At 33.6% G+C, this 72,089-nt stretch overlaps 5 protein-coding genes and 1 non-coding gene across 6 annotated transcripts; 2 read left to right on the forward strand and 4 right to left on the reverse strand.

The window, feature by feature from the left end:
* Positions 1-1,194: 1,194 nt before the first annotated feature.
* Positions 1,195-2,958, forward strand: LOC130809453 (transcription factor MYB14-like). The gene is made up of 3 exons (XM_057675247.1): positions 1,195-1,485; positions 1,597-1,726; positions 2,001-2,958. Exons 1-3 carry the CDS (start codon positions 1,353-1,355, stop codon positions 2,542-2,544), a joined length of 807 nt encoding a protein of 268 aa, XP_057531230.1. The 5' UTR covers positions 1,195-1,352; the 3' UTR covers positions 2,545-2,958.
* A 15,696-nt stretch (positions 2,959-18,654) lies between these two features.
* Positions 18,655-23,083, forward strand: LOC130809043 (uncharacterized). The gene is made up of 4 exons (XM_057674649.1): positions 18,655-18,805; positions 18,856-18,935; positions 19,042-19,188; positions 23,027-23,083. Exons 1-4 carry the CDS (start codon positions 18,655-18,657, stop codon positions 23,081-23,083), a joined length of 435 nt encoding a protein of 144 aa, XP_057530632.1.
* A 6,514-nt stretch (positions 23,084-29,597) lies between these two features.
* On the reverse strand, positions 29,598-31,884 carry LOC130809050 (serine/threonine-protein phosphatase 7 long form homolog). Its single transcript, XM_057674663.1, has 5 exons — positions 31,855-31,884; positions 30,782-30,886; positions 30,524-30,703; positions 30,062-30,451; positions 29,598-29,982 (listed from the first exon to the last, which is right to left on the reverse strand). Exons 1-5 carry the CDS (start codon positions 31,882-31,884, stop codon positions 29,644-29,646), a joined length of 1,044 nt encoding a protein of 347 aa, XP_057530646.1. The 3' UTR covers positions 29,598-29,643.
* Positions 31,885-34,458: 2,574 nt separating this feature from the next.
* On the reverse strand, positions 34,459-39,101 carry LOC130809460 (malate dehydrogenase, cytoplasmic). Its single transcript, XM_057675255.1, has 7 exons — positions 38,747-39,101; positions 36,873-37,031; positions 36,546-36,721; positions 35,384-35,661; positions 35,162-35,297; positions 34,920-35,031; positions 34,459-34,820 (listed from the first exon to the last, which is right to left on the reverse strand). Exons 1-7 carry the CDS (start codon positions 38,787-38,789, stop codon positions 34,726-34,728), a joined length of 999 nt encoding a protein of 332 aa, XP_057531238.1. The 5' UTR covers positions 38,790-39,101; the 3' UTR covers positions 34,459-34,725.
* Positions 38,181-38,296, reverse strand: LOC130801294 (small nucleolar RNA snoR126). The gene has a single exon (XR_009039554.1). It is a non-coding gene; the product is annotated as a small nucleolar RNA snoR126 (small nucleolar RNA).
* Positions 39,102-67,690: 28,589 nt separating the features above from the next.
* LOC130809468 (uncharacterized) lies at positions 67,691-69,342 on the reverse strand. The gene has a single exon (XM_057675264.1). It carries the CDS (start codon positions 69,171-69,173, stop codon positions 68,553-68,555), a length of 621 nt encoding a protein of 206 aa, XP_057531247.1. The 5' UTR covers positions 69,174-69,342; the 3' UTR covers positions 67,691-68,552.
* Between the last annotated feature and the right edge of the window lie 2,747 nt (positions 69,343-72,089).

The following is a 72,089-nucleotide window of genomic DNA, read 5'->3' on the forward strand; positions in this document are numbered from 1 at the left end:
TGAATCTAAATTCAATAAATTATCCATACAAGAAAAATAAAGCAATATTCATCAAATTATAACAATGAAGTATCATTTATCATATCATATTTTAAAGAATAATAATCCAACGTATTACAGAAAGAACAATAAAACAAATTTATCAAATCATGTTTATAGGAAAAATAATAAAGCAACAGTCATTCACTAAATTCAATTGCATACAATTGCAATAATGTACTCTTTCCCTAATTGTCCTCTTCTAAAATAAATCAATTTTAACTATTGTTTTTATGTCTTTTCATCATTAGTTGATGAGAAACTTCACGTTAAAAAATTAAAGAATTATCAACTTAAATTGGAATACCCAATAAGATTAGAAGTGAATTGAAGTACCTTAAGCAAATAAGATTAGAATACCGGCCATATATATGGTTTTAGACTTTTATATAAAGTTCGCTCTTTATACCATCAAAATCTCATATACAAATTTGAAAAAAAAAGATAATCAAAAAGGAATAAAAAAAAATTTGAAATCAAGAAACAAATTTTGAAGAACTCCCTATATACAAAATGAAAAAGAGAGTGAAACTTGATAGAAATCATTCCTATTTTAAATCAATGTAAAACAAAAGTAGTTCAAAAAAATGATTTTATATATCCATCCAAAATAGATGATGCAAAAATACTTAAATATATCAAATAAAAATAATAGTATTCACACACGTTTTGTAAAAGTATTCATACTTGAATAAGATCATAAATTAGTCATAACATGATTAAAAAGAAATGATTAATAATAATAATAATCATAGCTTTAACCAAATAACAAATATATATTATATCATGAAGTGGATGTATTTGTCAACATACATTATTACTAAAATCTCACACAAGAGGACATCACTCACATATGCAAGTAGCATGGAAATTAAGGCAATGCAAGAGAGACAAAAATGGGAATACATTTCCAAGAAGGTGCAAAGAAAGATGTATGTCTTTTAATTTGAATGAATATCATAGTAAAAAACATAGTAATTATTAATAATATTATTTTATTATGACTATACTTTTTAGCACTTGAATATTTTGGACCATTCAAAGTAACACTAATTAGTATTACTAGCTTTATCTTTATTTAAGTGTCAACATCCAACATCCGATCCAACCCCTCCATTCCATTTCCACCTATATATATACCCCTTTATCTGTGGGTTTACAACAAGTTTTCCAAGTTTCTTTATACATTCATTTTTTTTTAGCTTAAGAAGAGAATTTATTAAAACTATAACAACAATAACAATAAGATCAAAGGAAGAGGAAAAAAAAAATTATTATTATTTATAAAAAAAAAAAAAAAAAAAAGAAAGAAAATGGGAAGAGCTCCTTGTTGTGATAAGGTTGGTCTTAAGAAGGGTCCATGGACTCCTGAAGAAGATCAAGTTTTGATCAATTTTATTCATCTTTATGGCCATAGCAATTGGCGTGCCCTCCCTAAACAAGCTGGTAATTTTATATCCACATACATTTTTCATTTTTTTTATAATAATACTGATGCTAATTTAATTAATTATTTAGTTCAACTAATAATTTTTCTTAATTTTGTTTCTAATGCAGGATTATTAAGATGTGGGAAAAGTTGTAGACTGAGATGGATAAATTATCTAAAACCCGATATCAAAAGAGGAAATTTCTCAAGAGAAGAAGAGGATACTATTATTCAACTCCATGAAATGATGGGCAATAGGTATATTATTTCTCTTTCATCGTAGAAAACTCTCTATCTCTTTTTGTGTTGTTGGGATAAAAAGAAGTTGTATATACTTTACAAGCTATTGAAGATTTTCTTTCCATATTCATATGGTTTTGGGATGGTATATATCTCATTAGCTTATGAAGTGTATGCATCTTCTTTTTTCTGTTAATATGCTGACATTCACAATAAGTCTATCTTAATTTAATATGTACGTCTTTCTTTAGTTGGAATGCAGTAAAATAAATTTATTTTTTTTAATTTGCAGATGGTCAGCCATAGCGGCTAGACTACCAGGAAGAACAGACAATGAAATAAAAAACGTATGGCACACCCACTTGAAGAAAAGGCTTAACCAAAACCAACCCAAAAAGCCTCGAAAAACCCGTGGCATTAATGTCAACAACATTACAACAACAACAACGACGGCCGAATCAAATTGGAGTTCTCCCCAAGAATCTTACACTACAAGTGAAGACTTTTCTTCCAGCGCAAATGAGGTTTCAAGTGTTGATTTGTCAACAAACGACACAGCAGCCCCGACCCAAAGCTCGGATAATTCAATGGATTATAACCCAATAATTGATGACTCATTTTGGGAGTCTTCATTTGATTATAACGCGTTTTCAGAACTTTTGGATTTTGATTACGAATCTCTACATGAAGTAAAACAAGAAACACCAGAAACAGTAGATTACTGTGAAAATAACAATAACAATGGTGGGCTACAATATTGTGGAGACGAAAACATGGAGTTTTGGTTAGATGTGTTCGTTCAAGCTAGTGGAGAATCTGAATTGCCTGAATTTTGAACATCTTTTTCATTTCACATGCAAATAACAATCAAAAGGGGCGGCTGTGACAAAAGTATTACTTACAGAATATACATTAACTATTTGAGCTAATGATCTTTTAGTGGAATTTACTCTTCCTTTTGTTTGTTGGTTACTTGATTCTTCTCTAAGATAATAACGAGAAAAATATTCTTTTTTTGTCAAGTATTTTACGTGTTAGAATGAAGAACTATGTTTCAAAACAGTACAAATCTAATATTAGTTCCTTATGTTATGAATGGTATGTGTGACTTGAGTGCACATTTAAAATGTGTATTCATGTGTGTGACTCTTGGTTTGTGGAATCCAAAAGGGTGTAATTATGTAAAAAGTATTCATGAAAATTATTGGTGTTAATGAAGATTAATGAAGAAGTAGAAAGGATTTGATTTATGGTAACTCGATCAGAATTATAACAGAGGAAGTTGAGAGGTCGCTAGACCTACCCCCTCGACCGAGCGAGCCTTATTGGTAGGTCGAGCGGTCAGACAGAATGCTCCAGAATGCAGCTAATGCTCGCTCGACCGAGCCGCTCGACCGAGCGAGCTCCCTATTTCGGTCGAGCGGATCCTCTGATGTGCATGGGATGCTGTTTTTCGACCTTTCAAGTTCTTGGAGTTATTTCATATTATTCATTACTCTATATTAATACTATATTCAAGTGAGCTATTGACATTCATGTACCTAGTACTATATATAGAGCTCTCATACTCACACATCAAACACATACACAACCCCTAAGCCAAACACATAGCCTTTTGTTTTATCTCTTACTCAATTATAATTCTTCATTTGTAAGTGTTGTTTATACATTCTTGATATAATATAAACAGAAACTACACACCACGGAGGACGTAGCCATCATTGGGTGAACCTCCTTAAATCCTTGTGTCTCTTTTGATTAGTTTACATTGTCAAACGTTGTTTTGTTCATTGTTGTTTGTATCGTTCTTAGCATCGTAACGGTTTTGGCAAACATTTTCACCTTCTAACATAAGTATTTTTGCTACTGCTTTACAATTAAAGCTTATTTTATACATGACACTTAATATATAAGAAACTGTATAATTAAGTGAAATTTTATTTGAACTGTCTAATTGTGTATTTTTCATAATATAAATTTTTTATAATTTATAGTTATGCATATATAAGTTAATTTGGCAAGTTTAGAATTTTTAATTTAGAAATTGATCATTTATTTTGAAATCTTAGAACAAGTAATAAATGGGCGAAATTTTTACACTTTAAAATACAGCCTTTTACCCTGTCATTTGAAAATTCTGCTAACCACTATTTTTGTATCTCCAAAATTTTTTTGCCTCTTTTCAATTCCTCTCTCAATTTTTCTATAAACCCTACTTTTTTCCCCCTTTCTCTCTCTCTACAAGCTTCTGTAATAAGAGAGCACAACCATTAATGGTTGATTATTGTTCAAGCTCGAGTACAAGTAAGACGTGTGCGTTTGGCGTTAGAAACTCAAACTGAACAACAGAAAGCCACAACAAGAGGCTCGTGTTTGAGAAATAAAGGTACTTTTTGCTCCATTTCTATGAAATTATAACTTATTTAATCATTTTAACTGAACTTTTATAATCTCCAAATATTTTTTATCTTAATTCTTGGCATCATTCGTAAAACCATAGTTACTATTTCATGTTAAGTATTTTTTTCTACATTACTATAGAACATGGTGCAAAAACTCGCTCGAGTTGACTCGAAACGGGCGAGTTGGAACGATTTTGCAGTATATTGTTCCGAAACCCGTTTCTACATTATAATATAGGCCTTTTAAGCCAAACTTATCGCTTGTGATGGTCGCTATTTGCATTTGTTTGGGGCAAAATCATGTCAAAACCAACAATTCTACCCCAAAATACCCAAAAAAATGAAAAATTAACTAAAAAAATACTTATTAATGCGACTGAGAAACTACTATAGTAACCGCCTCGAATTATGAAGGCAAACACTAACTGTAATTTAGTATAAATCAAGCGGAAGCTTACTTTTGCCAACACAATTAAGGGGTTACTTAAAGGTCAAACCAATATCCAAGTATAATACTTGAACCAAACCAAAGCAATATAACGGAAGTCTTAACTATCCAAAATATAGGAAAATTACAACCAAATCGAAATAAGTTCAAAGTTCAAATTACATCCTTAAATTAGTCTAAATATAAACTAATAGTCTCTCAAATACAATAAAGAGATCTAAACAAAGGGGAGTCATACTAGCATGTATGAAAATGCATCGTAACATAAAGTGATTAAAGTTCAATACGAACTTTTTAAGGAAACCACTAAAATGTTTCGTTTCAATCCTTCTTAAAGTAAATATAACTTAAAACGGTTTTGAAATTCAATCAAAACAACTAGAATATGATTCATAAATCTATAAAATCATTACGACAGAAGATTTCATAAAACACTATTTTCTTAAATACGAGATAGTTTTGCCGGTAATAAAATCGATAATTGATTTATAAAGTACATATTAATCCTCTAACAAGGCCCAAATTAATCAAGTCATTATAATACCTTATTTAAAATGAATTTAAGGTTGTTCCATCAAATTATAATTGGTTATGCGAATTTATAACGATCTTACAATTATTTTCGACAATTTGAGTATTTACCGTTATTTAAATGGTGTCTTTAATCCGTAAAATTTATAAACCATCTAATTTAAACTTAATTTATACTATGAGGCAGTAGGTTATTAATATAATTATAAATTTTTTTATATAGGTCTATTTTTACCCAAATTTAATTAACAATATTACACTTTTTAATAAATAAATATTTTCTATTAATTTGATAATTAGAAAATAATTAATAATTTATTTTATAAAATTATACCAAAGTTCCAGAAGTCATATAACATGTTTATTAGGCCATTTGAACTTATAAAAGTCATGTATGATGTTTTATTATTTTGTATAGACATTTTATCGATAAATAGAATAAAATAGGCTTAAAATTATTTGAGTCCAAATAAAATATTATAAAAATTTATATGATATTCCAGAAGATATTTTAAGGGGTATTAAATTTTAAATAATCATTAAAAATCATGTGGGGTATTTTAAATAATTAATATTGTTATTTTATCGATAAACCAAATAAAATTTATTTAAGTCCATATATGGTCACGAAAATCCATATATATTTTTGAAAATGTACCTACTATTTATATAAGTCCCTCATAAAAGTTTCATGTCCAAAAGAAGTCATTTAGTATTTATTTTATATTTTTTACTGTTTTCCAAATTACAGATTATTAATAACAGAGTAAAAATTATTAAGCTCCTTAGATGTCAAGGAAACCTTCCCAAACTTTTACCAGTCTTACCTACTGTCGATATGAGTATGTGATAAAAATTTCAAGTCCATATGTTTTTGTTTGGTAATTATTTTATATTTTACCATTTTACAATTTACCGTTAAACAATTTAACGATTATTCAAAAATAATAAAAAAAAAATTCCCAAATAAATATATTAAAAAAAAAATATAATATGTTTTCATTAATTATTTTTGATGATAAGAGTTCATCTAATACCATGTTTTATAATAAGAGTATTTAACACCTTTAAATCCATTAAAATATAAATTTAACGAATAATCTCAATAAAAAGTATCCAAGAAATTTTCTTAACATATAGCTACTGGAAATTTCTTTTAAAATGAATTTCAAATATTTTCAAATTCATATAATTATTTCCATCACAATAACTTTCACAAAGTAGTGTTAAACATGTCTTTAAACATACAATAATTTATAAAATCAACATGCATGATACCCAAAATAATAATACATGTAATAAATTATTCCATACTCAAATTTATCATTTTGACATCATTTTTCAAGATTTAAGAACTTCTATTTGGGAATTTAATTTTTTTTAAAAAAACAAGTTTATACACAAACTTTTCCAACTTGTTCTTAAATCCTTTAATAATCACCCCATGTGACATACCTCGACTCCAAGCTTATATAATTATTCCGTAAGCTCCTACGCGTTCTTAGAAGTGGTTCTAACTTCGGGTCCTTGCCCTTCAAGTCTCAACTCCAATTCTTCAACTAAACATATTGCATTCATCCAAAAATCAATAATAATTTTGGATTTCTAACATGCACTTACCTTTCCCTAGCTAGAGTTGCTAGACTAATACTTTGTGATGATTTTAACATATTTGGAGTATAATTATTATGTTGAGCAACATACTTAGTTAAGTCCGATAATTTTACTTAAATTCTTTAAGTAACAAAATTTATATGTTTGTGGAAATACATTTTGTTACTTTCTATTATGGCCTATTTTTATAGATTTATAAGTGATGATTTTCTTAGTTTAGAGATAAAATACTCATTTTATAATGATCTTAGTTTATAGAAAGATTCATGTGAAAAAAAATGTTTTAAATGAACAAGTTTTTACAAAAACTAGTGGAATAAAGAAATGAACATAACTTACTCTATACTTGGTGGATTTCTTCAAGTTTGGTGTCTATGGAAAGCACTGAAGATGAAGATTATTTTTATGGGAGATTTGAGTTTATAAACATAAATTTTCAGAAGTTTTAGATGGTTTTTGACGAAGATTTGATGAGAAAAGAAAGTGTTTTAGTTATTGAAAGTTTGAAGGATTTTAGTGTTTGTTCATGGATGAACTTGTGAGCAATGTGTTGGGTTTTATGACATAATAATTATTCAGAAAATAGAGTGTTTTGCTTCAAATATTGCCTCTTGCATGCTTGTAATGATGCACAAGCTTTGGGTAGAACAAAAGGGGTTCTTGGTTAGAGTTTTTAGCACGTGTATATAAGTATACAAAAGGCTATATGGGGGAGTAGGAGAGCTTTAGCATGGTTGGTTGGGGTTGTTTTTTTTGGTGATTTTTGTCCATCATTTGATCTATTATAGTGTAGTAAAGGTTTATCTAAGATAGTTTAAGGTTTGGGTAAAAGTTATAGTACATGTAACAAGTTATGTAACTTATACTTCATGTTTAAAAATCACTTGTATATGTGTGAAATATTTAATTTACTCACATCATGGTTATATAATATGCTTGGGTAATAATTATAATTATCTCGAACTGTTATGGGTAGTTGCTAAATTTTATGTTTTACCTCCAAAGTTTACGTTACTTGTTACGATTCATAATCACGTTACGAATTAACAAGTTTCTAATCATTGTAGCGATTTTTAAAATTACTACCATCACTAATTAAAATTTTATTAGTAATGAACAAATATATAAAAAAAATTATGCGCTAATATAGTCAAAAGTACAGGGTGAGAGAATTCACTTGGGATGAAATTTTTCGTGCTCAAAAGAGGGCCCTTTGGATGTTAGACTTGAAAAATGATAGGATATGTCGCGATCGATTGCGTGTTGACACACACTGCTTTGAAAAGTTATGTAACATTTTGCAAATCAATAGAGGATTAAAGACTACTAGATATGTAACGATGAAAGAAATTGTTGCAATGTTCCTTTAAATTCTTGCCCATGATATAAACAAATGGAGTAGTACAAGGGATCTTCGCTCGTTCAGGAGAGACAGTGAGTCGGCAGTTTCACATCATACTTGAAGCCATACAAAAAATAGGGAAGTACTATATTAAACCAGTTAGTCACAGTACTGATTGTTTTGAGAACATTACGTTGAGGTACTTTAAGGGTCTTGTTGGAGCCCTTGATGGGACCTATATAAAAATGACAGTGCCTATTGAGGATCGACCCCCCTATCGAGATAGAAAGGGGGATATATGCACAAATGTCCTAGCTTCCTGTGATTCAAATCTTTGTTTCACGTATTTTTTACCTGGTTGGGAAGGATCGACTTCAGATCCTCGCATCCTTCTCGATGCTCTTTAGAGGCCTATTGGAATGAAAATACCTAGGAATAAATTTCTTCTTGTTGATTTGGGATTCACTAATGGTGAAGGATTTTTAGCTCCTTATAAAGGTACTCGGTATCATTTAAATTTATGGTGAGGGAATACTCCAACAAATTATAAGGAGCTTTTTAACTTGAGGCATTCCTCGGCTCGAAACACAATTGAAAGAGCCTTTAGGTTATTGAAGAAACGTTGGAGTATTCTTAGACATCCGAGTTTTTTTTGGAAAGATTACTCAAGTTAGAATTATAAATGCTTGTTTTATACTCCATATTTTCTTGAGGGAAGAAGAACTATATATGAATTATCAAATGTAACCGGAATTGATGAAGAAGAGGAAGAAGCTTACATTTCACTTGTGCGTTCATCACCCGAGTGGAATATTTTAGAGATGAGTTTGCAAGAAAAATGTTTGCAGATTACCAAAGGCGAAGGGCATGACCTAGTAACAATTAAAGTAGGAGAGATTGAAGAAGCATTAAACTACTTAAGGAGCCATTAGATGTGCTATCGAAGATAATACAAAGAATTATTATGTATGATTGAAGCTCAGGATGGTTTTATAGGCTTTACATAATAGTTTTGATTATGGTAGTACTTAAGTACAATAGTTTTATAGGCTTCTTTATTTGTATGTTTTGCATTTCTACTAGTTGTCTTCTGCTGTGGCTTGAACTTTCCAGATTATTGAAATTTCAACTGCGTTTATTGTTTAATTTGTTTAATTCTTTCCTGATTTTATAGGCTTTACATTTATGCACTGATCTGATCAGAAACTTTGTAAACTGACATCTTCCATTCAATTAGAATTTGATAGACAACACATACAGGCAAGTAATAAAATAATGTAACAATCACCTTGTGATAACTTGCTTCAATATTAAATATTGCTATACTGTTAAGGAACAAATAAATGGATGCAATTCTCATTTTGACTTATTTTGTAGTTTCTCTATCATAATGAACAAACAAATGAAAAGGCAGTTGGGTTCAAGCTCAACATCAAAGAGAGGTTACGTATCTTGGACTCCCTAAATGGATGCAATTATTGTTTCAACATTAATTGACCAAATAAATGAGGGGAATAAAGGTGAAGGTGATTTCAAGCCTCAAGCTTATCAAGTTGTTATTAAGTTAAGGAATGAATTGGGCAAATTTATTATGATGGATCATGTCAAAAATAGGATTAAGGTATGGAAGAAACATCATGCAATCATCACTGACATTCAAATCTACACTAAGATTACATGGAATGATGAGAAATAGATGCTTGAGATTGGTATGAATGATTTTGCCCAATGGAGAGAATATTGTAAGGTATGCTTTTTTGATTGTCAATCAAACACAATGAGATTATATGCTTATGTTGGAGACTTTGTGCTCTTGCCCTTAATGGATTAATTGTGAATTATCGTGATAATGTTGTGTTATATGGATTGACTATTGATGATTAATGTTTGCATCTTTCTTTTTTAATGTTATGCAGGATAATCCAAATGCCTCGGCATATATGAACAAAAGGATTGAGAATTAGGATGACATTTGTGCTTTGGTGTCAGTGGATAGAGCGATTGGTGATGGTGTTGAGCAACACGAAGAGTCAACTGCTACTTTGGAGACTGAAAATCAAGGTGCCCACATCTCAGATGCAACTTCGGGAGAGTCTTCAAGCAATAAATTAAAGAGGGATCGTCTTGCTGATGCTATTACTAGCTTTGCGGAAACATTTAAGGAGTATATGATATCACGAAACACTCCAAAGCCCGACTTTAAAGAGGTGTATGATGTTGTTTCAAGAGTTATCAGACTTGATCGACAGGAAGTGTTGAAGGCAGTGAAGTGATTTTTTAACAATATAGAAGAGTTTGAAATGCTTAAGACTTTACTTGAATATGAAAAGTTGGATTGGGTAATATTATGTCTTCACTCGTAGTAATTTTCTAGGAATTTTAGTTCATTAGTAGTACTATACTCTATTATTCTTTCTAGCTAGATTTTAAAGTTCAATAGTAGTTATAAAGGAATGAATTTGTGCGGCCAATTATGGGCAATCTCTTAGGGTGATCACATATTATATTTTACCTTGTCATGTATATATTAGGTGATTTTACAAGGGTGCCTGAATTTTGTAATTGCAATTGCATATATTTACCATATAGTATTAGAATTTGAAATCAATGATTTGTAATTACAAAGATTGCCAAACAACCTTTGGAATTTGAAATTTTAGATTTCAAAATTTTAATATTTCCCAAACGCTAAATTTGAATTTGAAATTCATGTTTTTAAATTTTCAACAATGAAATCCAAAATTTCAAATGAAATATTCGTTCCCAAACACTACCTAAAAGTATTTAATATTGTTGATATTAAGGTAAACTAGCTTAGGAGTATATAATTAGTCAATTTAACGATAGTATTTATTCAAATCCAATAAAAATTTTATTTCATTACATAGATTCAACATGAATATTTCAGAACTATCTAATAATTTCAGTTCAATTCAAACTTGTTTAGCGCTGTAACTTTGAAGAGATTAGCATCCATTATGTTTATCTAATTAAACTAACTAATTGTGATAAGAGATATCAATGACGCTAATGACGGCATAATGTCATATGAAGTGGGACGAGTATCAAGATAGAAAGGAAAAAGTTAAATATTTTTAATTGAATTGAAAAAGTAATTAATAATACTATGAATGGATACGGGTGACACTATAAAATGATAAAGGTGAAGACATTAAATGCGGAAAAATAAGTTGAGATTAGGGTTCGGGTTTTTTGGAATATTGTTTATATATTTAACAAAAGAAACAATAACTCTTATTTATACAAGATTAAGAGGACTAATCTAGGATACAAAATAAATGATTGAATAATTAAGAATAATTACAAATAAACAATATTTCCTAAATACATAATTTCCTACATTCACCCTCAAGTTAGGTCTTCGGATCATCAATACCTAACTTGCACAATGTTTGTTCGAAAACTTCTGAGATAACTGCTTTTGTAAATATATTTGTCAACTGATCTTTTGATCTTACAAAGGGAATGCATATGATCTTCTTCTCAAGTTTCTATTTTATGAAATGTCTATCGATCTCAACATGTTTTGTGCAGTTATGTTGAATTACGTTTTCAGAGATATTGATTTCTGCATTATTATCACAAAAGAATTTTCAAGCCTTCTTCTGTGGGAAGTGTAGTTCACTCAGGAGCTTTTCTATCCATTTGATTTCAGCTATTCTTTTGGAAATACCGCGAAACTCTGTCTCTACACTTGATAAAGCAACCACCTTTTGCTTTTTACATTTCCATGTAACACTAGTGGAAAAAAACGTATCTGTTGCGTGTCATTTGCTGCGGTTATTATTAGACGCAGCATTAAATAACAAAATAGAATCACGCAAAAAAAAATTGAGCAAATGCTGCGGTTCCTAGTAACCCGCAGCACATAACCAAATTTACCCCAACCAATGTAAAGTACTCAAAACTGAATTTCCTCTCATCTCGATCTTCTGCCCAGTCTACGTCTATGTAAGGCGCAGGGTCTAAGTGATCATTTTTCCCGAATAGAATGCCCCTACTGCTTGTACCCTTTTAAGTACCTTAAAATCCTCATAAGTGCTGTCATATGTTGTATCTATGGTTGATGCATAAGCCTACTCACTACTCCAACTACATATGTAATGTCTAGTTGTGTGTGAAAGAGATAGATAATTTTACCAATCATTCTCTGATATTGCCCTATGTCTGCCAGTTTTTCTCCATCAATCATCTAGAGACTATGATTTGCAACAATGGGTGTCTCTGAAGGCTTATAATCAACCATGCATGTTTCTGCTAGCAAGTCAAGAACGTACTTCCTTTTACTGATGAAGATACATCCTTTCGACCTTAATACCTCGATGCCAAGAAAATACTTTTTTTGTCCCTAGTCTTTCATTTCAAATTCACGAGACAATTGTTCCTTGAGAATATAGATATCTTCCTTATCATCTCTGGTAATAATCATATCATCAACATAGGTAATAGACACGCGATACGATCACTCTTTCTCTTAAGGAAAAAAGTGTGGTCATGCTTCGTATGTAGCCAAATTCAATTATTGCTGCTGTGACTATTCCAAACCATGCCTTGGAGACTCTTTTAGGCCATAGAGAGCTTTATTTAACTTACATCCTTCTCCTAGATTACAATTACTAGATAAATTCGAGGGAGCCTTCATGTACACCATTTCTTCTATTTTTCCCATGTATAAAGCATTCTACACATTAAACTGGTTTAGGCCGATCGTTATTTGTAGCATAAGAGAACAAGACCCGAATCGTATCAATTTCGACTATCGAAAAGAAAGTTTCAGAATAGTCTACTGCATAAGTTTGTTTATAGCCCTGTACTACCAATCTAGCTTTGAACTGCTCAATTAGGGGTGAAAGTTATTTGGATTAAAACAAAAAACTTAATTAAACTAAATCAAATAAGAAATTTGGTTTGATTTTTTTCAAATATGATTTAGATTTGGATTAAAATTTTGAAAATCAAAATATTTCAATTTGGATTTGGTTTTACAAAGGAAAAACCCAAAAAACCAAATTAGCACCAAATTATATAATAATTAAGTGAAGTATAAAAAGATTATTTAGTTTAATTATTCGAAAAGCCCATTCAGTTAACTATAGGCCCAAACGTAAACTAAAGAAAAAAGAAACCCAACAACCCAACCCCTCTTGACTCTAAGCTAACCTTAGACTTATTCTTTTGATTTCATTCACTCAAATTCACGCCTCCCTGTTCTCTTTGCTCTCACTTCATTCAATCTCTATTTTTTCTACTTCATCAAAATCATTGCTTCATCTTCAACTTTGCATGTCATCATCATAACATTCAATATCGCCATTCGTCTTCTTCATCAATGTCTTCGTCTTCAACGTCTTCATTTTCTTGATATAATGAGTTTTTGAATTTATAGTTGCACGCTTCAATCTTTGCTTTTATATTTCAAATCTAATTTTTTGTTTATGTTGTGTCTCATCATAGTTGTTATATGTTTTTGTTTTTATTCTTTTGCAGTTAAGGATCAATTGAAATCAACTCTTAATGGAATAATTCTAGAATACACTTTGTTTTATTTTTTATGCTTGTTCTGTTTTTTCAATAGTACTTTTAAGTTTGTTTTATAATAATAAATGTATTTTTATGTAGAATTGTGAAAGCATCTTTAGTTTTATTGGTTGAATTTTCTCCTTCTTTATCAGTTGAATGGGTTGAACAAAAAATATAGATATAAATAGATAAAGTGTAAAACAAAAAAATATATGTAAAAAATCAACTATTACGCTCATTCATAAATTTGGTTTTCGGTGTAATTCTGTGTAAACCGAATAATTTCAGTTCGGTGTAGTTTGGTTTTTAAAAAATTCAATTTGGATTTGGACTTGGAATGTAAAAATCGAATTTAATTTGGTTTGATTTGGATTCGTATTGAATCCTAACCAAACACCGAATTTACACTTCTACGCTCAATAGTTCCATCAGATAGATACTTAGTTGAGTACACCCACTTGCATCCGACTGTCTTCTTTCTTCTAGGCAATTTACATTTCTCCTATGTTTCATTATTATCAAGAGCATATATTTTCTCCTCCATTGCTTCTTCCGCTTTGGATCTTATAGAGCCTCTTTAACATTCTTAGGTACACCAATAGAGTAAAGAGAAGCATGAAAGGCCATGGTTGTCCGAGAAAGAGCCTCATTACTCTCCCCGTTTATCGGATATCTAGATCTTTGTGCCTTAAACTCTGGATGGTATCTCTTCGGAGGAATTCCCCCTCATGCTTCTAGGAGATAAGTCTTACGTGTTTGGTATGTTGACATTGACAGTATAATCATGGTTATTAGAAATAACTTGGGGAGCTTCAGAAATTACCTCTTGCGTTTCAAGATGCTCATTAGATAGGACTAGAGTGGGCAGAAGAGGAGATACTATGACTTTAGCACCCAACATCAGTACTCTCTCCTACATGCTCTTTATGGTCCGACAAATCAATAATAACTGGATAAATAAGCAATCTTAGGTCATCACTAATCATCTTCCCTGAGAACCAAGCTGGGTATAATATTAAGATTGTTCAAAGAAATCACAATTCATCCGGTTTTTCAAAGCATCAAAAGATCTATAACCCTTTTGATTCACCCCATAGCCAAGAAAAACACACTCAAGCGAAAAAGGCTTAGTAGGAAGACGGTTGTTAAGGTATGTAGCTGTAGCAATGGCTTCAAGCGAAAAAGAAGTTGGGGAATGAGACTCGACTAAAAGAGCTCGAGTAATCTCAAGTAAAGTACGGTTTTGCGTTCTACAATCCCATTTTGTTGTGGTGTTTCAAGACAAGGGATTTGATAAAACATCCCATGGTCAGAAAGTAAATGTTTTATGGCTAAATTGATATAATCCCACCCATTATCAGAATCAATATTTTTGGTGTAGCATGAACTTGAGTTTAAGGTATATTATAAAAAGTGACAAACACAGAGAAAACCTTAGATTAGTGTTTCAAAAAATACACCAAACTCATACGATTACAATCATGTACAAATAAAACATAATAAGAGTAGTTATGAGTAGTAAAAATAACAGCATGCTGCCACACATCTGAATGTATTAAAGCAAAAGGACTAGTAGCAAGAGAAAAACTAGGCAAATACGAGTGTTTATGGCTTTTTTCCAAGGCATAAGATTCACAATCTAAAGACATAATAGTGTTCTTACGGGATGGGAATAAATGTTTCAAATAAGCTAAAAAAGTGAGACCCAAGCGTCGATGCCACAAGTAAGCATAGCTTGACTTAGTTAAGTTGCCTCATCCACATAGTATAAACCTCCTTATTCAGTACCATGTCCAATGATTGTCCCGATTTGAGCATCCTGCACAATACAACTAGTAGAAGACATGAGAATAGTACAATTAAGTTCTTTTGTCAGTTGAATAATAGATTATAATTTATAAGATAGACTAGGAATTAACAAGTAATTTTTCAAATGTATGGACGAAGAAACATCAACTAAACCAGCACTATGAACCCAAACACACTTTCCATTAGCAGTTTGTATATGAGACCAGGAAGTGGGTATGTGAGTTAAAAGATCATTAGAGTCAAAGTTTATAGTGTCAGTAGCACCATAATCAAAATCTATGGGCAGAATTGGGTTGACACAACAAACTAAGTGCTTGGGGTTCATGGGTTAAAAGGTGTTTATTTTCAAATGGGTTAATTTGGGTGAGTGAGGAATGGGCTAATTTATTTTTTGTGGGTATATGGACCGATTTTGTATGGATGGGTGTAAAAGAGGTAGGTTAGAATTTTTAGGGTTAGAGAAGGGTGCCTCCCCATAAATGCCAAAAAAAGGCAAGTTCTTCATTTGCCCCATCCCCTTCTTCATCCCCTCGTCAATCTTCTCTCTCCTCTCTCCTTCTGTCACTGTATTCGAATGGGTTATGTCCCCATTTGCTTTTTCTGTCTCATCTCCGTTGTGTTCCTGGTCGCCGGTTGGGTCTGCAGCAATGAGGAAGGTCTTATCGCTGGTCTGGTTCGATTCACCGGTGCCATGGCAGCCTTTCACTTTTTTAGTTCCTCTTACCAATATGGGTAGCTTATAAGTTTGAAAAGCCCATCCATGATGTGTCTAGAACCACCACAATTGCCACACTTTAGGTTTGTACGATTCTCTTGTCAGAGTGAAAGTCTTTTTGACAGGTAATAGGCAACGAGGCCACTGCTAATATTTAAGGGACCTTATTCTAGTGATGAAACGCCGATCATTATTCCCCGGCAAGCAATTTCTCGCCGAATTGTTGAATAGGCAGCGTCAACAGTAGGGAGAGGGTCTTGATCGAGTAAGTCTCTTTTTTCTTTATCTAAAAAATCTTCAATTTCGGCCAAAATTTGATAGAACTGTTGCCTCTGAATATAAGTGTTAAACATGGTTATGTCATCTTGACACTTCGTAGAGTTAGGCATGCACCTATCAATCTCTTTCCATAGAATGTAAGTTTATTGTGAAAAATTTTTCCATGGACTCTCTTCCTTCATTGAACGTAATGGCTTTTGTGCTTGAATCAAAAATTTGTAACTCAACCCTCCCAATACTTAGTAGGGTTTCAATCCCTTTTTAGAGATACCTAGCAATTGTATAGCTTAAAATTGAGTAATAAGGTCGGAGTCAATATTTTTAATAATCCATGAAATAACCATGGAATCTCTTTGTGAACACTGTGGGTATTCTGAATTTGTTATGGGAATGGGGGCGGCTTTTATGTGGCTGAGTCATCCCCTACCACCAATTGCAATATGCATAAGCTTACACCATTTTGTGTAATTGTGTTAGTTGAATTTTTTTGTTATTTTGATCGGTCCATTATCAGAATAGGATGGTTGTTTGTGTAATTTTTTGAAAATTTTGGAACATTTGTTTTATTTGCTCCGTAGAAATCACCTGTGTTTGGTTTGAATCACTCGATAAATCTGTCATTGTAGGTAAGTTTTTGAGTAAATGATGAGAACGAAAAAGGTTGATCCCATATCTGTACCTTATGGCTATGATATCATGAAAAAAATTAAATGTGGAAAAATAAGTCGAGATTGTGGTTTAGGTTTTAGAATATTGTTTATATTAATTAACCAAAGAAACAACAGTTCCTATTTATGCAAGATTAGCTGGGTACTATAGGAAATATGTTGAAAACTTTTCTATGGTTGCTCGTCCCATGTTTGAGTTGTTGAAGAAAGGGATATGATTTCAGTAGAATGAGAGGCACACAATTGCTTTCGAGGAATTAAAGAAAAGACTTACTACCGCCCCTGTTTTAGTAATGCCTGATTGTAGCAAGTCATTCGAGGTCTATTGTGATGCTTCATTCGAAGGTTTGAGTTGTGTACTTATGTTAGAAGGAAAGGTCATAACTTATGCATCGAGGCAGTTGAGGCCACATGAGGTGAATTACCCCGTGCATCATATTGAACTTGCTACAGTGATCTTTGCTTTGAAGTTGTGGAGACATTATTTATATGGGTTACCGTGTAAGATCTACACTGACCATCAAAATTCGAGGTATGTCTTTAACCAAAAGGAATTGAACATGCGACAAAGGCGGTGGCTTGAGGTTATCAAGGATTATGATCTTGAAATTGTGTACCACCCTAGAAAAGTGAATAAGGTAGTTGATGCCTTGAGTAGGAGACCAAGAGTGTCTGTGAATGCCATTATGTCTGTACCATGGGAGTTGTACCCCGAGATGCAGAGTTTGGGATTAGAGATTTGTAGCCGACACGAGGTTGGTCAGTATTTAGGAGCAATGACTATACAACCCACCTTGTTCGATCGTATAATTGAGGCACAACTTGTGGATCTAAAAATTGTTGAGTTGATCAATAGAGTTGAGGAAAATGAGACTGATGCTTTTGAGTTAGGAGATAGAGGAGAGTTGAGGATGAACGGTAGATTGTGTGTTTCAAATCAAGTTTAATTGAAGAATGAGATTCTGAAGGAAGGTCATCAAAGTTTATTTCATTTGCATCCAGGTCGAGATAAGATGATTGAAGAGATTAGAGAGTTATTTATGCGGAAAGGTCTAACGAAGGACGTCTCTGATTTCGTGTTTAAGTGCCTAGTCTGCTAGAGGGTAAAATTTGAGAGACAAAAGAGTTTAGGGTTGCTTCAACATTGTCTGTCCCAGATTGGAAGTGAGACTCGATTTCTATGGACTTTTGGTACGGCTACCAAGGACCCATCGTGGGAATGATGTTATTTGGGTTATTGTTGACAGATTGACCAAGGTCCCTAGATTTGTGCCGATGAAGAATACTTGGGGGGCCAAACAATTAGCAAATGCCTATGTCCGAGAGATTGTCAGACTTCATGGTGTTTCGAGGACTATTGTTGCGGAAAGGGATCCAAAGTTTTTATCGAGGTTTTGGGAAAAGTTGTAGGAAGCTTTTGGGAGTAAGTTGTGCTTGAGTACTGCTTTTCACCGTGCGACCGATGGTCATACTGAGAAAAACATTCAGACTTTAGAGGATCTTTTGAGATGTTGTGTGTTGGACTTTGGAGGCTCTTGGGAAGATAAATTAGATCGTGGAGTTCGCCTACAACAATAGTTTCCAATAGAGTATTAGGATGGCACCATACGAAGCTCTTTATAGAAGGAAGTACCAAGTACCTTTGTGTTGGGATTTGATGGATAGGACCATTCCCAAAGGTCCAGATGTAATTCATAAATCGATTGATGTTTTGACGATTGTTCAACAGAACATGAGAGCAGCACAGAGTCGACAAAAGAGTTATGCTGATAATCGTCGAAGGATGTTGCAATTTGAGGTTGGCAAGAAGGTTTTCCTTATGGTTTCACCTACGAAGGGTGTCCAGTGTTTTGGAGTTCGAGGAAAGTTGAGTCCAAAGTTTATTGGACCTTTTGAGATCGTGAGGAGAGTCGGGGAAGTTTCTTATGAGTTGGTTTTACCTCCAAGTTTAGCAAAAGTTCATAATGTGTTCCATGTTTCACAGTTGAGGAAGTATGTTCATGAACCGTCTCATGTTCTAGCTCACGAGCCGCTTTTGATTGAGGAGTCTTTAGTGTATGAGGAAAGGCCAACCATGGTCTTAGATACCCGAGTAAAAGAGTTGAGAAATTCGAGGATTCCTTTGATCAAGGTTTTGTGGTTAAACCACGAAGTTGAAGAGGCGACTTAGGAAAAAAAGGTTGACATGAGAAAGCATTATCCTAACCTTTTTGGTAAGTCCTAGTTTCCAGACGAAACTATTTTAAGGGGGAAAGAGTTGTAACAGGCTCAAAATTCTTAATCTAAATCTTCCGATTAATTATTCCGAATCTTCAATTTGAAGTCCTGATCCTTTGGTTATCTAATTCAAATCACCTTTAATTCTTAAACCTTTTTCCGTTTTTGTTATTTCTTCCAAATATTAAACTTTAAAAAAAAATACATTTTTTTTCTTTAATTTCTTTATAAGCACTAAAACATCATTTTATTATTTTATACTACGAAAAGTAAAATTTTAATATTATATTTACGGTTTTGCTAAAACGTTGCATTTTCATTTCGTTTCCTTAAGCTAACTTTACAACTTATCATTTTAACCTTACAACTTTGATTTAATTATTTTATATCTAAAAATGAGCCTTATTTTTATTATTAACTTTAAGTATAGTTTTAACCAAAATTTTTTAAGTAAACTATCATATTTTCATAATTAAACCTTAATAAAACTTACCCATTATTCTAAAACATATTCACTTGTATAAACTAGAACAAAATTTTGATGAACCAAAATCCTTTCTATAGTAACCCATGATGTTCATTACTTACACAAGTTAACCTTCTTCTACACTTCAAACTCTTACATATTTACTTACACACTCCAACTCTTACACATTTACTTACACACTCCAATTCTTATACATTCACTTACACATTCTAAATCACTTACACAAGTTAACCTTCTTCTATACTCCTAACACTCTTTTTCATACAATCTTATGAACTACAAAGTTGCCCAAAACCCATTATAAATACCCCCTTATCCATGAAATCATTTGCACCCCCATCATCAAATCTTTCTACTATTCTTTCTTATATCTTCAGTTCATTAACATCTTACTACTTTATAACCTTTTTTTTAGTTAAAGAATCAAATGAAGATGAAGTTTGATCTTATCACTTCTTAAGCCAATAATATCAACTTTTGGAAAGTCAAGTATTATCATTTTGGAACTTGGACATCATTTTTTGGGTAATTGAAGATATACTTAGTTCTTTGAAGCTTGGAGTCTTGTAGACCTTCTCTTTTGGAGCTTATTTCTTTGAGTTCTTATTTTCCTACTATTATTCTCTTACTTGGTTTAGTACCACCTTTAGAGGAAAATGGTACACATTTTCTTAATTCTCTCGTTATATAATATTTATTTATGGTTACTTAATAATATAAAAAGCATGATCAACATGATTTTATTTTGGTCATTTAAGCTTTACATGGTTATTTTAAAGTCAATCAAGTTTAGTGATATTTTCGTAAAAACAATAATACTTTTGAAGCACTATAAAAAAAGGTTATAAATATGGAAATTTTTGTTAAATATGATAATGTAGATATATATGAATTTTTTGTGAAATGTTATTTTAAGTTTCATATATGTTAGCCTTATGGACTTTTGCATTGAGAAAATGGTAAAAAAATAATGATATTTAGTGATGTCTTGGTAGAAAAACTAATGTGAACTTAGAAATTTTTAAAAAAGTATTTTATAAGTACTTTATAATAGCTAAAAGTTAGGATATCATTTTAGATATGTTCCTTGAATTTTACTTTATTAAAACAACGTTTAATTGAATTTTCGTTTATAAATATTGATCTAATAGGAAGAGGTGTTGAATGCTAAGAATATGTATTACTTAAGTGTAAAATAAGTTAAAAGTATATTAATAAATTTGTAAATAAAAAAAAAAGTTATATAAGAAATAAATATTAAATGGGCTTTTCTTAACTTATAACTTTTTGGGACCTGTAATATGTTGAATCACATAATGACCTTTGGGTAAATTGTTGTGGACCGTATGGACTTTAATTATTTTTATATCGATTTATGGCTAAAATGATCGTATTAATTATTTATTATAATAGTCATGAATTTTTTGTTAAATAAACTTATCTCTTTAAAATGATTTCATTTCATGTTGGTATTTTTATAAAGTTTTTAGTTTGGAATTAAGCAATTATAAAGAATTATTAATCAGTTTATCGTTAAGATAGTCAAACTAATTTGTTGCAATGCTTACCTTGTTTTTCTTCAACTTTTTAGTCAAAAAATCAATTCATTAACATTTTGGATACTTAATAACTTTTCAGATTATTTTTCATAGTTACGAAAGATTTTTTTACTATTTTACTTGGTTATTTGATAAAATACGTTATTAAGTATTTAGAATTATTACCCTTGACTTTTATGGTTATTTATGACATAATAATGACTTAGTTTAGCGTTTGGAATCTTAGTATAGCAATAAAAGTTTATTATTTAATTAATATTAATTTAGTAGATAACTAGTAATTTGTTTCTACTAAAAGGGTAAAAATTGTCTAAATTTTAACTAGTGGAAGTTTAACTTATAAGAATGTAAACTATTTTAATTAATATTGATTGTACGACTCTGATAGTAAGGTAACGTCGAACCTTGGACCAGCATGTAAAATCCTGAAGTCCGTGTTAGCAGGTACGTAAAATGCGCGGAGTCAAATAGGGGGTCCAAGAAATACTCATCTTGTGAAGTCTCGAGCATAACTGTATTGAGAGGAGTGACGACTCCCACCATAGTTAGGGTTTAGGACTATGGTCCTCACCTTACCAAACCCTTACATATATCAATAGTCATTATTGTTGTGATCTTGTGATGTGCTCTGATGGTAAAGTTATGAGGCTTAATCGAATTTGATTAAATAAGCATTAAGGTTACCAAGTGTTTAGTAGCAGTAATGAACTTCTGCAAGTATTGAGAATGTAACTTAATGGCTTAAAAAAGTTTAATAATGAATAACAACCTTCTATATTGTGCTTAATGATTATTTTGTAAGCATGATTTAACTGTCGCATCATAAGCCTGTTAAGGAAATTGTACTCGGCTTTATCGCTGAACGATTCAATCGGCTGTCATCCGTATTATGGATGACAGTATTTTGCAGGAAAATTTAGCTTAGGTTTCGATCTAGGCCGCAACCTTAATTATTCCATCGAGGACTTAGCTGCATTGATTTTACCTTGATGACTTTGATGATTATATTGTACTTATGTTTTTTTATCGTAGTTAAACAAACCTTATGTTATATTTTCTAAGTTGTAATATTTTTAACTTATGTTTTAGACGGTTTTAGTTTTAACAGTTGTTAGCAATTCGACGTTTTACACTTCCGCATTGTTTATATTAAATATAATTATTAATGTTAATTATGTATCGAGAGTATCGCACTTGCTACAACATCTCTCTAAACAAATAGTTTATGTACTTATCTTAATAGTCAAAGAAATTGTCCATATTTTCAACGGGTCAAACAAACCGACCAAAAAAGATACAACCAACATCTAGCTTAAAAGCGTTACTCTTAAATTTGAAATGGGATGAAATCAGGGTTGTTAGAATAGAGATTCTATATAGGATCGTAGAGAGGGTAGGATCAAAATAAGTAGAATCGATTCGTAGGATCGATCGTGTGATCCTACAAATATGTATTAATGTGCTTTGGATTATTAATTATCAATTATATTTGTTATTTTTTAAAAGTTTTAAAGTGTAAATAAAACCTTATTTGACTTTATATATTAAATGTTGAAAAATAATACTACTAATAATCTTTTTTAAACAACAAATAAAGAAAAACTTAAATTTTATATATTAAGTGTTGAAAATAAATACTACTAATAATCTTTTTTAAACAACAAATAAACAAAAACTTAAATTTACGATTGAATCTACCCTTGTAGGATCGAATCGTAGAATCTACCCTTGTAGGATCGAATCGTAGAATCGTAAGATCGTAGAATCGTGTTAGGATCTATCACGTAAATTCTTGACTTAAGTAGGATCGTACGATTCTACCACATTAAGATCCACATACAATCCAGATCAATCACCTATTTTTGAATCGTAGGATCATAAATTCGCAGATTAACCATGGATATAACTAAAATTGAGCTAGAGGGAATAAAGTCAAGATTATAGCATTCTATCAATCAATTAAATGATTATAAAAGGTAATAGTATTTTGTGATATGCCAGTGATTTATTTTATCATTTTATTCACTAATTCTTGAGTTATAGTATGTGTTTTTATGATATTTTATTAATTTATTGTGAATTTTACACTATGTTTGTATAAAGATTTTATGTCTTTTCAACTATTTTCAAGGAAAATGGCGTATAAGTGATAAATCGGGAGCATGAAAGCACAAATTGAAGTCTTGGTGATGTCTGTAAAGATTTAAACTTGAATAAGCTAATAGAGCAAAGGCCTGGCCTATCAGCCCTGAATGTTCGTTTAGTGTAGTTAGTTATATTTATTCTGGAAGAGACGGGATTGAATCGAGTATATATGTTTTTTGAATTTTGTTTTTGTCAGAAAATCCTTTTAAAGAAATTGCCGGGATCCTAAAATTCTGAAATTGAATGTGTTTTTTTAGCTAGAAAGTGAGGAATGATTAAGTAGATTATATGTTAAGGATTATACAAAAACTTGTATGAGACGACCTCATTATGAAACCATCAATTTGAGCCGGGCCATTTCGTCGTGTGTAACAATATTTTAATTTTCTGGGCATTTATCAATTTTGACCTTAAAGGTATTTTCAAAGTTGATACCTTTAAAGTCAAAATTGATACCTTTAAGATCAAAATTAAAAAATGCCCGGAAAATGAAAAAAAAATGTCCAGATTATTACCCACACGAATTGAGCCGACCCAAATTGACAGTCTCATTATGAGGTCGTCTCGTCCAAGAATTATTATGTATTTGGGCCTATTGTATATAATATTAGTGTGCTTTATGTATTAGGGTTTTATTCTTATGTATGTACCTTTGCTTATGAGTAATAACAATTCAAAGATTTTTAGTTTCTCTATGTGATATCAGACTAGGTTAAATTTTTTTCCTCCCCTTTCATAGTATTTTGATTTCTTAGAACTCAAAAAAAAGAGAAAAAAAAATTGATTGCCTTCACTGCATCAGATGACAGAATTGAATTGTGGGTTTTATATTATTGCATTTGGTTCGTTCATTTAATTTTTTTTGATTCACAGTAAGTTGAACTAGGTTTCATGGTATTGCATTACTTGTATATGCAATTCACTGTGGCCTATTTGGTTGGTTTGTTTTGGTTTCTTAATTGTTTTGAAGGAATTTGCGTTTTGGCCGTAATTGGTGTAATTCATTTGTAAGTGTAATTCATTTATCTGAGGGTAATTCTTTTGGCACTGTTAATTGATGTTTTGGCCGATTGGTATTTATTCAACAAGTTCAAGGTAATTTGTCTTCTCCTTTTCTTTTATGATGGCAACACATTTTCTGCGTGAAACACAAGTAACTTGTGTGATAGCTGCAATATCACGTCCTCATAATGACGAGGCTGCTTATAATCAACATTTTAATGACATTCTTTCTAGAATACCAAAAGTATAAGTGCAACATTTTCTTGACTAGCGTGGTCACTCGTCAACAAGGGATTCTCGCAATTGTTTGAATGGCAGTACTTCTTGTTAGCTTATTGATTCGAGTCCTTCCCATTATGTTACTGGTAATTTTGCTTCGTTGAGCAATATTCATACTATGACTAATTGTCCAATCGGGCTACCAGATGATAACCAGGTTGTCCCCACCATGAAAGGTGATGTGAAAATGTGTTTAGATATTGGTCTACGAAATGTGTTTTATGTCCCTAATCTACAATTCAATTTGATTTCTGTTACCCAATTGACTGCGATATGAGTTATTGTGTGCTTTTCACTAAAACATTTTGTGTTACACAGGATCTACACTTGAGGACTTTGATTGGAGTGGGTGATCGGAGAAACGAACTGTACTATTTTCGTGACTTTCCCAGGATTGGTGCATTGAACATCGATGGGGTCTCTCCTTCTGATTTGTGACATCAACGTCTAGGCCATCCATCATAGAAAGTAATGATGTGACTACCTTTTATTGGTTAAACCTTGTAGGTTTTGTAGCAAAGCTTATGATATATGTCATTAAGCAAAACAAACTAGAAATAAGTTCTCTATTAGTGAAAGCAAAGCGACAAATCGTTTTGAAATTATATATTGTGATTCATGGTGGAAGTATCATACTCCCTCCTCTTGTGATGCTACTTATTTTCTTACTATAGATGATGATTATTCTAGAGCAGTGTGGATGTATCTCCTATTTGAAAAAATCGAGGTTTATAAGATGTTTAGTTCTTCTTTTCATGATTGAGCAACAATTTGAAGCTAAAATTAAAGTGGTGCAAATTGATAATGGCATATAGTTCAATTATATATGAGATTATATTCAACATAATGGCATTTTGTTTAAACTTCTTGTGTTGATACACCTCAACAAAATGGACAAGTTGAAAGTAAACATCATCACATTTTGAATTTAGCTTGGGCTTTACGATTTCACGTTAACTTGCCTTAATCTTTTTGAGGTGATTGTGTCTTGGCCGCTAGTTATATAATTACTTGTACACCTTCTCATTTACTTGATAATAAAAGTCTTTATGAGGTTTTCTTTAATACTTTCCCTTCCTATGATACACTTTGTGTCTTTGGGTGTTTGTGCTATGCCCATAACATCAAATCAAAGAGGGATAAGTTTATGACTTGGAGTAGAAAATGCTTATTTGTTGGCTATCTACAGGAGAAGAAAAGGTGAAAACTGTATGACCTTGAAACAGGTGAATACTTTGTATCTAGAGATGTAAAGTTTTATGAAACCGATTTTCCTTTTGCTCATTATACTCCTTCCACCTCATCCTCTCCGACGAATATTGTTGCACCTAATTTTGATTATAATGATGATTCTTTTGATGATTTTTTTTGTCTTTTTGTAAGTAAGAATGACGATGTTATTAATGGAGGGGTTGTTCATAAGAGGGTTGTTGCTACTAATTCCCAGTAGTAGCGAGGGGTAGTGTCTACGAGCAATAAGGAAGTTGAGCCTACAAGCATTGTTAGCCACAAGATTGGTAGTAATGAGTTTGCGGCCAATGGTCCTGGAAATAATGTGGCCTCTAGTAATGGGTCTTCTAATTCCTTGATGGAGGAGGCTATGGCCAATCCCAATACTCTCGACGACGATCAAAGAGGGAAAGGCAAACGCATAAAGTATTTATCTACAAAGTTGCGTGGTTTTGTTAATAATACAATTCAAAAGTCATTCCATCTTTCTCTCCTCCGGCATCTAATTCGTCTCACCTCAGGTATTTTCTATCTTATAGCAAATTTTGTTAATTGTGATAAATTTTCTATGAGAAACTAAAATATTCTTGCAGCTATTACCGCAACCTCAAAACACCAATCCTTTAAGGCAACCATGAAAAACCTCAGTTCGCAAGAAGCTATGAGAATGAAATTCAAGCATTACAAAAACAATGGTACTTGGCGTGTGACAAATCTTCCTCCTAGGAAGAAGGCTCTTGGTAGTCGATGGGTCTATAGAATTAAATACAACTCAGATGCTAGTGTGGAGTGCCTTAAGGCTCAATTGGTTGTGTTTGGAAATCACCAGGTTGAATGGATTGATTACTCAAATACCTTTGCTACGATACTGAGGATGACTACAATTCTTTTTTTTCTCTTGCTGTAGCTACTACTAAAAATTGAGAGTTGCACCAAATGGATCTCCACAATGCTTTTTTGGATAAAATTTGTCAGAAGAAGTGTATATGAAAATGCTGCCTGGTTTTCACGGTGCTCAGCCATATAAGTTAGTCGATTGCAAAAATCTCTTTATGGCTTGAAATAAGCCCCCAGTTGTTGGTTTGCTAAGTTGGCTACTTCTCTTCGAAATTATGGTTTCAACTAATCTTATTCAGATTATTCTCTTTTGGCTTATTAGAGAGGTTGTGTTCAACTTATGATTTAATAATCTCTGAGAATGATTTTGTTGATCTTACAACTTTCAAACAATATTTGTGTTTATGCTTTCATATGAAGGATCTTGGTGTACTTAAATATTTTCAGAATATTGAAGTTGCTAGAAATTCAAAGGTTATTTATTTGAGCCAAAGGAAGCATGCTCTTGATGTCATTGCTGAATCGGGTAATTTTGGCTCGAAACTCATTCTTTTTCCTATGGAGATCATTAGTTGGCAATATCTACTAGTCCTCTTTTTGATAATGGTGAGCAATATCGCAGGTTAGTTGGTCGACTCATTTATCTCTCTTTTACCAGACATGATTTGGCTTATTTTGTACATCTATTTTCTCAATTTCTTGGTGCTCCACATCTGTCTTTAAGTGGATGGTGTGATTTAGATTAGGCTAGTTGTCCGCTTACTCGTTACTCTTTATCGGGTTGGCTAGTTTTCTTTGGACATTCTCTCATTTCGTGGAAAACCAAAAAGCAAGTTATAGTCTCTAGATCATCAACCGAACCAGAGTATAGGTCTATGGCTGATGTGACTTGTGAACTTAAATGGCTCAAAGGTTTGCTTAGTAGCTTAGGGGTGCATCTCCTGAAAGAGATGTCTTTGCTTTGTGATGTCAAATTGCTCTCTACATTACTCAAAATCTAGTGTTTGATGAATGCAGCAAATATATTGAAATTGATTTTCAATTTATGCGAGATGTCATTCAAGATGGTACCATTAGTCCTACACTCCTATTCATATTCCTTCTACTACAAGACTTGTAGGTATTTTCACTAAGGCTTCGGGGCAAGCTAAATTCTCTTTTCTTCATCACAATTTTGGCATTTGTGATCTGCATGATCCAACTTGAGAGGGGCGTTAGGAATTATTATTATTTGGGCCTATTATATATAATAGTAGTGGGATTTATGTACTGAGGTTTTATTCTTACTTGTATATATATCTTGCTTTTGAGTAATAACAAAACAAGGGGTCTTAGTTTTCTTTCATTTTATGCAACATGGTCGGTGCTAATAGAAAATTTATTCAGGGAGAATTGTTTTATGAGACAGTCAAATTTAGTAGAATATCCTATTTGATATGAGTATAACTTAAAAGTAGGTTAAACATGCACACTATTTCAGAAAACCTTGGTTATTTTATACTTCATTTTTCATAATTTATGGCCTAAATACATATAATTATAATTAGACTAAATCAAATATAGTTTATATCTAACATGATTAATATTTAAGACCCTTTAACCTTGGGACTCTTGTGCAATTGGGCAACTCGTACATACTCTGAATCACCATTAAGTTAAAAAGGCAAACCAACGTGACGTCACATATGCGAAAATTTGAAAAAAATAAGATCATTTAACAACCTAATTCTAAAAATAAGCTTCGTGAAAACTTAATTCCCAAAATAAGCTTCCATACATCTAAACCTAGCCTCGGTGAAAATCGCTGTTACTAACAGCGAAAGAGCAAAAAAAAAAAAGAAAATAAAAGGCCTAAGTTGCTGTTAGTAACAGCGACTGATCTCTTTTATTTTTTTTTTGTATGAAGTAAACTAGCCGTTGTTAATTAGAAAAATAGCCGTTAAGAACTTAAAAATAGCCGTTGTAATGATGTTCTATAAATAACTGTATCATTTCCCTACTTCATTATATGTAATCTACATCATTCTTGTTCTTTTGAATCAATTTATAAAGGTAACATAAGGTATGATGTTAGTTTTACTCTCAATTTATAAATGTTAATATTATTTTTGAAAGTTCACTTACGTTACTTTATTATATGTATTCCGTAGATGTCAAAGGAGCATTGTATTGAAGAGCTTTGTGATTGTTGTTATGAAGTTGAGATTAATAAAGATTGGAGCGACTTTGATCCTGGGCGTGATTTTGTTGCTTGTCCTTTCTACTTGGTTGAAGGATTAGGATGCACATACTTTAGATGGATTGATCCGGAAGGTACCAAATGGCAGAGACACCTAATAATACGGCTTGAAAAAGAAAAACAAGAGTTTAAAGATGAGGATTGTAATCTCAAAAGACAAATAGATGATATGGCACATAGGAAAGAAGAGACTGAAAGAATTATTTGAAAGTTTAAGAAGCAATCTTAGTTAGCGTCGGTGGTTTAAGTTAACGAATGAACTATGCAATTTGATATGTAATCGTTGAACATGAATGAAATTCAGTAGAATTTTCGAGAGTATTTTTCCTATTTGAATATATGATTGTCTGTTTTTTTTTTATTAAATTCATATTGCATTCTTGGCGGAATGATTTATCGCCGAAAACTCTGAGTACCTAACATCATTTCATTCATAATAAACATGTGATAATACGATAAAAATATATACATCTACATATATATTACAATTTATACACAAAACACCAATTGTTACAAATATTGAGTATGTACAAATGTTCAATATATACAAATTGTCACTAATGATCAATATATACAAACAGTATTCTAATGCTAATCCTCCTCCTGTACCCTGTCTAACTGTGATGATTTACAACGCCTCCTACGATAGTAAGAGGCCGTCGCATGACGCTCGGGTAGGGGAGGTGATTGATACTGTGATGATGTGGCACCCTGTGAGGACCCGGCATCGTAGTCCGGGCACGTTAAGTCAACCTCCTCAAGATGAACGTCGGCATGATGAGGAGATGACCCATACTCGTACATAGTGGTGTGGGGCGCAGTCACTTCCGGAATGAAGTGTTGAAACTGCGTTCCTCGGAGTATGCCTTGGGCAATCTCCCGTACGGGCTCCTCTTGGGAGGAGTTGATGACTGATTCAATGCCCTGTGCCTGCAGTAAGACGTAAGTATTAATGAAATGTTTAACGTGTAAGTTCTATGGATAATAATCAATGTAAAAGAATACTTACAAAGTGTGTCATCGTCGGTGCTGCGGGAGTGTACTGGGCTGCCGCCATGATACCTCGTGGTGTCATCCATCGACGAGTGATGGAGAGGAACCACGACATGTAATCTGCCGAAGTAGCGCCGCCTACAGCCTCGATCGGCGCACCTTGGGCCAGCAGCTCTAGCCTGTGCTCCCAACGACCCTTGCGCGAGTTATGGACCTCCGCCTCTATGTCACATGGCGACGGGATGCCCTGTACCATCCCAAATTGGCGGAGTACACGCTCCGGGAGATGCACTTCGACTATGTCGAAGCAGATTAGAGGTACAGATGCTCTCCACGCCCCTGACAATATGCCCGAGTGCTGAGGCACCGCAGCGTATGCCTCAGCAGCGTAAGGGTCCCATCGAAACTATGAGTGAAAATTCGATTAATAAATAACGCAATGTGATAGTCACAAAAAAAGTTGTAGTGAATTTGTTACATGGTCCGCTCGTAGTAGATCGAGTTGATCGCGGTAGAACCCCACGCCCGATCCTGTGTGGGTCCTTGTTCGTCTTTCAAAGGACCACTGTGATCCATATGGCACATGTGGGGGTGGAAGAATTGGTGGCGCAAATGAACCACGTCCCACACTCCTCAACAATTGACCAGTGAGAACATGCTACCACGCCCAAAGCTATGAATTACAATTATAAGTAAGTAAACGAAACACAAAAACATTTAACAAAAGGAACAATACGGTAACATGTAAATAGGAGCTCTTCCCTTTATACGTAATAATCTCCCATGATGGTGAATAGGAGCTCTTCCTAGCCTTAAGCCTCCAACCATACCCTCTCTTACACTTCAAGGTGAGCACGGTTTGATTTGAAGTCTCAGTTCGGTACTCAACGTTCCTACGAATGTGATACAATCTAACAACGTCCAACAAGGCATCCTTGTTATCAAACATCATACCCTTTTGAAACTCTCCTTCATCGGTGTAGGTTGTATCACAATCCTAAGACCTCAAAGAGTTGTCCTCAATGTGTTCATCTAGAGGGGAAACCATTGCATAGGGTGTAGGAGCAATGATTGTTGGAATGTTGCCTAAGCTCATATCATTAGCTAGAGCCTCCTCGTCAACACCCACATCATCCTCAGAAGGAGCTTCTACGAATTCATTACTCTCACTATTAACATCACCCCACGGCTCATTTGTATCTTCTAAGTTAAAAGTATCATCATTGTGACTTGAAATTAAAGTTGATTGGATTCATTAGAAGCATAAGAGGAACATGGCATAAAGGGATTTTGGGTTTCTTGGGTAGGGAATGGCGTATGAGAAGGAGCAGAAGAAGTTATATTCATGAATGCATTTGTTTCCACAACATTGATATCTTCATTCCCTAGGGGTACCTCTTCTACATATAACTCTAAAGAAGGAGTAGGGGTAGACCTTGAATACTCCCACATTGCATCTATAGCCTCCTCATCCTCAACCGGAAAAGCTAACAAATTTCCACTCAGATTGTACTTAAAACTTAAATTAACAGTACTTCTTGTAGTGTCAATGTCAATCTTAGAGCATATAAAATGTTTAAATTCATTCAAATCCATGTATGAGTTGCATGCAAACAGTTTACGTCTTCCCCCAACATACTTAACATTGTTACTAGTTGGTCGAAATGAAGCATTCCAAAAGCATACAACAGTCACACGAAATGAATCCATTTCTACAACAATACATTCAAAATCAACATCAATATCAGGTGCATAAATATATGACCACTATACATTTTAAATTCAACAACAAATTTATGAACAAAGAACCTCATTATGAATAACAACTACATTCGACATATTCGTAGATTTTAAGTGTAAATGACCACCATACATGACAAAAATTATAAATTCAACACCAAATAAAAAACATTATAATAAAAACGTACCTCAATAAGCTGTAGATCAACAAGAATTAGTAAATTGCAAGTTTAGGAACCTACATTAACGTGAAAGTTGAACAAAATTCAATAAACCCTAAATTTTCGAAAATGGAAAAAAAAACAAAAAAAAATACCTTAGGTCGATGTAGGAAGATGACAGAACTAATTAGTAGTACAAACTTGAAATTTGATGAGTTTAGTTGAAGGATTGAATTTGATTTTAATGGTGGAAAGAAGGAGATCTTGTAAGTTGATTGAGGAAAAGAAAAATGTGTGAACTGAAATGGGAGAAGGAAACTGGAAAATTAAAAAAGGCCATTAGTCGCTGTTAGTAACAGCGACTTATGCTTTTTAATTTTTTTTTTTTTTGTTCTTTCGCTGTTAGTAACAGCAACTTAAACCGAGGCTAGGTTTGGATGTACGGACGCTTATTTTGAAAAATAAGTTTTCACGAAGCTTATTTTTGAAATTAAGTTATTAAATGATCTTATTTTTTTCAAATTTTCTCAAATATGCTATCCTTCTTTTTGTTCTTCCAATGTTGTTTGTGTGTTTGAGGGGAAATTTGAATGGAAAAATAACACTTGAGGAGAAAATTGGAAAAACATAAGTGAAAAAATAAAAAAATAATAACAAAATAAACTAAGAATCAAACTTATTCCAAAAGTAAGCGTGAATTTCTCAAACCTGAGATTTGGGGCTGTTCGCAGTTACTAACTGCAAACAGCCCTAAACCTCAAGTTTAAAAAATTCACGCTTACTTTTGGAATAAGTTCGATTCTTAGTTTATTTTGTTATTTTTTTTTATTTTTTCACTTATGTTTTTCCAATTTTCACTTGAGGAAGGATAAGAATTATTGTTATTGATAATTTGGTATAATTAAACAAGAGAAACAATTGAGTTGAATAATATATATTAAGTTGTTTTGGCAACATATTTTTATTACCAAATATTGCCAATGACATGAGAAAAATAGCTTTTTAAGATGCAAAAATTCATAAATAATTCAAAGTTTATCCTCAGCACATCCTCCTAGTAAAATCATAGTCCACGATCAAATTAAATCACTAACAAAACACTAGTAAATGCCATTGGTGAGACGCCATGGGAAAGAGTTTTGGGAGGAAGATACGGTTTTAATTATAGAGAGAAGGAAAAAAAGAAAATGAACAGGTAACCAGTGAGATATAATAAGCTCTAATAAAACGATCAAAAGGGCATGACTGATAAGTGATAACAAAGCATCCCAATTACCCTTTAAAATGGAATAAATTGGCCTAATCTCACACCAAACAGAAAGCAAGGGTTTCAATTAAATCCTTCTGTTGAAGTTAAACACCCCATAAAGTAGATTTGACTAAAAATTTCAGTCTTGCTGGACCAACTGAACAACCTACACTCTTTCGGAAGATTGAAAAAAATAAGATAAATAAACAATTTAATTCCAAATATAAGATTCGGGAAAACTTATGTCCCAAAATAAGCTTCCGTACGTCCAAGTCTAGCCTCCGGTAAGTCGCTGTTACTAACAGCGAATAAGGGGAAAAAAAAATTAAAAAGTTGAAAGTCGCTGTTAGTAACAGCGACTTAAGGAGTTGACCAGTCAATTCCTTAAATCGCTGTTACTAACAGCGACTTAAAAAAAAAAATTTTTTTTTTTTTTAAACGAAGATTACCTTCTTCCTTTCCTTCATTTCCAGTCTGAGATCTCACAATCCCTTCCTTCATCAGTTCTTCCTTCCTTCAACAAGAATTCATTCCAACAAACCCAGAAATTCAAATCAAATCCAAATCCAAATTGTACCTCATCCTCTTCTTGCTCGTCTTCAAGATCCTTCTACACCTCTTAATTCTCAATCCCATCAATGGTTTCTTCTTTTTCAGTTTTTCTACCTCCTTTTTCTTTTCCCTTTTTCTCTTCTTTCTACTGCTGCTGTTGTATGAGAATTGTACCTCAATTGTACCCCCAACTCCCACGTTCACTACTATTAAAAATATAAAAAAAAAAAATTTTTTTTTTTTTTAAGTAACAGCGACTTAGGGCATTTTCATTTTTTTTTCTCCTCATTCGCTGTTACTAACAGCGACTTACCCGAGGCTAGACTTGGATGTACGGAAGCTTATTTTGGGACATAAGTTTTCCCAAATCTTATATTCGGAATTAAATTGTTTATTTATCTTATTTTTTTCAATCTTTCCACTCTTTCTATGTCTGCATTCTGCAATCACAAGCCTTAAAAACATAATATGATCACTTCCCTAACCCAGGTTTAATTTAGGTAGCAGGCCAAAGCAGAGTTGTCGCATTCGCCATATGACATCATTATACCAATCGCCCAATATAGAGCCACCCTTTAAGGCGGAGGATGACGCCAGTATTTGTACTATCAGAAACAGCATTGAAAAAATCATGGGTGAGGATAGGCCTCATCAATATAATGGCCACAAGTAAAAGAGCCATTGGAAAAACAAACATAAAATACCAAAAGATAAACGATAGAAATAATGACAGTCTATTTCAAGTCATTTTCAAAATCAAAATGCATGATAGTCGAATGAAAGATACATTTTAAAAAGGAATATGTGCCTCCGCACCCCTCATATTTCTCAGTGCTATGCAAAGTCCCTCAAACTATGAATATTTGTGACACTGTTGGGTCCACTGCTATCGGAGCCAACACAATAGCCTCACAAAGTACTTATTTGCAAAATTTTAGCTACTTCTACATATCATAATGGTACCGCTTTGGAAAGAGCTTAAGACAGGCATGAATAGGCCAATGCCTTCTCCTCAACAAGTTCTGCTCCAGTTGCATCCATTTTCTTCCTTGATACCTCATCAATAGGAAGGCCTGAAAAGGACATTGAGATTATCAGGTCTCAAATCACCTATCAAAAGCTACAATAAAAATAGAGTTCTTTTAATGGAATCAACTACTACAAATAATTACCTTGGACAATTTGCCATTCTCCGTCTTTGCAAGTCACTGGGAAGGAGTAAATGATACCAGCTGGTACATTGTAAGAGCCATCAGAGTACACACCCATGGAAACCCAAGTGCCCTATCATAAGTAAATAGACAACGATTAAGAACTAAACCAGTTTAAGATGAAGAATGGAAAGGATAACAAAACATTCTCTAGTCTCTGTGGTGAAATAGTCTACAGAGATGCAACTAAGTAATACACCTACCTCTGGAGTTCCAAGTACCCAATCACGAATATGATCACAAGCTGAACTAGCAGCAGACAATGCACTGGATAGCTTCCTTGCTTTGATGATGGCAGCACCACGTTGTTGCACAGTTGTAATGAACTCTCCATTTAACCTGCCAGTCATAACAAGTCAATGTATTGAAATAAATGTCGAATCACCAAGAGATGAAATAGCTTTTTCACCAAGATTCCAAGTTACCATGCATCATCTTGAACTAACTCACGGACAGGCTTCTCACCACTCTGTGTCTTCACAGTTGCATGGTTCACATCAGGGTACTGGGTTGATGAGTGGTTTCCCCAGATAATCACATTCTTGACATCACATACTTGAACATTCAATCTCTCAGAGATCTGACCAAGTGCCCTGTTGTGATCAAGCCTTGTCAGACATGTAATATTCTTCTCTGGGATTGAGGGAGCAAATTCCTTAAGGATCAACGCATTGGTATTGGCAGGATTTGCAACAACAAGAACCTAAAGCAGAGGAAAATTAGCATGAGAAAAGGTAATAATAAACCAAACAATTTCTATCTAATACATATATGTTGCAGCAGCATAAACCAATAGCCACAATTAGTCTTGCCTCTTTTCCTTCTTTTGTAATCCCTCATACATAAGAACAAAAACAGGAACCTCATCCTCACAAATAAAAATTAGGTGACCAAATAGAAGCTAATAATCCAAGATTATTGAGCCTTTTATTCAACTAAACAATGAATAGGGTTGGAAATTGGAATTCAATGGCCCCATTACAAAACCCATGAGATGCAGAAAACAGAGACCATAAAACTCAGATGTTGAATCATGAATTCAGTGCATAGAAATGAGTTGTTCAAAATAAACAAAGATGGGAAACACCTTTCACAAAATTCAATCTTTTATTAGCTATCCTTTTGAACAGAAGTAATGAGAAATTAGTTTCAAACAAAACAACAAAAAAGGACATAAACGTCAAATAGATTGCTTTACTCTACAAAGACGACTTTTGTCATTAATGACCCCTAGTTATAAACTCGGACTCTTCATTTTGCTTCACGTACCCGTGTCCAATCCTTGCTCGGACACTAGTATGGCACTTAGACACTTCATTTTAGGCGTAAAATGATTGTTTAGACGTATCCGACACCTAGACACATACCAGTATCCGACTTTAGTACGCAAGTCCTAGTAACATAGACAACTAGTATACAAATAGAAGACAGTAGATCTTTTCATCTATCCATTTATATCGAGAACGTGGAGAAATAAGATGTAATATCAAGCCATGCCATTCATGTCATGTTACCACATGCTATGTTACACCACCTTCTGCTTTATGGTAAATAAGAGAACCAAGTAATAAGGCCTAATTAACAAACCTTGCAGTTGGGAGCAGCATGTTGCTCAAGAGCTGATGCTTGAGACTTGTAGATGGAAACGTTCTTTGACATCACGTCCTTCCTCTCCATGCCTTCTTTCCTGGGAAATCCACCAACCATGACAGCAATGTTAACACCTTTGCAGGCCTCAACAACATCAGTTGTGGCAACAACACCTAGAAACATAGACCAGTGCAAAGACATTAGAGAACAAGATGTTAACGTCTAACAAGTATAGGAGTACAGAAGCCAAACAAATAAATTACATAAGAAATTAAAAAAAATAAATAATAAAAAAAATAAATAAATAAAAACAAACAAACAAACCTTTGAGAAGTGGGAAGGCAGCATCCACAAGTTCCATCTTAACTCCATTTAAAGCCTCGGCGGCAAAAGGAATATCAAGCATGTGTAGAATCACAGGCTGATCCGCGCCTAGCATAACTCCCCTTGCAATCATGGGAACAAGGGCATATCCAATTTGACCTAACATAGAAAACAAGGAGCACATCTTGTAATTTACACATAGGCACAAAATGTCAAGGTGTACTATAATTATTTAGCCAAAATTAGCAACACATAGCAAAACATCAACAGACTAATACAACATATATTCCTCATTTTTTCTTAACCTCACAAATCAATGTTGGTTCCTCTACACTCCAAGGTGGGTACAAAACATTATTTTGGGCTTAAGATAGAAAATGTTCCATAATATAGCTCTATGATAAACTTGAACAAGTACCCTGTGTCGCTCAAGCATCCAAGTCAGAGTAACATAAAATATAACAGCAAAATATTGGAAAAATGTTCCATAATATAGCTCTATGATAAACTTGCACAAGTACCTTGTGTCGCTCAAGCACCCAAGTCAGAGTAGCATAAAATATAACAGACAAATGTTGGACAGGACAAAACTCATTGCGCATTCTCACCTAGAACACTACATCACCCCAGTCATGCAAATTGATACTATATAGACATAGGGTTCAATTTGTTTGTACGATAACATTTTGCAGAGAAAACATAATAGAAGATTAGTTTTTTTTATTTGATTTAATAAGATGGTAGCGAGAATGAAAATAATTTACATAGGGCGGAAAACGCATTTCCATATCTAGTATTTCCTCTAGAACAAAAAATGAAAAATAAGAAAACAAGTTTCCAACAAAATGTTTATCCCCAAAACAGACAAGATAGATAAAAGTCACATCAGCTAAATCATACAATACAGGGGTGTTTGGCAATAGGTTGTTAGGTTTTTTTTAGTTGGCTTGTTTGACCATCTGGCTTTTAAGCTAGCCGAAAAATCATCGATTTATGGAGATGTTTGATAAATTTAGGCATTAACTATCGGTTATTTATTAGAGAAAAAGTGAATCTTTTTTATTTTGGCATAAAAGTCGGCTATGCAGTTGGCTTAAAAGCCATTACTAAGCACTTTTTTCACTTTTTCGACCGATCAACGAGCCAAAAGTCAACTAAAAAGCTACGAAAAAGCCATAAACCAAACACCCCAAATTTCTGAAACCATAAAAGAACAAATCCAAACGGAAACAAAAACCTACAGAACAAAGCATTTAATAAATAGATATCAACAAGTAACGAAACCAACAGAAAAGCATTTGGTTTTAGAAGGCTCAGACACGCACAAATACAGTCATCACGAAAGCATACAAGTAAATGAATACTTGCAAAAGATCTCGAAAGATTTATATCAGGATCGAGAAATGTTTTTGTCATCACTGCCTCAATAATGTGTAAAAAAAAAAAAAAAAAAAAAAAAAAAAAAAAAAAGCTTAAGCTTCACGACATTAATCTCCTGTTTGATTCTTTACGAGATCCGTATATAAAACAACAAAACAAACCTTCTTAAGTATAAAAGCCAAATCCAACAGCAATAAAAACAAAAAAAAAAGGTATACAAAACCTAAAATCAAAAGATCTCTCAAAAATCAATTCAAAATGAATACAAAACTACAAAAAAAAAAAAAAAAAAAAAAAAAAAAAAAAATCTAGATATCTGAAGCAGGTTTACAATAAACATAGTAACAATCACAGAAACAGCTAACAAAATCCTAGATCATCCGCAGTAAATACTTGGAAAAAGAGCTAAACATTAGATCTGGAGAAAACAAACATATATTAAGATTGAATCTAAGAAAAAGCGAAAAAACAGATGAAAAAGAGAGGAGATTTACCGGCGGCACCAGTGACAAGGACGCGAACTGGTTCTTTGGCCATGGCTAAGGAAAGAGGAAAGGGTCAACTGGTGGTGTAGATAAGAGTTTGTTGTTTTCGTGAAGGTGTGTGACAACGGACTCGAATGGAGTGATCGACAGTATTTATTAGTGACTCGAATGGTTTGTGTCGTTAACTATTTGTTTTTTGGAATAAATTTTTTTTGAATTTTATTAACGCAGGGCTTCTTATTTTTTTTCTTTTTATTTACCATCCGTTACTTAGGCGTTAATTTTGAGGTTTCCTATTCGAACACTACATTTGGAATTTTGGACACAGTACTCCTTTGTTTGGCGAAAAACAAACCAAGTTATAATCGGTAAACAATGGTCGGAAAAATTACCTAAAATAATTAAATTCATTTATGATTTTTCTACAATAATTTCAGCTATTTATTAATTATAAATAATCTCAACTTTAAGAGGTATGTTTCTAAAGTAAATCTTGTAACCGGATAACTTGCCATATCAAGTTTTTTTAAATAAAAAAGATAAATTAAAATAAAGTGTCAAAAACAATGTTAAAAAAATATTTTCAAAAATTTAATGATTTTTTAAGGAAAAGTTACCTAGAATAATTCAATTTTTCATGATTTTCCTATAATAATTTCACCTGTTGATTAACTGTGAATAATCCCAACTTTATGGGGTATTTGCTTAGAGCAAACTCGGGTAACCGAATGAGCTGCTATAACAATTTTTACTTTAAAAAAAAAGATAAATTAAAATAAATTGTCAAGAAAATGTCAAAAACATTGTCAAATTTTTTTTTGAATTTTTTATGTAAATTTTCAAAATTTTTCTCTAAATTTATATTAATTTTTAGTTTACTTTTTTATTAAATTACCTACTATAGCAGGTCATTCGGTTATCCGAATTTACTCAAGGCAAATACCCCATAAAGTTGGGATTATTCATGGTTAATCAATAGGTGGGACTACTGTAGGAATATCACGAAAATATTAGATTATCCAAGGTAATTTTTCCTTTTTTATTATTTATAATTTTTTATGTAAATTTTCAAAATTTTTCTCTAATTTAAATTAATTTTCAGTTTGCTATTTTGGTGAATTACCTACCATAGCAGGTCATGGGGTCATCCAAGTTTACTCTAGGCAAATACCTCTAAAGTTATTTATGGTTAATCAATAGGTGGGATTATTGTAAGAAAATCATGAAAATATTGAATTATTCTAGATAATTTACCTATAATGGCATAATAGTGAATGTTTAGGCATCAATAGTGAAGTTTTTGGGCATTAAAATATACTCCCTCCGTTCCTTAATAAAGTTCCTATAAGGAATATTAACAGAAATTAAGAAAAATAGAATCTTTTAGATAGTTAATTTTATTATTTATTGAATAAAAAATTTGATTGAGGAAAAGTATGGACCATAAATATTAAAAATTAGGGAAATTCCACGTGGCAACCCTGAGGTTTTGGGTTTTCCACGTGGTAACCAAAACTTTATCAATCTTAGCTCTCATTTCAAAATGGAAGGGATTTCCTACAAATTGCATTGTTCTTCAGGTTTTTCCAACAAGTTGAGTTAAATGTTGGGTAAAAATAATATATTGAAATCCTTTACCTTGAATGACATTTCGATGGACAAATTGTGTTGTTCTTTATGTTTTTGAATTAGCTTGATTAGTCTCAAAGTGATGAACATTGATGGCAATTTTAGGTAATTTTTGTCAAAAGCTGCAGAGATATTTTTTCTTTTTCTGTTGTTCTTATTTATATTAGGGTAAATATGTGTTAACCTTGATTTTTCCAATTTATCTTTTTTGTGGTTTATTTTTTTGATTTATGGTGAAATTTAGAGTAAGAAATTAATAAAGTTTCATGGATCTTGTTTTCAAATTAAAGGGCTTACTAATATCTCTAATATCACACAATAATTCATCAATACTAGAATCATTTTTATCTAAGAAAAACCCAGATTTAAACTTGAAAAACATAAAATTTCTTCACGGGTGGAGTAGTATATTGTACTGGTATGGGCGAGGTGTGTAAGGATTCGGAGTACACTATACACCTTTTAATTGTTACCAAGAAACTCCCTGCCATTGTATATATGCAGGGAATAGGCGAAAAAATTAGGAAATTGGAAGGAAAGTAAGAAAAACAATGGAGAGAATGGTTGATGCATGTATGGGATGGAATGATCCAAGAACGCACTAACCTCTACCAAGAACCAATATCAAGACCGATCTAAACACAATGACACACACACATACACCTTCTGTTTTGAATGACAAGCAGGAGGTTGGCCAGAACAACTCCAAGGAGTGGTCCTAATGCCGTGGATAGAGACAAATAATCCGCACTAGATTGATTGGCCTCTTCCTCACACTCAAATTGAAAGGTACTCTTTCAATCCTTGTGGAATAAACCCGGAAACTCACTTTGCTTTCACTCACAAAGGACTCTCACAGGATAGCAATTGAACAACAATTACTTTGAAGAAAAATCTGTATTGAAAAATCTGAACTGCCTTGATACAAATGAGGTTAGCCCTTTTTATAGGGTTCTAACGGCTACTTTAGATTCCTAACAGACATAACTACTTCCGTATTCAATCATTTAAGCGCGTGTATTACATGGCAATTAAAACAGAAAACAAAAACAGCCTATTTATTCTAAGTATCAGCTGCGTCCTAAAACTGTCGAGTGGGCGACCTTGCAGTTGAGTTTGTGGGTTCTGTGAGTACTATCAACATGGTTCATGGACCCTGGCTTCTTGGGCCATGTATAGAGATGTCATCTTTCAAGTTCTCACGTTCATCCATACAGTAAGTTGGACTCTCAATGTTGTGCAAGGTAGGCTACTAGGTGGTTGGTTGTCCTGCCTGCTGATCAGAATACTTGCTTCTGTTCTGTTCAAATGTTGCTGTGAGGTTCTCCATTGTTTCCTCCTGATTTTTCCATGCTTGGTTGTTCGTGTTTGATCTAGATTAGAGTTATTCATCCTTGTCCAAGTCAGTGGACTCAGCCCTGCCCAAGTCAGCGCCCAATCCAGGAAGATGTGTATTATTGGTGGTCATATCTAAGTCGATGCTCAAATCAGTAGGTTTGTTGTTGTTGATCCAATTATGATTTGTATTAGCTTTTGTGTTGGTTTGTGGAGTCATAATTGGATCAATGGTACATTTAATGAAGTCATATTCCTTTCACATGCAAAGTCAACGCCCTAGTTGACAGTCAGCTGACGATTTCCGTCAAGTGGTAGTCTTTTGAAAACAAAAATATCATATAAGATAGTTTTGCAAAAATTTTTCCTTAAACAAATGATGTACTATAATAAACCGCTATCAAAGATAGAAATTCACCTTTTACTATATAAACAGGCTGCTAGGATTAGCAGTTTAGTTTTTCTTAAACAAATAAATTATTTTATAGAACTTTGAAAGGAAAAATTAATCCAAAATATAGTATTGTGTGGGCATATTTTTTCAAGTATACTGTATATTTTTTGAGGCATTACAATTACTAAGTATATTAATAATCATTGTATTGGCACATCTCCAACGAGATGTACATTTTAATTTATAGATCAAAAACTAAAAATAAATTAGTGGGATAAATAAACGGTGTAAAAATGATAATGTTGCATTTATTTTGGAATAAGATTATACATATTATACACACACACACATATACATATATACATATACATATATATATATATATATATATACACATATATATATATATACACACACACACACACACACACATATATATATATATATATATATATATATATATATATATATATATATATATATATATATATATATATATATATATATATATATATGTATATATATACATGTATATATATATACATGTATGTATATATATATATATATATATATATATATATATATATATATATATATATATATATATATATATATATATATATATATATGTGTGTGTGTATATATATATATATATATATATATATATATATATATATATATATATATATATATATATATATTATTAACTAATAGTTAGTAATTGTCAAAAATTATGAATTTATTTTGGAATGAGGTTATACATATTATATCTAATATTATACTCTTATTAAGTAATGAAGTTATATATATGAATCACACATCATTCAAAACGATGAGAGGATTGCTGTTTTGGTATAAGATGGCGGTCTTATCAATAATTAAACATAAAAATAAACAAACAGAATGATCCATGCACTAGATGAGGTCACATAGCAAGCGCAGGAACATGTATGAGTAGAAATATAATTTTAGGGGGCAATACTAATATGTGCTTGCGTGCGTGTTGTGTGTGTGGGGTGAAAACATTAAAGTGGAAAAAACTGAAAACCAGACTAAGATATACATATTATGACAAAAGGTTTACATACTATCGTATAGGATGTACATATTTTTGTAAAGAGAAAATCCATATAATTTACGAAAATGTCATCCGAATATGTACATGGTTTATGCATGTATGTACACATTTTAGCAAATGTCCAATTATTTACAAAATTATTACTGAAATATATACACCCTTTAAGCTTTATGTACACCTGTTTTCAGTTTTCACCATTTTGGTTTTCATATGATTCAAATCATATATATATATATATATATATATATATATATATATATATATATATATATATATATATATATTATATATATATATATATATATATTAAAATTATAATAATAAATTATATTGATTCTGTTATGACTTTTATAAATAAATATAAAATTAAGTGATAAAACTATAATAAAAAGTCTAACACTAATATAGTCATAAAAAGATATAATTTCAAAAATAATTTATATACTAAAAGATGATAGACATTAAATCAAATTAAACAATCCATTCTACTTGAAACATAGTTGGCAAAGTTTTTATTGTTGAAAAATTCAACATGAGTAAAATATTGATATACTGTAAAAAAAATTGTTTGAAGTAATACCTCCAACACTTAATTACATAGTTATATAAAAGGTAAAAATACAGTCAAATAAATGATAAGAATCAAATGTTTATTAAAAAAAATATAAAACGTACAAATTTTGTCAAGATGGTTTGCTCAACAATAGTAACAATGCACTCTCAGTGGAGTATCTAAATACAATTAGATGTTCAAGTTTGTCGAATCATGAAATTAGATTAAAGAAAGGTGTGCCAATTATGTTACTTAGGAATATTGATTAGTCAGTTGGTTTGTGCAATGACACAAAGTTGATAGTAAGTCGTCTTGGGGAATATATCATAGAGGCTAAGATTCTTATAGAATATAGAGAGGGAGACATTGTCCTTATTCCATGTATCACTCTTACACCAACTGATAGTGTTAATCTGCCTGTTAAGATATATAAAACACAGTTTCCTATAAGCATATGTTTTGCCAGGGCTATTAACAAAAGTCAAGGGCAGTCTTTGTCACATGTAGGGTTAATTTTGTCAAAATCTGTTTTCAGCCACGGTCAACTATATGTGGTTGTATCACGTGTGACAAGAAGAGGGCTAAAGATTTTAATATGTGATAATGAAAACATCACATATACTTCTACTTATAATGTGTTCAAGGAAGTTTTTTCAAACATATAAGGTATTTTATATATTTTTTAATAATTTTTTATTATACTCATACCTTTAACTATTTTTTGATTTGTTTCAATGTTTGTAGGTTATTGTTGTTTCTTCAACAACTTAGGGTATCCAATACAACAAATAGCGTTTATGAATTTTCTTTTTATTGTGGAGATTTACATTATTTTTCATATTCTGTAGAAAACTATTAAATAATTAAATGTGATGGCTCCAATTGATTTTATTTGTTGCTCATATTTATATAAATTTCAAGTAATAATATTAATACTTAATATTTTTAATTAAACATTAACAGTTTATATTAATATGATAGTTTTTTGCAAAAAAAAATTATGAATTCGTGTATGACATGATTAAATACCTAGTATTTTTTTAAAGTTGTACTTTTATTTGCTTTACCTAGAAAAAAATTTTCCATTATGGGTCCTTGATTAAGTAAAATCTAATATTTTCTACAATAACTTAATTTTAATTATATAAAACTGAGTCAAACCTAAGAGAAACACACTTGAATTACGCTACAATATAATACTAAATAGAATCTAAGGGTCACCACGCGAATTACAATAATATTTATCAACCATGTAATAAAGCCAAAAATTCAGAAGTACCACATTGAATTTCCCAAAAATTTTCATATTTGATGGATAGTTTGTATTATCCTAAGTTATTGAATAAATCTGCAAATCGAGTATAGTTTATGAGGTGAATCTAGTGATGGCCACGGTCCGGGTTGGGCCGGTTTCATTCCGATTCCATTCAATTCTGATTCCACCCGGTTTCGATTCCAGGCGGTTCCAAACGGTTCCTTGGCAGTTCATGAGACGGTTCCAGCGGTTCCAACTCCCGGATTGAGCAGGTCGGACCATCGATTCCATTCCTACTTTTGCTTTAAATATAATATAAAAATACTAAAATAATGCAGACTTACCTTTGTTGATTACTTGATTATTCGTGAAATTCATTGCTTGTCATCATTATTAAAATATTTACTAAACAGATGAAAAAAAAAATAAATTCACTAGTGGAAAAAAACGTATCTGCTGCTAATCATTTGCTGCGGTTTTTTATATACGCAGCAATAAATAAGAAAAAGAATTAGGCAAAAAAAAAGACAACAAATGCTGCGGTTTTAATCGTGCCCGCAGCATATAAGCTTTTGGACACATCAAATGTTGCGGTTTTAATGGTGCTTGCAGCATATAAGCTTTTGGACACATCCAATGCTGCGGTTTTAAGGTTGCCCGCAGCAAATACCCTTTTCTAAAAAATTTAAAACCCACGTTTCAACGTTCCATTTCACAAAAACATATTGTTGTATTCTCCTAAAACCCCATGATTGCTACTGTGTTCTTCAAGTTTCATTGTCTTCTTCAATTTCGCATATTGTCTTCTTGTTCAACCCACGCACAGACTGCTACTATCTTATTCTTCAAGTTCGTTCTTCTTCTTCTCCAAGTTCCTTCTTCTTGTTCAAGTTCCTTAAACCCACACAAAAAACCCACGAACATTTCAAAATAAATCCACCATTTTCGTTCCTTTTCTTCTTCTTTAACATTTAAAACCCATCATTGTTGCTTCCTTCAAAAACCCACGAAATAAGGGCTTATTCTTGTTCTTTGTCAAGGTATTATTTTTTCAAGCTTAAATTTAAGTTCTTCAAATTTCGTTATGTTTTGGGAATTAGTTTATTTTATACTAATTTTGATTTTTTTTTTTCATTGTAGGTTGCATAATTAAATTTAAAAACAACATTATCATATCTATTTACCAAGGTATGAATTGTATATTTGAAAGTGAATAATTTACTTGTGTATGTACTTGTATATTTGAATGTAAATAATTTTGATTAATTAGGATTTTTAGGGTAGATTGAATGTGAATATTTTACTAATGTATGTAGTTATATATTTGAATGTGAATAATTTACTTATGTTTGTAGTTGTATATTATTAGTTTCTTAATTATTTTGATTTATGTATTTTTGGTTAAAGAAAAATGGTTTTTTTTGGTTATATATGTTTTGTAATTAAAATATACATAATTTGAATACTTTAAATAATATAAAGGTTATATAGGGTTAATTTGGGTTAATTAATTTTGTTTCATGTCGAGTTTCATTAATTTTGTATCATGGGATAAGTATATATGTTAAAAATTATTATTAATTATATTTTGAATTAATTAATCACACTTAGGATGACAAAAGATCGTACTTGGATGTATGGAAGCATTGAATCGTCAGAATTTATTGATGGCGTATTAGAATTTTGTAGTATTGCGGTTGAACATCAAGTTAGGACGGGGAGAGTTGGTTTTTATTGCCCATGTGTCAATTGTGGCAATGTATCAAAGGTAAATAGTGTTCATATCCTTAGGCAGCACATACTTCGACGTGGGTTTAGGCCTCAATATCAGATTTGGGTTTGACATGGTGAGGAAGGAGTTTACAAAGAAAAAAGTGTTGTTGAGGATGTCAATAAGAATGTAGTAGATCGTGTGGATGGGTATGAGACAATTGAAGAGAATGTCGATGAGGATGTGGATCGTGTAGATGAGATGATGGAAGGGGTCGAGGATGAGTTAGGAAAACGTCCTCGTGTTTTTGACTTGTTGACAGAGGCTTCTCAAAAGTCTTTGTAACCTGGATATTCAAAGTTCACCAAACTAACAGTAGTGTTGACAATTTTCAACATTACGTCAAAGTTCAATTGGAGTGACGCTAGTTTCACAATGTTATTAGAAGCGTTAGGTGAGATGCTTCATGAGGGAATGAACTTCCAAAGTTAACATATTATGCCAAAAAGCTCATGTGTCCTTTCGGCTTAGAGTACAAGAAGATTCATGCGTGTCCGAATGATTGTGTATTTTATCGGAATGAAAACGAGAACTTAGAAGAGTGTCCTGGGTGTGGGTTATCGCGCTACAAGCGTAAAGGGGCGCGGGATGCTAAAGGACCCCCAACTAAGGTATTGTGGTATCTTAAAATAATACCTAGATTCAAGCGCTTGTTTTCTACAAAGAAAGATGCGTTAAATTCGAGGTAGCATGCAGATAGGTGAAGAAAGGTCACTTGCTCACACATCCATCTGATTCTCCGGAGTGGAAGAGTATTGATAGGTTGCATAAGACTTTTGGGGATGAAGTTCGTAATTTAAGGCTCAGACTGTGTACGGATGGAATGAACCCATTCGGCAATCTTAGTTCTCAACATAGTACTCGGTCGGTACTGTTAGTGATCTATAATTTTCCATCTTGGTTGTGTATGAAGCGAAGTATATTATGCTTTCGCTTCTTATCTCGGGTCCTAAACAACCTGGCAATGACATAGATGTATATCTTGCACCTCTTGTTGAGGATTTGAGAAAGATGTGGGATGAAGACATTTTCGTGTTTGATGCATATGCTAATGAGGGAGCTAACCTTGCGTGCAATGATTTTATGCACCGTTAATGATTTTTCGTCATATGGCAACTTATCAGGGTATAAGAATAAAGGGAAGAAAGCATGCCCAATATGTATCGATGACATGGAATCCACGTGGATTCCTAAGTGCAAACACGTATTCATGCACCATCGAAAGTTCCTCCCACGAGATCCCAAATATCGTAAGAAGAAGAAGATGTTCAACGGGGAGGTTGAGGACCGTGTAGCTCGTCGACCGTTGACTAGTTATGAGGTCTATGAACAGGTTAAGGGAGTTGAGACTGTATTTGGTAAAACAGGGCACGTGCAAGGGGGTGAAGACCAATTATGGAAAAAAGAATCAATCTTTTGAAAACTTTCATATTGGAGAGATCTACATGTTAGGCATTATCTTGACGTTATGCATATAGAGAAAAATGTATGCAATGCCATACTCGGGACTCTCATGAACATTCGGGGTAAGACAAAGGATGTTAAGGTCGTGCGAGATTGGTTTAAATGTAAGGGTATTCGTCCGGAGTTGTGGGCATATGTTAAGGTGAGTAAGAAAAGAAATAGAGCTGATAAAGTTGGTGGCAGTAACAAGGGAAAAGGCGTTAAGAGGAAGATGAGTAATGACAAAGTTTATTTGCCTCCAGCTTGCTACACATTTTCCAAAGAAGAGAAGCGCGCAAAATATCCTTGTAAAGGGGATAGGGAATTGATGCAGTTGCATAACATGAAGTTTATTGATTGGTTTCATAATCGAGTAATATGTGAAGAACTCAAGGATGTATCTGAAATTCTTAAGTGGTTAGCTTTTGGTCCAGGTGATGATGTCAACAAATATGAGGGTTACGATGTCAATGGCTTCACATTTTGGACTGAGGGTCAAGATAAGAAGTCATCTTATCTATAGAATAGTGGGGTTTCTATTTTGGCGTCATCTATATTTATGCGAGTGCCAAGGATCAATCGTCGGTTGATGCTAAGTTGGTATACTACGGGCGGGTACATGAAATATGGGAGCTTGACTACTCTACTTTCACTATTGGTCTTTTCAAATGTAAGTGGGTAGATATTAATCGATGATGCATAAAAATGATGACCCTTGTGGATTCACTCTTGTAGACTTAGCTCGTTTGCCTGATAGTAAGGAGTCATTCATACTAGCCATACAAGCGAAGTAAGTATTCTACATTGTAGACCCGTCTGATAAAAAATGGTCTATTGTTGTACCAGGAAAAAGAAGTATCCTTGGTATAGGTGATGTTGAGGATGAGAAAGAATATGATGCTTTTGAAGACTCCCCGCCCTTTATTAATCCAAAATCAGTGGATCAAGATGATGTAGATGTTATTTATATGCGTGTAGATCACACAGAAGGAATGCATTTGAATTAAGTGATTCACAAGGTATGAATTTTAAGGTTTTTAAAGCTTTTTTGGCACTTTCGCGCATAAAGTAGCTGAAACTTGGTTTGTTTTGCATGAAACTTTGCACACAACACTATTTGGTATATATTATTGTGTTGAAGTGGTTAGAATTGAAAATCATATTCATATGCTTGAAATTACGTGCTAAGTTGTGATTTTAAGGGTTTTTTAAGCTTTTTTGGCACTAACATCTATTTTCTCTAAGTGCTTTTGAAAAGATTATAATACCGTTGGTTGCGGCTACTACACTCTCAAATACATGCACAATATCTTACAATCCGTGAAGGAGGTTGGAGTCGAAAACTTTGATGCCGTAAGTATTTGTTACTTTCTTAAATTATAATATTATATATTTATTACTTTTGGTAAAATCTAATGTTTATGTATCATTTAGTTTAATATTATATTATAGTTTTTATACGACACTCCAAAGGAAACACGCCCTTTGAGAGATGGGGAATTGCGCGAATTGAAAGACAAGATTGTCGCGTATCTTGCTAATTTTTATTCTTGGTAAATAATGTAATTAGTTTAGATTAGGACTTTTGTATATGTGTACATATTATTATATATACGATCGAGAGTGTATATATATATATTAGTTGGTGATTATTGGTGATAATTGATGATTATCATTGGATTATTACATTGTACATTAATCATTGTTTATTACATTGTATATTAATCATTGGATTATTTATAAAACGAAAAAAAAACCAAAATAAAATATGTATGCTATATGGTGCAGTTCTCCCAAAATCGCAGCATATAGTGTATTTTTGATTTTTTTTTAATAAAGACTATATGTTGCAGTTTTGGGAGAACCGCAGCATATAGTCTTTTTTGTGCTGCGGTTTTAAACTGCAACATTTAAAATAGGCCATCTGCTGCTATCACTAATGCTTGAGTTCTAAACCGCAACATATTATGGCCAAAAAACCGCACCAAATGAGGATTTTTCCACTAGTGATTAATAAGAAACAATAAAGATGATTAATAAAAAAAGAGGGAGAAAATAAACTTGAACCTAGTATCCCGAAGGAATACTAAGCTGCCAAGTATCCCGAAGAAATCAAAGCCCACGTAATTCTTAGTCACACCTTTATTTGTAGTTGTTGAATGTTGATTGATCGTTGTTCGATATTCATGATCTTAATCTTTCTTGCAAACACATATTTGAATAGTATGTGAGGCAAGACGAGATCTCTTTTCATCTAGAACTCTTCTACCAGCACTAAAAGCAGACTCCGACGCAATAGTAGAAGCAGTAATTGCAAGGATGTCCTGTGCAATTCTCGATATTATGGGGAATTTTATTGATTTTTCTTTCCACCATTCTAAAATATTATAACTATCTTGTTTAATTTCAAAGTGATGTTTAAGATAATTATCTAGTTCTAAATATCAAGCGGAGGGTGAGGAAGAAAATGGTCCTACAAAATTATCATCTTAGCTTATTATGTTAGCTATTATGGGATTATAATAAGTGGGACGTTCCGAGACGCTAGCATGCCTAGACGTATCGCGACTTGGGTTATATACACTAGAATAGTGATCATAAAGATCTGTTAAAAACATTTTACAATTTCCAACATAATTATGTACATCACTATGTGGACGATCTAATGATTGGTAGTAAAATATCATTTATGAAAACATATAAAGTAATTACCTTTGCTGAAATTGTAATAATACTAATGGTTTTACCCCTTGACTTTCACAAATTTAAGAAGTGCACAAGAAAACATTCGGATTGTCGGTTAATTGTTTTGTAAAATACAACCACACATTGGAAACAACTCTACCACTATAGGTGGTGGCATTGTCGAAAAAAGTTGTATTATTGGTTTCTCTTCATCTAAATTTAAACATAAAGACATACCCAAATACCACAATATATAAATAAATAACAAATTAAAATTTAATCAATTAGAAGAATAAAATTATGAAACTAACTGATATTTTGGAAATTAACTCATTTACCACGAGCTTATTTTTGTTGTTGTTGTTATTGTACTTTTAGTGATCTCGTTGATAATTGTCGAGATCTAATTATCCCAATGGGGGTCGTTGGTTCCTCTTCTTTTTCTTCTTCTTCTTCTTCAATTTGTATTTCTCTTTTCACTTCTTCTGTATAATTGTGTAAATCTAGGTCGTACTTTTCTGGATAATTTGGTTCATAATTACTAACCAAAGGTGTTGTTGATACCGACGGAGTTGAAGTGGTCTTTCTTTTGAAGCTAAAACCTCCCAATGATTTTTCCACTTTAGTAACTTTTTTAGAAGAATAAAGACATGATAATATTGAAATAATAAGATAATTAAAAATAAATAAATAATTAAAAGAGTAATTATGTAATTAAGAAATAATTAAAAGATTAATTATGTAATTAAGAGAATAATTGCATAATTAAGTAATTAAGTCGAGAGAGTAATTAGAGAGAGTAGGAGAAGAGATGAATTATGAATGAAAATGATTGAAAGTGTAGAGTACTTATAGAGAAATGCACAACGACTAGTTAACGGCTGGTTTTGATCGGTTCCAAAAAACCGCTGGGCCGGGTGAACCGTATGGTTCCGGTTCGAAGAAACCCTTGGGCTAAGTTAACCGTTCAGGTGCGGTTCCAAATTTCGAGGTGGTTCCTTGGAACCATTGGGCCGGGTGAACCGGCTCGCGACTCTTTTGTCTGGTTTCGGCGTTTTTTCCAACGATTTTGCGGTTTGGGCCGGTTCAAAACCTGTCACGATCGGTTCTGGTTTCGGGACGGTTTTCAAGCGCTTCGGGACTGGTTCGGTTCCGGATAACTCGCTCCGTGGGCATTACTAGGTGAATCTCATAAATGTATCTTATTTCATGATCCCTTCCTCTAATATTTTTCTTTTATTGCAATTTTGAAGACTAAATAAAATTTGGGAAATTTCACGTGGTAATTTTGAGGTTTTGGATTTTCTATGTGATAAACAATACTTTTAAAAAATCCACGCGGTAACCCTAAGGTTTACCAAATTGTTCCATCGTGACGTTTTTGCACATAAGATGTTAGGAAATGTTAATTTAGAAGCTTTAAGGTTGTTGTACATCTATTTATGTGATTCATTATTTAAAATGCCATCAGTTTCAACCTTTTTTCTCAAAATATAAACCCTAACTTTATCATTTTTGGATTTGGGGAAAATATGATTTGGATGAAAGATGATAGAATTAGGATTTATGTTTTTGGGAAAAAAGTTGAAACTGATGGCATTTGAAATGACGAGTCGCTTAAATAGGGGTACAACAACCTTAAAGCTCGTTTGTGCAAAAAGGTGACGGTGGAAAAATTTGGTAAACCTTAGAGTTACCGCGTAAATCTTTTTAAAATTTTGATTACAATGTGAAAATTCCAAAATTTTAAAGTTACAACGTAAAATTTCCCATAAAATTTTAATTAGTTGTTGAAAGTATTGTAATTAAAGATCACACATGCATTCCGTGCAAATCTAGTTGTGAGTTGGAGTGGCCAAAAGTTTTTTAGCAGAGCCAATAGCTTTTTGACACAGTATTCTTCTTACTTTAGATTTAGGCATAATTGTTACTCTTTCGCATCCAATGCACCAATGACCATTTTAATTTGTCTACTTAATTTGCATTATTATTATGTTTCGATTAAAATTTATCACTTTTTTTAAAATTTTATTTATATATTTTAAATTTCTTTTAATTCCATTCATTTAATTTATTTTCTCTTTTTATTTATTATTATTATCCACCTTTTTCTTACAAATCACTAACTTTCTCTTTGATGCAAATCTAAGAGAATAAAGGGAGTGAACTTACTAAGTAAATAACCATGATTTAAATCAATTGTAAACCATTAATATGTGGCACTATATTACAGGTCCACCATTTTTATAATTTTATTTTTCTTTTTTTACTTTGATTATTATATTATTTTTATTTTTAACTTTTTATGGTTATTTATAAATAATTGTTATTGACTAATATTTTGTATGGAGTAAAGGGTAAAGGTGACAATTAGGAGTAGTTATCAATGTTACAAAGATAAAGGGCCTCAAGGTCTTCAACTAGCATCATCCAAGACATTAAAGCACTTCTTTAGAAAATTTTAAAGTAAATATTCAACAATTTTTTTTGAAAAAGATAATTAGAGCAGTAGACCAACTTATATATTCAAGTCATCCCATTCAGTATTGATTGTAGCTCTATTTTAAATTCAAATAAATTATATATAAATGGTAGGATTGGGTAGAGCCGTGCAAAATGTATTTGACCTAAATTTCAATCCGTAACCTAATTACTTTTAATTCGAAAGTAAAATGAAAACATAACTCAAGTCGTGTATCCCGAATTGACATGATGTTCATTTGAATTGAATATTAGTCCGAAAGTGAAACAATTATAAAAACGTCTTTATTAAAAATAATTATTTTAATAAGTAAAATAAGTTTTTCGTTTCTAAATTAAATTTTGCTACATTTTAGATATCCGTTTTTTTTTATTTGGGGACAAATTAAATTATACGAGAAAAATACGGGTATTTTTATACACCTTAAGCTTGTTGAATGGGTAAGTGATGTCACCTCAATCCATTCTCACCCAACATTCCACCCCTTTCCTCCTTCTTATACATGTGTATTCATTCCCATCACTTCTGCAAACAAAATTCTGAATTCCCACCTCCTCCAAGTCTATAAGTAATCCCAAGTCTAGAATTTTTGTCTTCTCCAAGTGCACAAGCAAAGCAAAAGCTGAATTTCATCTTTTCTCCAAGTGAGCAAATCACTAAAAATCTGAATTCCACCTTCTTTCTCTTATAATTTCAATCTCTACAGAATTTATATGGAGTATAGAGCCTAATTGAAGTTCACCATGAATTGTTTAGATGTTGTTGGAATAGAAGAACCCAAGTAGATATCATCTTCATCATCATCTTCCATCCCTTTGATGTTAAGTAAGTTCTAAACATCTCGATTTTTCATTTCGATTATGTGTATGTTAATTAAGGTTAAAAGGACCGTCAATTGACATTGGTGTGTTTAATTGTTAGGGCTTGTTGGTAGAATTTTCTTTTGGTAGAAGCTTTTTTAGTGGTTTAGAAGAAGTGAATCCCTAATTTAGATGGATTGCAAGTATTGTGAAGAATTTGCTCATGAAGGTAACCACAAACCATTCTATTAATTTAAGTATGAATTGAATGTTTTTAAATGGTTTTAAGTTTGAAGTATAAACTATTGACGTAATTGGTGTCTTGTGTGCTTCATTCAAGTCTATGCATTGTGAGTGTGTTTAGTGATGGAATTCTATGGATAGATTAATCGGTGGTTAAGTGTGCTTAATGTGTTTGTGTGGTGTTTGAGTGGGTATTGAGTGGGTGAGATTATGAAGCAACGACAAGAAACTTGAACCGAGAAAAGTATTGCCTTGAACGCGTGTGATGATTAGAAGTAGACAGTAGGGCCTGGAAGGTTGTGCTCGAACGAGCACATGAACTGCTCGAACGAACACTTTATACAGTTGAAGTCAGTAAGCTAGATCAGAAGTAGACAGTAGGTTTTGGAAGACTGTGGTTGATTGAGCACCTTATGCTGCTGAAGTCAGTAGCTGGCAGCTTTCTACCTCGTTTTGTAGACGCGATATCTTCTTCGTCCGGACTCGAATTTAGGAAAATTTACAATCGTTACGACTGTACGGAAGTCTAGTTTATCACGCGATTGGAATAACGTAAAAATACTAATGGGAATTTTATCTATAAACCTTTGAGTGAGCATGTGCCTTCGTAAAAGTGGTTAAAAGAGTTCAATATTGTTACTAAGCTTGGGTGGATGTGTAACCTTTAGTATTGACTTGGGATTGATCTTTAAACCTATAATAGGTGTGATTACTTTAGTTTAGTGACGAATTCTTGGATTTGGGTTTTATATATTGGTCTTGTTGAGTTGTGGGTTCTTATTTGGTTAGTTGATATTATTTGGGTATGATATAAGTTGGGTATGATATAGGTTAGATATTTGGGATTTAAGATTTGTGTAAATATTGGTTAAACTCCTTTATTGTTGAGGATTCTAACTAATTATTGATTGCTTTTTTTATGTAGTAATATTATTAATATTGTAAAATGATTTTAAAGAAAATTTACCAATGTCATGGAAATTGTATTTAATAAAATAAAGTATGTTAACATTGTCTTTAGAGAGATTACAAAAGCATGTTTTACTTAAAGTTTTGTATAAAGTATCAGACATCATAAATTTTTGTCGTTTTGGGAATCGGACAATGGATACTATGTATTCGGTTTTTGTGTAAAAACCCTAGAGCTTGATTCAAGGTATATGCTTTTAGTATCGGCCTCGAGCCCCCGATCCCATTTAGTTCTTGCAAGAGCCGTTTAGGTGATGACAATCACCTGTTTACCAGAATGTTAGATCAAGCCTACTTCTGGCGGTCACTGAATATTTTAATATTGGAACTTATGGGGAATAATGCTTCTTGTAAGGTGATGGGCATTGGTTCCGTAAGGGTTAAGATGTTTGATGGTATTGTGCGTTTGTTGAGAAATGTGAGACATGTTCCCGACATGAAGAAGAATTTTATATCATTAGGTGCTCTTGATAGTAATGGGTGTAGGTGCATCTTGAGAAGGGTGTGCTTAGAGTTACTTTGGGAGCTCAAGTGGTTATGAAGGGCAAGAAGGAGGGGTCACTATATGAGCTTACCGGTTCTACCATTGAGGGTTCTGCATGTGTTAGTTTCTCAATGAAAGAGGCGAATCATACCAAGTTGTGGCATTTAAGATTGGGACACATGAGTAATGGGGGTTTATTGGAGTTGTTAAAAAAGGGTCTTCTTGGGAGTTAAGCTATTGGTTCTATGCAGTTTTGTGAGCATTGTGTGCTTGGGAAGCAAAGGAGGGTTAGCTTTAAGGCGGCCATTCATAGGACTAAGTCAACACTTGACTATGTTCACTTGGATTTATGGGGTCCATCAAGGGAGACATCCGTAGAAGGGTCTAGGTATTTGCTCACCATCATAGATGATTACTCTAGGAAGGTTTGGGTGTTCTTCTTAAAGAGTAAGGATGCGGCCTTTGGAGAGTTTAAAGATTGGAAGACTATGATAGAGAAGCAAACCGGGAAGCAAGTAAAGAGGTTGAGGACGGATAATGGGCTGGAATTTGTGAAAGATGAGTTCACAAGTTTTTGTAAGAAGTTTGGTATTGTTCGTCATAGGACTTGTGCCGGGAGACCGCAACAAAATGGAGTGGCGGAGAGAATGAATAGGACTTTGTTAGAAAAGGCTTGATGTATGCTTTTCCATGCTAAGTTGAGTAAGGGGTTTTGGATCGAAGCGGTCAAGATAGCGGCATTCTTAGCAAAAAGATCACCGAATACCGCTCTTGGGTTGAAAACGGCGGAGGAAATGTGGTCGGGGCCACCGATGGATTATTCCGGTATTAGGATCTCTGGTTCTCCCGCTTGTACTTATGTGAATGATGGGAAAATGGAGCCACATGCCAAGAAGTGTGTGTTCTTGGGTTACACGGATGGGATCAAGGGGTTTAGATTGTGGGATCCTAGCACATCAAGAATCATCACGAGCCGAGATGTTACTTTCAATGAGTCCGTGTTTCTTCATGTTGAGAGGTCAAAGAAAGCAGCAAGTGAAAGGGTGGAGAATGAGAACGGGGAAGAAACTCAAAGGGAAGTTGTAGATGATGTTGTTGATGATGATGTTGATATGGAGACACCTTAAGAAGTTGGAGATGTTCCTTCCACTTCGTCTTCTAGGAAGGCCACCACTCCTAGTAAGGAATCATCGCCTATGGTGCAAATAGCAAGCATTGCACAAAGAAGACCTTGAAGATAAATCAAAGCACCTTCTAGGTTGGAATATGAAGATGATGATCTTAGTAGGGCAAGAAAGAAAGTGAAGCGCCTGGTGGAGGTTCCAAAGAAGCTTGGATTTGAAGAAATGGCCACTTATGGTCTTTTGGTCGAAAATGACATTATTGATTTGGATCCATCTTCAAATGTGGAGGCCACCGAGTGCAAAGATTCGAAAAGTGGCTTGGGGCGATGGAAGAAGAAATTCAATCTCTTCTCAAGAATCAAACATGGGAACTTGTAGAGATTCCAAAAGGGAAAAAGATTGTTGATTACAAATGGATCTACAAGTACAAAGAAGGGATACCGGGTGTTAAGGAAGCAAGATGCAAAGCAAGACTTGTTGCTCGTGGGTTTAGCCAAATACCGGGTATTGACTACAATGAGATCTTCTCTTCGGTGGTAAGACACACTTCTATCCGCACTCTTTTAGCTCTTGTTGCTTTGAATGATTATGAGTTATCACAATTAGATGTTAAGACGACATTCTTGCATGGTGAGTTAGAGGAAGAGATTTACATGAGGCAACCAGATGGGTATGTTGTTGAGGGAAAAGAGGATCATGTGTGTTTGTTGAAAAAATCTTTGTATGGTCTAAAATAGTCGCCTAGACAATGATATAAACAGTTTGATAAATGTATGATTGAAAATGGGTTTTCAAGAAGTGAGTATGATAGTTGTGTCTATATGAGAGAAGTAAGTGATGGTTCTTTGTTGTATCTTTTGCTATATGTTGATGATATGCTTGTGATAGAAAAATACATGTTTAAGGTGAAGAAGGTGAAAAAGATGCTTAAGGGTAAGTTTGAAATGAAAGATTTAGGGGCCGCGAAAAAGATTCTTGGCATGGAAATCACTAAAGATCGTGATAAAGTAAGGTTGTACTTATCCCAAGAAAAGTACATTAAGAGGGTCTTCGAAAGAATCACATTGATGATGCTAAGCCCGTTGCTACACCTTTAGCATTGCAAACAAGGTTGTCAAAAGCACATTTGGGGGCAGCGAAAAAGATTCTCGGCATGGAAATCACTAGAGATCGTGATAAAGGAAGGTTGTACTTAACCCAAGAGAAGTACATTGAGAGGTTCTTGGAAAGATTTAACATGGATGATGCTAAGCCCGTTGCTACACCTTTAGCGTTGTAAACAAGGTTGTCAAAAGAAGATTGTCCTAGAACTAAGGAGGAAAAAGAGTTCATGTCATTGGTTCCATACTCAAATGTGGTGGGGAGCATTATGTATGCTATGGTTTGCACTAGACTAGACATTGCTCAAGCCGTTAGTGTGGTTAGTAGATATATGGCGAATTCGGAAAGCCTCATTGGCTTGCGGTCAAGTGCATCTTTAGGTATTTGCGTGGCACATTGAATGTGTGTATTGAATATGGTAGAAACAATGAAGGCTTGTAAGGGTTTGTAGATGCTGATTTTGGTGGAGATCTTGATCAAAGGAAGTCAACTTCAGGATGTGTTTTTGCTTAGAAGGTCCGCCATAAGTTGGAGATCTAGCTTGCAAGGAGTAGTAGCTCAATCTACTAACGAGGCGGAGTATATGGTGGAATCGGAAGAGTTTAAGGAAGCTCAATGGCTTAAAGGTTTTGTTAGTGAACTTATGATGAAAGAATGTGTGCCTACTGTTTTTTGTGGTATCCAAAGTGCAATTGATTTGGCTATGCATCAAAATTGCTATTATAGGAGAATGAAGCACATTGAGATAAAGTTTCATCATCTAAGAGACACCATTGAAAAAGGAAAGGTGCTCTTGGATAAGGTTCACACCAATTGTAATCCGGCGGATATGTTGACTAAGCTGTTGCCTACTCCAAAGTTTGAGCATTGCTCAAACTTGATTGGTTGTTTTTGAGTTTATGCTGTATATCTTCTCGTTGAGGGAGATGCACCTCTTGAGAGGTGGTTTCATCTTGTGAAGAAGATGAAAGTTGTTGATATGTTGTTTGTGAATATTATTGCTTGTTGTTTTGTGATGAAGATTGAGTTTATGTTCGTCACAGTGGAGAATTGTTAGATATGGTGACTCAATAAAGCCCAAATGTGTGCATAAGATGTGATGTATATGTTACTTGGATGTTTGAAGTGTTATATGGATTGGTTGATGATTGGAGATTGATTGGGATTGTTTTGGTTGGTATCTAATGGCCGCTTGACCCATGCTTGACCCTTATATGTTGCTCGACCGGTCGAGCAAGAGATCAGAAGCTTCTGTCTACATTTTGATCTCTCGCTCGAACCACCATAGTTCACTCAACCGGTCGAGTGGATGTTCGGGATATTCTGTTTTATATGACAATTTCATATCAGTTCATGGGCATCCTTATATGTCTTCTCTAGGTTCCAAAGCCTATATAAGGCTATTGTATATCCTTGTACATGTATAATGTAAGATCATTTTGTATAACAATTGGGAATTGAGTGAAGATCCACAAACAAAATTCTTAGAGTTTTAGTGAGAGGTTTTGGAGATTTGATCTTTTCTGTCATTATGATCAACTCTAATGGGTTCTTGTCAAGAGTGGATTATAGTTTGTAATCAATACTCTAAGAAGCAATAATATTCATTCAATTGTTAAGGGTAGAGTTTTATAGTCTATAATCACATTAATATTAGGATTTTCTCTACCTCCGAAATATTGTGTTGTTTTGCTTTGTTTTGCAATCTCTATTTTTGATCTTTGTTGTGTTCTTTCTTTGGTTGTTTGGATGAAACACTAACACAAGCAAAAGGGAATGATAATTATGGAGGTTTTGGTAACCATGGCAGAGGTGGTTATCGCAGTTTAGGTCAAGGCCGCAGTCATGTGTAATTGTAGAGAGTGAAGTCATTTTAATGACAATAGTAGAGGCAAGGGTCCATTTAATGATTCAAGAAATTACAGCAAGAGATTCCTTCATTGCCAATATTGCACGAAGTTTGGTCACAAAGAAGCTAATTATTGGACCAAACAAGGAGATGAGTAAAGGCAAGCACACTATAAATAGAAGGTGGATGTTGAGATTCTTAAAAGCAAATTTTTCGTGGCACATTCACCAAATCCAGATATGCATGGTTCATGGACACAGTGGATGCTCAAATCACATGTCCGGGTCAACGGACTTGTTCAAGGCTCTTGACGAGTCACAAGAAGGCTTGTGAGGCTTGGAGATGACTAGGAAATGCAAGTTGACCGCCAAGACACTATTGCCATCAAACCACTCAAGGGGATGTTAAACACTTTAATGATGTGCAATATGCGCCAAATTTAGCTCATAATCTGCTAAGTGTTGCTCAAGTTATGAAATATGGATATAAGATTGAGTTTAATGATGATTCATGTACTATTGTTGATAAAAAAAATTTGGCCAGACTATAGTTAATGTTAAAATGACCAAAAATAAAGTGTTCCTTCTTAATATGTCTATTGTTAATAATAGGGCCTTAATTGTCAAGAGGAGTAATGAAAATGATTTGTAGCCCTTACGTTATGGTCACTTGAATGTTAATTGTCTTATACTCTTAAGCAAGAAAGAAATGGTTACTGGCTTGCCAAATATCGGTGAACTCATTTTCTATGAAGAGTATATTTTTTGAAAGCAGACTAGATTGTCTTTTCCTGCTAAGACGTCATGGGCATCTTGTCTAGAGTTTGTGAATGCTCATTTATGTGGTCTAATGAAAACTGAGTGGCAGCTGGTTTTCTTCTTTTAACACATGATTTTTCTCGTATGAGTTGGGTTTACTTCTTGAGGTTTAAATCTAAGACTTTTGCGAATTTTAAAAAATTTAGAATCCATGGTTGAGAAGCAAACTAGTAGGAGTAATATGACTCTCCGAACTGATTGCGGTTGCGAGTTCTTATCTGATGAGTTCTTTAGTTATTGTGAAGAAAATGGTATATGAAGGCAACTCATGACACCGCGAACACCAAAGCATAATGGTGTTGCAGAACGAAAGAACAGAACAGTGGTTGAAATGGTAAGAAGTATGTTAGGCAAAGGGGCTTCCTAATCAGTTTTGGCTAGAAGCAGTCGCAACATTAGTGTATCTTCTCAACATCTCTCCGACAAAGGCAGTTCTCAATCAAACTCCTTTTGAAGCATGGAAGAACAAGAAACCTCGGATAAGCCACTTGAAAGTTTTGGTCGTATATCACATGCTTTGGAAGATTCTCACTCAAAACATGATGAAAAATCTATAAAATGAGATTTTGTTGGCTATTATCCTTTATCCATAGCATATCGATTATACCAATTAGTGGCTAGGTTATTATCAATAGAAATGTGATTTTCAATGAAGAAGCTAGCTAGGATGGAGAATTGAACAAGGCACCAGTATAATCTATCATGTTCCTACAGATTTTCAACCTTAAAATTTGCCTAGAGAAACGTGTCTTTCTAGCATGTTCTCCTGGAAATTCAGTCCCCTCTTCACCTGATAGTAATGTTGGCAGTAGTCCCTGAATGAAATTCATGCTTCATGTTATAATTTGCTTTTTTAGCCGCCAACTCAACTTGCTATGAGGAAGAAGCTGAGCATCGAAATTGGTAGAATGCAATAGAAGAGAAGATGGGGTTAATTGAGAAAAATGTAACTTGGGACCTAGTTGATGCTCCTACCGACAAGAATGTTGTTGGGCTCAAGTGAGTGTTTTGGACTAAGTACAATGCAGATGGTAGCATCCAAAATTACAAGGCCCCTTTATAGGCTAAAGTAAGCTCCGCGTGCGTGGTCTAGCAAAATAGATGCATTCTTTTTTAGTAGCGGATTCAAAAGAAGTGACAATGAGACTACTCCTTATGTCAAACATTATGATGACAGTAAGTTCTTGATGGTCTGTTTGTATGTGAATGATATGATTTATATGGGTTCTTCTGATCTTTTAATTAATAATTTCAAGTCATGTATGATGAGTAACTTTGAGATGTCTGACTTGGGATTATTGAAGTATTTTTTGGGGCGTGAAGTGTTACAAAATGCTGATGGTATGTTTGTGTGTCAAAAGAAATATGCAAGTGATCTTTTGAAAAGATTTGGGATGAAAAATTGTGAAGTTACAGTCACGCCCATGAATATTAATGTGAAGTTGCGACGAGATGTCGAGACTGAAAATGCTAATGCACGATTATTTAGAAAGTCTTGTTCGTGGGTTAAATTATCTTACACACACTAAGCCTGATATTTCTGATTTGGTAAGTGTTGCGTATAGATTTATGCATTGTCCTAGCATGCAACAGTGTGGTGCAGCAAAGCGGATTCTTTGCTATGTTTCAAGCACTTCTGATTTTGGGATTTGGTTTACTCATGTACCAAATTTCAGCTTGTATGGTGTTACAGATAGTGATTTTGCGGGTTGTGATCTAAGAGTACTTCAGGCAATGTATTTTTCCTTGGGTCTACAGCTATTACATGGAGCTCCAAGAAGCAAGAAACAGTAGCATTATCTTCGTTTGAAGCAGAGTACACAACAACTTCGGCTACACGATAAGCTTTGTGGCTAAGTGTAGGAAACTGAATATATGAATATTATAGAATATTTAGGAGATCTCTTATCTTAGGCAACATAATTATTCTAGGCTGATTGTTAGCCATTTTTACTATTCTTCCATAATTAGTTTAGTGATTAAACATGTATATATAGGAGGCCTACTCATTGATTAATATACTAAGAAACACAAAAAATCCTAATCAGAAATCTTAGTTGTCTGCTTATAATAATTTTAATCATGGTATCAGAGCCATAAGGTGTTTTTCGGGGACCAGCGACACTGTTGGCTATCATCATTTACCTACGAAACACAAACCCCAAATATGTCTGAATTAGAATCAAAGTCAAGCACAGACCAGCAATTGATGAACATGGAACTATTGGAACAAATGTTCCAGCTGTTTCAAAAAATGCAAAAACTCAATACAGCCAATGAACAATCAACCTCAGATCTGAGGGTCACTGAAAAATTGAATTACCAGAATTACTCTAAATGGTGTCATCTAATGAAAATTGCACTTGAAGGAAGAGGGCGTCTCAAGCACATCATCGAAACCCCTCCTTCATCAACTGATGCAAATCACCAGAAATGGAAGCAATAGGACTCAATGGTTTTGTCCTGGATCATATCGAACATCGAATTAGAACTCATAAACCAATTCCTTGATTACACAACAGCGTATGACTTATGGAATGGGATTTCTGTCCTTTTGGCTAGTGGTCATGACGAACTTCAGATCTTCGATCTGAGTTCGAAAGCAAGTTCAGTTAAACAAAATCAAGGGTCCATAGAAGAGTATTATGGCTGCCTAGACACTTTGTGGAAAGAAATCGATCGTCGTATGCCGAACCCTATGAAATGTGCTGAAGACATAACCATATTCAACACCTTTATACAAAAACAAAGGTTGTTTCAATTCCTGGCCGGAATTAACGACACATTCGACAAAGAAAGGAGAGACTTACTCAACCAAGACCCACTACCAAGCGTGGAAGCAGCCTACGCCACCATCCGGAGAGAAATCAACAGACGTGGGATCATGACTCACGTTTCATCACTAGAACCGGGTCCCTCAGAAATAGGTAGTGGGCTAGTGGCAAGAAACCGGTCCGGAAGAACGTCATACCGGCAGGATGAAGATAAATCTCACCTTAAATGCAGCCACTGTGGTGGAACAAGACACACAAAGGAGGGTTGCTTTAAACTCATAGGCTTTCCGGAGTGGTGGGAAGAACACAAGCAAAGGAAGGCCGCCACCAAGGCCCAGCCACGAACCGGCGGCAAGGCACATGCAACTACTGGCGTCTCCACCACCACGGCGCCTGACACTACCCACGACACTAAGGGAGAAAAAGCCATGGAAGGTAACACATGTGAAACAACAATGGAGGAAACAGGAAAAAAGACGGAAGAGGGAGAAATAGTAACCGGGACGGAAGAGAGAGAAACAGGGAAGGAAGGGTTTCAAAACTTGCCAAAAGTGAGTATTTATACTCACAAACCTAACCAAACCCTAAAATTACCCACCCACGAAAAAACTCAACCCAATATCCCAAGCGCAACTGGTTTTGGGCTTCTTTGTAAGCCCCCTTCATCACAATGGATATTCGATTGCGGGGCAACAGACACAATGACATTTGATCCTCACGATCTTGTATCTATTGGGGACAAAACCCGAACTCATATACAAACTGCTAATGGGGAGAGTGTAGAAGTCCACCAAGCCGGCCCGGTTCATGTTTCATCGTCCTTACATTTAAAGAATTGTCTCCTAATCCCTAGTTTATCTCATAAATTATTATCGATCAGTCAATTAATAAAAGAACTTAATTGTACTGTTCTTATGACATCTACTGCTTGTATTGTGCAGGACACTCAGACAGGGAAGATCCTTGGGCGTGGTACTGAGCGAGGAGGCTTGTATTATGTGGACGAGGAGACTCACAAGGATCATACTTTGCTTACTCATGGGTCGAATGAACAGCAAACGTGGATGTGGCATAGGCGTCTAGGTCACCCTTCACTAGGGTACTTAAAACGTCTTTTTCCATTGTTTAATAAATCTAATAAAACTTTGAACTGTGAAGTCTGTGTGCTAGCTAAAAGTCACAAACAGGCGTATTTTCCCAGTATGTCTCGTAGTAGTAAACCTTTTGATTTGATCCATTCTGATGTTTGGGGTCCAGCTCCTACATTTCATACTCATGGTTTGTCTTATTTTATTACCTTTGTGGATGATTGCACTCGTATGTGTTGGGTTTATTTTCTTGAACATAAAACTGAAGTTTTTGATACCTTTGTCAAATTTTATAATATGCTTCAAACTCAATTCCAAACACAACCAAAAACTCTTCGATCAGATAATGGGAGGGAGTACATAAACCAAAAATTTCAGGACTATTTTTCCACCCATGGCCTTATCCACCAATCTTCCTGTCCGTACACTCCACAACAAAACGGAGTTGCGGAACGGAAGAACCGTACCCTTCTTGAAATCTCCCGAGCCTTAATGTTCGAGGCCAAAACCCCTGCACATGTCTGGCCCGAAGCTATCTCTACTGCCGCTTACCTCACCAATCGTCTCCCTACCAAAACTCTCCAGTTTAAAACTCCCCTTGAAACCCTTCGATCCCATACTACCATTCCCCCTTCTCACTCCCTTCCTCCTCGCATTTTTGGATGTGTTGTGTATGTGCACTTACCTATTCATACTCGACACAAACTAGAGCCACGAGCAATCAAATGTGTTTTCCTTGGGTACGGGGCTATACAAAAAGGATATCGATGTTTTGACCCCATTCATAACAAAATGTATACTACCCTTGATTGTGACTTCTTTGAGGAATCCTATTACTATTCCCAGCTTAGTCTTCAGGGGGAGACTAAGGGTGAAGACCTAAGCTGGTTAATACATCCTTTTGCTATAGACTACAAAGAGGAAGGAGGTAATCCCACCGATGTCTCCACTGACACATTAATACCACCTTCTTCTCCTATCATTCCTGTCCTGTCTGAGCCGTCCCGTGACTCTCCCGAGATAGAGGTAAACTCTGATCCAATCTGTGATGTTCCTATTGTTACTAATGAAAATGTATCTTCCTCTAGTGTGCCTTCCTCCAGTGAGAATTGCAGATATAAACTACCTCCCAATAGAACCAGGGGAGTTCCCCCCAAAAGATATGATCCAGAGTATGAGGCACACCGCTCCCGATATCTAGTAAGTCAAGGTGAAAATGGAATTTTGTCAGAATTTGCTGTTGCTTTTAAGCTTCCCTTTACTACAATACAATTCCCCGAAACGTTGATGAAGCTCTCCAAGATCCAAAGTGGCAAAAAGCCATGGAGGATGAAATTACAGCACTTAATAGAAACAATACTTGGGAAAAATGTGTTTTGCCTAGAGGAAAGAACACTGTGGGCTGTAAGTGGGTGTTCTCCATTAAGTATCATGCTAATGGGAAAATTGAAAGATACAAAGCTCGTCTTGTTGCGAAAGGATATACTCAAACATACGGGATAGACTACTCTGAAACCTTCTCTCCAGTTGCGAAGATTGACACTATCAGGGTCCTGTTGTCTATAGCTGCTAACAGAGAATGGCCTTTGTACCAGTTTGATGTAAAGAATGCTTTTCTTCATGGGGAGATCGAAGAAGAAGTTTATATGAGGGCTCCTCCAGGGTTTGCAGATGATTTTGGACAAAATAAGGGGTGCAAACTTAGGAAGGCTTTATATGGTCTAAAACAGTCACCAAGAGCTTGGTTAGGGAGGTTCACGGCTGCAATGAAAAAGTTCGGGTACAAGCAGAGTAATTCAGATCACACTTTGTTCCTCAAAAGAAGAGGAAATCAGATCACTTGTCTCATAATATATGTAGATGATATGGTTATCACAGGGAACGATGAACAGGAGATTAAAAATCTAAAAAGGAGGTTGTTCTTGGAATTTGAAATGAAGGATCTGGGAAACCTAAAATATTTTTTGGGAATTGAAGTCCTAAGATCAAGGAAAGGGATCTTCATTAACCAGAAAAAATATATTCTTGATCTTTTGGCAGAAACTGGGATGATTGACTGCAAGCCAGCAGAAACTCCAATAACAGTCAATCATGGATTACAGACTGAACTAGGAGGAGAAATGGCAGAAAAAGAACAATATCAGAAGCTTGTGGGAAAACTCATATATCTCGCTCACACTCGCCCTGACATTTCATATGCGGTAGGCGTCGTTAGTAGATTCATGCATTGTCCACAAGTACAACACATGGAAGCTGTAATGAGAATTCTCTGATATCTGAAGGGAACAAGTAATCGAGGAGTATTGTTTGGGAATAATGGTCACCTGAATCTCATGGCTTATATTGATGCAGACTGGGCAGGAGACAAAGATAGCAGAAAGTCTACATCTGGTTACTTCACTCTGGTAGGAGGGAACTTGGTTACTTGGAGAAGCAAAAAACAAAATGTAGTGGCTCTATCAAGTGCTGAAGCAGAGTTCAGAGGAATAGCTAAAGGGGTAACAGAAATCCTATGGCTCAGAAAACTCCTATGCGAACTAGGCTTTCCACCTAGAGGAGCATGCATATTGATTTGTGATAACTAGGCATCTGTCAGCATTTTCAATAATCCAGTACAACATGATCGAACAAAACATGTTGAGGTCGATCGACACTTTATCAAAGAGAAACTTGAAAAACAGATCATCAGCCTCCCTCTGGTCCGATCTAAAGATCAACTTGCAGATATCATCACAAAAGCTGTTACAGCTGAAGCATTTGAAGAAGCTCTATGCAAGTTAGGCATTGGAGACCCTATGACCTAACTTGAGGGGGAGTGTAGGAAACTAAATATATGAATATTATAGAATATTTAGGAGATCTCTTATCTTAGGCAACAGAATTATTCTAGGCTGATTGTTAGCCATTTTTACTATTCTTCCATAATTAGTTTAGTGATTAAACATGTATATATAGGAGGCCTACTCATTGATTAATATACTAAGAAACACAAAAAAACCCTAATCAGAAATCTTAGTTGTCTGCTTATAATAATTTTAATTATGTTAAATTAGGCTGGACTTATTGTGAATGTCAGCATATTAACGGGGGACACAAGTGCACACACTTCATAAGCCAAGGAGATATATACCATTCCAAAACCATATGGCAATGGGAAGAAGGTCTCTAATAGCTTATAAAGCGTGCACACCATTTTCAATTTATCGATGTGAGATAACTCATCCCAACACTAAGAAAATTACTTAAGGATCTTGGGTTTGAGTTGACAAATGCTACTGAAATTTTCTCTGAATATCGGTCAGTAATAGCAATGAGTAAGAATCTTGCATTTCTTTACGTTAGTGCTCTACCTAGTTTCTCACCAACAAACCATGGGATGTCAAAAATTCCTAATTATCCCAATCTCAATACAACATATCTCAGACATTCGATTTTCTTATCTTCACTGGGATTTTATTATAAATACCATTTTCACTCCGAGTCAAGTATATCTTATGTTTCCTTCCTATAAATTTCTTATAGTTCATATCAAAACTTTTGAGTAAATAACTATTACGGATAACAAACTTTATACTTAGCTTGCATGAAGGAGCAATACAATCTTTATCAATACAAACTTTTAACCTTGCATTAACAAGACAACTAGATCATAATATCCAATTTAATGTAAAAATTAAAATAAAAAGTAAAAAAATTACAAATTAATCTATCACTCCAATTTAATTTTCACCACCTAATGTCGTTACTCACTTCCTTGTACATATATTTATAAAGTCTATCAAAAAAATTGTTGTAATCGATAGAATAATTTGCCATCACATCATTCACCACCTATCAAGCCATGTATAAAAAATATTTCTTGAAAACAAAGAATATAAAACAAAATGAAGGAATTCATTAATCAACACACATATTGTGACAAGAAAAGTAATGAATTAAGTTAGACACTACGAGCTAACATCTCATGAAAATCAATAATAGACTGCTCTCTTTGAAGGCTCATTTGCTGTCTAAACTTTGAAATAAATTCCTCCGCTCTTTCATCAACTCCTTTTATAGCTGGCATCGATGATATATACTCTCTCCATTTATTTACTACGTTCTTTCTCTTTTTTCCACCGCCGCCACCGCTATCACAACAACCACTACTTCCTGCGCCGCCACTAGTGGAAGCTTCCATTGTAACGTTACTTTCCTTTAACTTCAATGTGGAAGCTTCCATTGTTACTCCAACATTATTTTCCTTTAACTTGGAAGAAGATTCCTCGAAAAGTCTATCAACATAAACAGTTGCAGGACTACTGGGCACAGAATTAGAGTAGGGTTGAATGTGCTGATAATTATAATATTGATATTGCTTGTAGTAATTAAACTGGCCGGCCTGATGAGGTGACGGCCGCTTCATAAACCGACGGCGGTTATGCTGACGGTCGAGGATGTCGAGGGTGCGGCGGCGAAGGCGGTGAAGTTTAGGAGAGAGAGATAAAGTGAAGGAATTCCAAGCCTTCTTGGAAGAAGAAGGGAGGTGTTTGAGCTTTTTTGGTAAAGAAAAGCAAGACATCAATTGTGATGAATTCAAATAAATAAAAAATGGTTGTAATAATAGATTGGAGTTTATGAGAAGGGTTTTAAAATGTGAATATTAAGAGATACCTTTATGGATGAGTTTTGGTTGTAGTAATAATACTTGTATTATGTTGTTGCTTGGCTGGGATTTGGTATAAGATGCTTTATTTATTTATTTATTTATTTATTATTCTTTGGGGTTGGAATTTGAAGGAAATAAGGGTTTTCTTCTCTGGCTACTTTATGCTTATCTTTTTTTTTTTTTTTTTTTTCTTAGAACATGGTCATGGATAATAATGAGGTGTGGATTTGACATTTTTTTTGACCTACAAACATGTACCAACAGCCAACTTTTGAGTTTTATTCATTGTTAAGGAAATACTAAAACTTTAAACATTCAACAAGCTTATTAGCTACTCCAACTTAAGATGTTTTAGTTCTATTATGACAAACAAACTATCTAACAAAAATTTTAATGTCACGGTATTATTTATTTATCCGTTCTGAATAATCTCATATTTTGTTTATTTTTTAATAGTTCAACATTTGTCTATAATTTTCTGTCAATATATATCATTTTATTTTTTAATAATTTAATAAGTTTTTTTAGTTTGTTATTCGTATACCCTATTATAGTACGCTGACTGAAGATTAAGGACAAAAACTAATTTATCACATCATTCAATTATATACAAAAGCATGTGTTGATATGTGTTTATTTGTTTTTGTGAGTTTATTGCATTCATTTAACGTAACTCTCACATTGAATTATCACAAATTCACATTCTAGTAAGTCATTTCAATTGCTAATATATCACAAACAAGCATATGAAAAGAAACCAAATTTAATCTTCCACATTCAAATGTAAAATATTTAGCATGTGAAATATGTTCTAAAAAAAGTACATCTGAACTTAAACCTCTAAAATTTCACTTCAAATTTGAACTACAAAATTAATTGTTCCAAAATCTTCCATTCAAAATACAACCCACTAATATTATCTTTCCAAATAAAAACCCAAAACTTTTCCTACAAAGATAAAATCTTAAATTTTCTATCCAAATAAAACACCCCCTCCAAAAATAGTTCCAATTTAGTTTCTATAAAAGTAAAACATCAAAATCCTTCTAAAATTAGAATAATATTTTTACATGGTAGCTATCACTATATTCAAAAAATGGCTCATACCGTTAGTTGTCACAGTATTAAAAACAACAAAAAAAAATTAGTGTATTTGATAAATTGTGTCACGTTAACTGACACTGCGATATAAGATTTAGTGATATTTAAAAAAATATGATTGATTTATATTTTTAATTGTTGGTTTTTATTTTAAATTCTAAAATAATTTAGTGACACTTTATTTTGCCTTTAGTGACATATGTAATTGTTACTACTGATATTTATGAGAAAATTTCATTAGTATGTCTCGAAAAATTTTAATTGATTATTTATTATACGGCTAAAGAGCATAGTAATTATTACCTAAAACCCAATCGAACACGAAACTGGACACTTCTGACAATATTGCTTGATACTTATCAAGTTAAAGTTGAACCTCAATTAATATCGACTATAGTTTCTTGTCATGTTAGGTTCATATTGGCTATGGACCAAACATAATCATTTTATATATGGACATAGGTAAATACCAAATTGGTTCAAGTCGATTAGGGGTCTCACGGAAAGTCAATTTACAAGTCAAGTCCAAGTTGCTATTGAAAGATTTTATAGGTGGATCATTTTTATAATTTTGTACATCTCTATTTTAAATTTATGTTTTATTGAAACAAATATAAGGAATTCCATACTTCCATTTCAAACTTAAAAAAAATTTTATGTTTAACGTATGTAAATTTGTATCCATATCACTTCTCGATCATTCTAGCTTTTCCATTCGCAAGGTTCTATTATACATGAAAAGTATGTAAAATTTGTAAATAAAGGGAGAGATCAGAAAAGAGTTGCGCGGAATGTTCAAAAGCACACACCCCACATTCAAGAATCAGTGTCAAGCAAAATATATAGACTATGGACATACGTTACTTTCGGCAAGCCTACTTGATGATAATGGAAGCTTGGACCCATTTCCAACGCATAAGTCATAATACAATTTGAGTATTGCTTTCCCCTCAAACTACTTCATTGCTTTAAGGTTTTCCATTACCCTAGCACTAGGACATGTTCTTTAAATACTCCCGTTCTATTTTTTTATTCATATGAGTCAATCATTTTTATCACAGTGAATATGTATAATTGTGACGGATATAGTATATCTATTTCAATCAATTGATATTTGAAGTACTTTGATGAACGATAACGATTTTAATGAACTAACAAACGTTTGACAGAAAATAAAATTGCAAAAATGACACAATGATTTAAGGAGGTTCACCCAATGATAACTATGTCCTCCGTTGTGTGTAATTGCTTATTTATACTTTTTCAATGGAGTAAAACACTCTCATAAATGAAGTATTACAATTGAGTAAGAGATAAAACAAAAACTATGTGTTTGGCTTAGGGGTTGTGTTTGATGTGCTTTGATGTATATGAGAGCTCTTATTTATTATAGTGATAATTAGACAATACATAATTAAGCCTAAGTGTAAATGCCAAAATGAAACAGCGTTGGAATAAGAATAGTCGAAACGAAAGCATCCAAAGCACATTGGCAAGCTATGCTTGTTCAAGCCAAGCTATGCTCGTTCGAGCAAATGTTCTGAACAAGTCGCTGTTTTGCCCCTATAATGTGCTCGTTCGAGCCATGGTATGCTCGTTTGAGCACCACTGATCACCACATTCTAGAGGCTACTGACTTTGTTGCTCGTTCAAGACAATTGGTTGAGTGATGATGCCTTGTGCGAGCACCAACTGCAAGACCAAACTGTTGAGCTTCAATCATTCATT

Source organism: Amaranthus tricolor, chromosome 1 (assembly GCF_026212465.1).
Source record: "Amaranthus tricolor cultivar Red isolate AtriRed21 chromosome 1, ASM2621246v1, whole genome shotgun sequence".
Lineage (NCBI taxonomy): Eukaryota > Viridiplantae > Streptophyta > Magnoliopsida > Caryophyllales > Amaranthaceae > Amaranthus > Amaranthus tricolor.

What these genes read in the sequence shown, in the direction of transcription:
- LOC130809468 (XM_057675264.1), bottom strand. Translation starts at nt 69,173, where the DNA reads ATGTCTTGCTTTTCTTTACCAAAAAAGCTCAAACACCTCCCTTCTTCT.
- LOC130809460 (XM_057675255.1), bottom strand. Translation starts at nt 38,789, where the DNA reads ATGGCCAAAGAACCAGTTCGCGTCCTTGTCACTGGTGCCGCCG. An exon ending in CCTTGTCACTGGTGCCGCCG is followed by an intron (nt 37,032 to 38,746) that starts GTAAATCTCCTC and finishes TTTCTATGTTAG; the next exon opens with GTCAAATTGGATATGCCCTT. An exon ending in AGAATGGCAAATTGTCCAAG is followed by an intron (nt 34,821 to 34,919) that starts GTAATTATTTGT and finishes TGTCCTTTTCAG; the next exon opens with GCCTTCCTATTGATGAGGTA.
- LOC130809050 (XM_057674663.1), bottom strand. Translation starts at nt 31,884, where the DNA reads ATGTCGAATGTAGTTGTTATTCATAATGAG. An exon ending in GCTCCTATTTACATGTTACC is followed by an intron (nt 30,704 to 30,781) that starts GTATTGTTCCTT and finishes TGGGCGTGGTAG; the next exon opens with CATGTTCTCACTGGTCAATT. An exon ending in ATCTACTACGAGCGGACCAT is followed by an intron (nt 30,452 to 30,523) that starts GTAACAAATTCA and finishes TTTCACTCATAG; the next exon opens with TTTCGATGGGACCCTTACGC.
- LOC130809043 (XM_057674649.1), top strand. Translation starts at nt 18,655, where the DNA reads ATGGCACCATACGAAGCTCTTTATAGAAGGAAGTACCAAGTACCTTTG. An exon ending in GAACATGAGAGCAGCACAGA is followed by an intron (nt 18,806 to 18,855) that starts GTCGACAAAAGA and finishes TTGCAATTTGAG; the next exon opens with GTTGGCAAGAAGGTTTTCCT. An exon ending in CGAGGAAAGTTGAGTCCAAA is followed by an intron (nt 18,936 to 19,041) that starts GTTTATTGGACC and finishes CATGTTTCACAG; the next exon opens with TTGAGGAAGTATGTTCATGA.
- LOC130809453 (XM_057675247.1), top strand. Translation starts at nt 1,353, where the DNA reads ATGGGAAGAGCTCCTTGTTGTGATAAGGTTGGTCTTAAGAAGGGTCCA. An exon ending in TGCCCTCCCTAAACAAGCTG is followed by an intron (nt 1,486 to 1,596) that starts GTAATTTTATAT and finishes TTTCTAATGCAG; the next exon opens with GATTATTAAGATGTGGGAAA. An exon ending in CATGAAATGATGGGCAATAG is followed by an intron (nt 1,727 to 2,000) that starts GTATATTATTTC and finishes TTTAATTTGCAG; the next exon opens with ATGGTCAGCCATAGCGGCTA.